The 72,089-nt window shown below is 37.0% G+C and overlaps 3 protein-coding genes and 2 pseudogenes across 5 annotated transcripts; 4 read left to right on the top strand and 1 right to left on the bottom strand.

Annotated features, from left to right (window-relative positions):
- Window positions 1–15,716: 15,716 nt before the first annotated feature.
- On the top strand, window positions 15,717–19,233 carry LOC143531208 (protein FRIGIDA-like). The gene is made up of 3 exons (XM_077026554.1): window positions 15,717–16,038; window positions 16,650–16,807; window positions 18,518–19,233. Exons 1-3 carry the CDS (start codon window positions 15,729–15,731, stop codon window positions 19,148–19,150), a joined length of 1,101 nt encoding a protein of 366 aa, XP_076882669.1. The 5' UTR covers window positions 15,717–15,728; the 3' UTR covers window positions 19,151–19,233.
- A 1,907-nt stretch (window positions 19,234–21,140) lies between these two features.
- LOC143531215 (uncharacterized) lies at window positions 21,141–29,021 on the top strand (the record flags this gene model as incomplete). Its single annotated transcript, XM_077026561.1, has 5 exons — window positions 21,141–23,136; window positions 23,401–23,558; window positions 26,354–27,113; window positions 27,519–27,676; window positions 28,731–29,021. Coding segments are annotated over exons 1-5 (3,363 nt in total), but the record flags the coding sequence as incomplete, so codon positions are not given.
- Window positions 29,022–30,547: 1,526 nt separating this feature from the next.
- LOC143531197 (U2 small nuclear ribonucleoprotein A'-like) lies at window positions 30,548–33,276 on the top strand. The gene is made up of 8 exons (XM_077026543.1): window positions 30,548–30,638; window positions 30,730–30,770; window positions 31,781–31,910; window positions 31,990–32,195; window positions 32,296–32,463; window positions 32,539–32,589; window positions 32,721–32,828; window positions 33,200–33,276. Exons 1-8 carry the CDS (start codon window positions 30,557–30,559, stop codon window positions 33,203–33,205), a joined length of 792 nt encoding a protein of 263 aa, XP_076882658.1. The 5' UTR covers window positions 30,548–30,556; the 3' UTR covers window positions 33,206–33,276.
- A 975-nt stretch (window positions 33,277–34,251) lies between these two features.
- On the bottom strand, window positions 34,252–38,308 carry LOC143531173 (uncharacterized; annotated as a pseudogene). Its single transcript, XR_013134982.1, has 12 exons — window positions 37,386–38,308; window positions 37,130–37,264; window positions 36,893–37,037; window positions 36,520–36,807; window positions 36,119–36,366; window positions 35,813–35,952; window positions 35,578–35,688; window positions 35,441–35,492; window positions 35,241–35,347; window positions 35,044–35,172; window positions 34,873–34,962; window positions 34,252–34,834 (listed from the first exon to the last, which is right to left on the bottom strand). The product of XR_013134982.1 is annotated as an uncharacterized LOC143531173 (transcript).
- Window positions 38,309–54,253: 15,945 nt separating this feature from the next.
- On the top strand, window positions 54,254–61,400 carry LOC143531196 (respiratory burst oxidase homolog protein C-like; annotated as a pseudogene). Its single transcript, XR_013134985.1, has 12 exons — window positions 54,254–54,839; window positions 54,948–55,110; window positions 55,227–55,275; window positions 55,524–55,637; window positions 55,740–56,162; window positions 58,565–58,948; window positions 59,033–59,128; window positions 59,228–59,343; window positions 59,422–59,524; window positions 59,863–59,930; window positions 60,017–60,557; window positions 61,227–61,400. The product of XR_013134985.1 is annotated as a respiratory burst oxidase homolog protein C-like (transcript).
- The last annotated feature ends 10,689 nt before the right edge of the window (window positions 61,401–72,089 follow it).

The raw sequence follows: 72,089 nt of genomic DNA, 5'->3' as shown, positions 1-72,089 counted from the left end.
GATTGTAGAGTAACCTAAGTGTTAGTTTTTTTTTTCACATCAAGCATTTCATATAGAAACACTGGAACCAATTATAAACCTAAAGAAGAAAGTTGGTGTGATGGAAAGTTTGTTAGCCTGTAACCTGAGGGATGTGGGTTCGACCCTTGCGGGTGCTGCTTTGAGGTTTAATTTAGAAAAAAAATAGAAACACCTGAACTTTAATTTGCATTGTTTCCTTGACTTTATTTTTTTTATTATTATTATTTTTGAACGGTTAACGATTCCCCCAAATGGGGCTACTGGCTAAATTTGGTGGTGGAGTGGTAAGGAAGAGACTTCTTGTTCACTTGTTCCATGTGACCTAGGTTCGATTCTTGCCCTCATCATTTAGTTTCGGCGGCACCAGGTGATGATGGGAGACTAGGCGAGTGGGTGGCATTCACTAGTTGGATCCTTGAACTGAACGAGTTTGATCTCACCGCACTGTTGTGCCTTTGGGCGAGTGTTCAAGGGCGTTGGCCTTAGGTTAGGGTTTTCCTCGGATCGAACGATGAGTGTATTCGATGTGGTGAATTTAGCTGGTAGCACATTTGGAGGATTTGTTGGCGTTCAAAAAAAATAAAGTCCAGGGCAACGATGTAAATTAAAGTTCAAGTGTTTCTATTTTTTTTGTGCATTAAACCTCAAATCGGCACCCCCAAGGGTCGAACCAGCATCCCTCGGGTTACAGGCTAACAAACTTTCCACCACGCCAACTTCTTCTTTAGGTTTATAATTGGTTCCGTCCCTATATACATTAAATGCACGATGCGGAAAACCAACACTTAGTGTGGCATCCACCGGTTGGTTAACCTCCACCAATCACAACGAAGAATGTAGTGTTTCCTTCTTTTATTTACTTCTTTATTAAAAATAAATGGAACATTTCCTTTTCTAGTAACCTTTTAATAAATAAATCTCTTGCTCCTTTTTATCACTAGAAAGAAAACAAGAAGAGTCATATCTCCTTTCTGTTAAAGTTCTGTTTTTGGTGCGATTCAAAAGCCAACTTATTATTTTTTTCCAATACGGGCAAAGTGCATATATAAATTATAAAGGTGAGTTAGGCATAACATAGTTTGGTCATATTTCTTTCCACTTGAAGAAATAATGTACTTTTTTGCTTTTACTCCAAAAAAGGCATCAAATTTTCAAAAATTTTACCATGCCGACTTTTTTTTTCCTAACGTGATGCTGACATGGCGTTGATGTTGGATAGGAAGACCTGTTAATTTGACCCGTTTGACTTTTTTTTAATTAGTTTTACCTGTTTGATTTGGGTCAACTAGTTTAATATATTCTGTCACTATTAAAGGGTAATCAAGTCAAAACATATCATACAAAATATGCGAATGGCCAAATATTCAAGGCTACTAATTTTGGTGTTTGTGATTGTAATTTTCAGTTGGAGGCAACGAAGCAGCACATATTTGATCTAACATTGGTTAAACAATGTTTGGAATCTCACAACGTTGACCCTTCAACTCTTCTTCCCGACTTCAAAATCAATGAAAGAATACAAAATCTAGAGAAAGAAGTAAACGATTGGAAATTAATCCAGAAAAGAAAGTCTCAAGAAAGCCCGATTCATCAAGAAGCAAAGCGTGCTTGTTATGTTCATGAAAACACACCACATCATCATAAACCCGTTGATCACTTTGGCATGGACCGGTTTAACAGGTCAACACAACCAAGCACTAGCTACATTACTAAACACCCTGCTTCACCTGTATATAATGCATATGCAAGGCCTGAAAACAGAAACGGTTCGGTGCCAAATGGTCCGGCGGGTGGTTTTCGTGGTTCTTATGACCAAACGGTGCACACGGCTAATAATCAACCTCATGGCTGGCATGCACCATATGGCCAACATTATCCAAGACATGGTCAAACATATGATTCACAACCTGATCATAGATTATGGGACCAAGGACAGCTAGAATCGTTTCCCGGGTTTTTGGGAAGTCGACCACCACCCTCGGATCTATATGGTTTTGCTAAATTAGTTGAAAAAGGATGGCGTGGTTCTCGTGCGTGATGTTGTAGTTCTGCAATATGTTTTAAGTGTTACTCGTACCTGTATTTGGGTTTGGGTTAACTTAATGTTTGTAGCTTTTTGTTCTTTGGTACATAACTACATATATCTTCTGTTCATGAGAATGATATAATATTATTCCTTTGTTTGTTGACCTTTTAATGTTCTTCTGAAGTTTATAAACCTTTGGCCAAATTTATAATCATTAACTATAAAAAAAATTGGGGTATTGTAAGTATTTACATTGTGCGTCAAAAGTGATGTTACGTCACTGCCACGTAAAAAGTGGAGGTATTAACTAACTCATCAAACATATGTAATGGTTTAATTACAACACCAGTATTACTTAATGTCTTTTCAAATAGAAAAAAAAGATTGGTGAACGTGTTTGATTGCACTAGCGCCCATAGGGGCTGATGAGCCTTTAGCGTCCTTTCTCCAAGAGGTGTAGTGGTGTGGCTATGGAAATGGAGATGATGTGTAAGGGATTAGCGCACCCACATCACGACAACACTTCATATAGAATAATAAGAAAGTTGTCGGTTCCATTTGCTTGTATCTAACAAAGGTGAATAGTTGGATGGATTTTGAGCTTTGGTTTTAAACATTTCAATATAATACTAGGTTACACCCCGTGTTTCACACGGGTGGAAATTATAATAAAAATAAAAATTATTATATGTAATACGCAAATTAAGTTATTTCATATAATAATTTTTATTTATAACTTTTATTTTATATTCATTTAAATCAAATTATAACTTAAAGTATTAAAATTGAATTACATGTATATAAAAAAATAAAAAAATTGTCCTGATTTTCATTATTTAATAATTTTTCAAGATTTTAGCCATTGTATTGATTTATATAGTCAAACTTTTGTTATTGATTTAAATGAATATAAAATAAAATTAATGAAGAATTTTATATTGAATTGTAAAAGGTTAAATATTAGTTTTTATAAATTTATATGAATAGCTTAATATAATTTTACAATGGTAATTAAATGAAAAATAATGAATAGAGGATTTTATGCATTTAATGAATTGTTATACATTTTAATGAACGTTAATTAAATGTTAATTGGGTGGAAAATGTATTTAAGGGAATTGCTTTGTGGAATCCAATGTGGACACTCTAAAAATGGTGCCATGTGAAACAATTATCTTGCTTTAATAGTTTAGTTAGATTTTTTTAACACTTGTTGTACGAGACCATAAACAAGACAATTGTATAAACAAATTATTCAAAAATTTATTTATTATATACCAAAAATGTTGCATATGCTCTTAATGTGTTTAATATGGAATAAATTCTTAATATAGAATCACAATAACCGTGTAACTCAATACATGTTAACACATCGTACCGTTACAAGAAATGACTCGACAAGATGACATGGTATGTAAGAACCATAACGAACTTAGATTTATATTTATCTAAGTCTATTGGTCTATCCGCATTCCGTTACAAATACTAACCTTCACTATTTTTGAAGCATAATTATTATGATAACATACTCTAGAATACTCTTTTACGAGAACAATAATATTTCCTTTCCGGTGAGGTCGATTTGAGATGAAAAATCTACTAATAAACTCGTACGATGAGCTATGTTTCAAGAACAAAACGAAAAAGAGAAATCAACGTTAGAACAATATAAGTAGAAAACTTAAACAATATAAAAACTCAATAAGAGAACAACAACGGAGACCCAAGTTCGGTCATCACCTGTGTCACTTTGGGTCGATACCGACAATGAGAGATTTGAGTCAGGTTTTGCGAGGTTGTCATTTCGACTCCTAACCCCATTCAGGTTATAGTCCCACCGTGTGTTGCGCTAGAGAGTTCCGCTCTTGTGACCGCACAACGACTGTCAAGTGGCAGCCGACAGTCATTGGCCATAGTTGGTCAACGAATAACACAAATAATATTCTATATTTCCTCCGGTTGTTACAACCGATGCCTCCGTCAAACCTCACCGGAGCTCCGCCGTCGATGGACCACATCTCCGCCCTCATTAACTTACAAACCCTAACAAACATCACCGGCGATACACAGATTAACGAGCTCCGTAGCTTCTCCACCGCCTTATCGGAATTCATCAGCCGCTACGACGAGTTGAATAATCACATAAGTTTTATTAATTCATCGATTGACTCCAAATTACCGCCACATCACCTTGTTGAAGGTATTATTAACCCTAATTATTTAGGTTTGCTGGAAACTAGTTGTGATACAACGGTTACACAAGGCATTGTGTCGGTGCAAAACCCTAGCTCAAGTGAAAACACTAAATTTTCAAGCAATTCTGAAGAAATTGATGTATCGAATAATCCTTTAGAAATTGATGCCTTGGAGAAGCCTGAAGCTGCTGCTGATTTATCGAATAACCGGTTAGAAATTGATGTTTTGAAGGAGCCTAAAGGTGCTGATGTATTTGAGGTTCCTATAGAAATTAATACTTTGAAGTCTCCTGAAGTTGCTGATGTATCGAATAATTCTGAAGAGATTGAGGTATGCGAGAATAATGTAGATATTGATAGTTTGGAGAAGCTTGAGGTTGCTGATATACCTGTAGAAATTGATACTCGTGGTCGAGATATTGATGTGTTTAAGAATCGTGTAGAAATTGATAGTTTGAACAGCGTTTTTTTGCACGATTATGATGAATTGGATGTTTTGAAGAAGCTTGAAGTTGCTGGTGTATCAAAGGATCATGAAGAAATTGATGAATTTGATAATCGTGTAGAAATGGGTAGTTTGAAGAAGCCTGAAGATGTTGATGTATGGATGAATCCTGAAGAAATTGAGGTGTGTGAGGATCCTGTAGAAATCGATATTCCGAAGGAGCCTAAAGTTGTTAATGATTCTCTTGAAATTGCTACTCGTGAAGAAATCGATGTGGCTAAGAATTTTGAAGTTGATGTATGTGAGAATCATGTAGAAATTGATAGTTTGAACATGCAGGAAGAGACTGTTCCAGAAAGTTCTTGTGATGAAACAATGGCCGATGCTCCTGGAGCCGTTGTTTCAGAACAGAACCTTAACATAATGGCTGCTAATGGCAAACAGAGTAATGAGAATGTGAGGAGACCTGAATGTGTTGTAGAAATTGATGTGTTAGTACATAAGAAGCATGAACAAGCTGATGTCTTGAAGAAGCCTGAACATATTGATATCTGTAAGAACCCCAATGAATTTGATACTTTGATGATTCCAGAAGAAATTGTTGTATCGAAGAAGCTTGAAGAAACTATTCCAGAAACTTGTTGTGATCGAACCATAGCCATTGTTTCGGAACAAAACCCTAACGAACTGGATTTGGGGAAACCTGAAAGTCTTAAAGAAGTTAGAAAGATGAGGAAGCGGTATAGGAAGAGAAGAAGGGAGTTTATTCTTTTTTCTAAGAACCCTGTGATTTTTAAATTACAATCCAAGTGCCGGAACATGAGTACTAAGCAACTAAAGAGGCATGTAGCAACACATTATTCTGAAATGATCAATCTCCGCGAGGAAATTGCAAACGCATTGAAGCTGGCTGAAGATCCTGCAAAACTAGTTCTACGCAGCATTGGCAGTTTTTTTGTAACAAGCAGTGAAAGAATCCGCATGCATGCGGGGGGTTCACATCCCCTAACTGTAGAAAGGATGGCTTTGGTTTTGATTTTGGAGTGTTTTGTGATGATAAGTAGTGATGGCATTGACATTGCAAAACAGGACCGGGAATATGCGGCAGAAACTGCCGTTGGTTGGAAAAAACGGATGATCAATGAAGGTGGACTGGGACACACGGATGAGGTTGATGCTCGGGGTTTGCTTTTGCTCATCAGTGGATTTGGGATTCAAGATGATGTTTTCACTGTTCAGGATATTCTGGATTTGATTAGGGTTAGTAATGTGAAGGAAATTTCCGCTGCACTTTGTCGTTCGGTTTTTCTTATCCCAAAGATTCCAGGTTTGTTGCTTTTTATGGTAATTTGAAACATGGGGAAGTAGTGTAATTACGTAATTACATCGTAGTGTAATTGCAGTATGCTGTAATTACACTACACTACAATTACGCTATGTTGTATATATAATTACACTACTTGATTCCCGTAGTGTAATTAAACATTAATATATTCTTTTTATAGTTTAGTTTAGATTTCAAACAATCACATATTCCTTTTTTTTCTTTCCATGAGCTAAAGTATTTTCTGGTAAATTATACTTGTTTCAGAGGTAATTTATTTGATGGTGAAGAATAATCTGGAAATTGAAGCTGTTGATATTGCCAATACTTTTGGGTTGGAGAATGTGTGTCACCCTCGGAACATATTGACGACTGATTTGCACAATAAAATTAAAGATATTCAAAACGCTTTGCCTCTTCAAATGGTAATCAACACCTCTCTCTCTCTCTCTCTCTCTATATATATATATGTTATGTTGTGGTCTCCGATCCATCATGGGTCGGGTCCGGTTTAGACGAATAGACAGAATTAGGAGATTAAGCTGTTTAAGTTTTGGCCAAGCCCAAAAGCTCTAATCAGGCCCAGTTTAGTTAAAGGGTTAAACCCTAATTGTCTAGTCTATATATTCTCTCCTGTACTTGTAAGTTGGTATCACTCAATAATAAGAAAACCCTAGTTATCGACAGTGGACGTAGGTCATACACCGTGACCGAACCACTTAAATCCTTGTGTCTCTTTCGTTTATTCTTTCGGTTTTACTATTGTATTCGTGTTTGTGTGTGACTCCGAACCTAACAATTGGCATCAGAGCCTGGTTCTCGATTATACACACAGTTCCGCCGCCGCTGCTCCGCTGCTACAGTTCCACCGCCGCTGCTACAGTACCGCTGCCGCTGCTACAGTACGCCGCCGCCGCTATAGTACCGCGCCGCCGCGCTACAGTACCGCCGTCGCTGCTACAGTCCGCCGCCGCTGATTAGGGTTCCGCAGCTGCTGGTTCGTTTTTTCTGATCAGTTTCCAGTCCTTTTATTCCTTGGGTAGTTTGGTTGTTTGCTGTAATCAAAACTCAGTTTGGATAATGGCTGAGGACGGAAAGATCAAGATTGAGAAGTTTGATGGTCAGGATTTTGGATGGTGGAAAATGCAAATTGAGGATTTGCTATGTCAGAAAGATTTAATGGAAGCACTAGAAGAGAGGAAACCGGAAAGTATGAAAGATGATGAGTGGAAGGTACTTGACAGAAAAGCCATAGCTGTTATTAGACTCTCACTAGTTAAGAATGTGGCATTCAATATTGTAAATGAAACTACCACGTATGGTCTTATGAAAGCCTTGTCAAATATGTATGAAAAGCCTTCTGCATCAAACAAGGTATTTCTGATTAGACAGCTAGTTAACACCAGAATGAAGGAAGGGGCATCTGTTACCTCTCATGTTAATGACTTCAACACTATTATTTCTCGTTTGTCTTCTGTTGATATCAAGTTTGATGATGAAGTTCAAGCGTTACTCTTGTTATCCTCGTTACCCGAAAGTTGGTCAGGGACTGTTACTGCAGTTAGTAGTTCTTCTGGGAATACTAAGCTTACTTTTGAAGGAGTCCGGGATTTGATTTTAGGGGAGGACATAAGAAGAAGGAATTCTGGTGAGACATCTAGTTCTATATTGAGCACCGAAGGGAGAGGTAGGAGAAGAGAGAAAGGTAATGGCAGGGGTAGGTCAAAGTCTAGAAGAAGAAGTCAGTCAAAGCCCAGAAAAGACATTGAGTGTTGGAATTGCAAAGAAATGGGGCATTTCAGAAACCAATGCCCTAACCCCTCAATTTCAAAAGAAAAGAAAGAATCTAAGAAGGAAGTTAATCTGGCCACCGGTTCAGATGATTCAGAAGGTTCAGAAGAGACACTTATCTGCTGTGTTGAAGAATCAACAGATTCATGGATTATGGATTCTGGTGCATCTTTTCATGCCACTTATAGCACGAAGAAGATGAAGAATCTCCGAACAGGTAATTTTGGTAAAGTTCGTTTGGCTAATAATCATGCTGTTGATATCACGGGGATGGGGGATATTGAACTAAAAACTTCATTGGGCACCTCATGGACTCTAAAGGATGTTCGGGTCGTTCCTAGCCTTAGAAGAAAGCTAATTTCTGTTGGGCAGTTAGATGACCAAGGATATGATGTTATGTTTGGTGGGGGTCAATGGAAAGTTGTGAAAGGGAATCTTGTGATCGCCAGAGGTAAAAAGAAGGGCACTTTATACATGGTTGAAATTCCAGCTGATGGGGTAAATGCAGTGACCAGTGGACCGAGTCAGTCTAGTTTGTGGCACCAACGACTCGGCCACATGAGTGAAAAAGGGATGAAAATGCTCGTTGCTAGAGGAAAAATTCCAGAACTGAAGAAGGTTGAATCTGAATTTTGTGAACCATGTGTTTTCGGTAAAAAGAAGAAAGTATCTTTTGTGAAGACCGGAAAACAACCGAAAGCTCAGAAATTGGAGCTTATTCACTCTGATGTCTATGGACCAACTTCAGTCTCTTCTTTGGGAGGATCGCACTATTATGTCACCTTCATTGATGATTCGACACGCAAGGTATGGGTTTACTTTCTTAAAAATAAATCTGATGTTTTTGATACTTTTAAGAAATGGAAAACTGCTGTTGAATTGGAAACTGATTTGAAGGTGAAATGCTTGAAGTCGGATAACGGTGGTGAATACGTTAGCAAAGAATTCCGTGATTATTGTGAAGAGTACGGTATTCGGATGATCTTTACAGTCCCTGGCACTCCTCAACAAAATGGAGTGGCAGAACGAATGAACAGGACGTTAAATGAAAGGGCAAGAAGTATGAGACTTAATGCCGGGCTTCCAAAGACGTTCTGGGCAGATGCAGTTAACACTGCAGCTTATTTAATTAACCGGGGATTGTCAGTACCGTTGGGTTTCAAGACACCAGAAGAAGAGTGGAAAGGTAAAGCTGCAGATTATAAGCATTTGAAAGTCTTTGGGTGTAGCGCTTATGATCTAGTGAAAAATGACAAGCTTGATGCTAAAGCTAAAAAATATGTTTTCATTGGATATGGGTCAAACGAAATGGGCTACAGGCTTTGTTAGGATTAAACGCACACACGAAACTGAACACACACACGAAAGCAGTAAACGAACACGAGGATTTAACGTGGTTCGGTCTAAACTGACCTACGTCCACGGGTGGCAACTAGGTATATCTTTATTGAGTGACCAAAAGATTACAAGTACATAATGTTGTTTATATAGAGACTGAACTAGGGTTAGTAAATTATTATGCAAGAAATCTAAACCGGGCCGGGCTTGGGCCTGACCGCCCACACCCGTCTCCTCTTTTGACTTCATATAATAAACCGGGCCAACAAGGCCTACGAACCCAACAATCTCCCACTCGGAGGCCTTGAGTACTCTCGTCTGCACTCCTGATTGTACTTCTGTAATCTGAACATTAAACTTCTTCTAGTTGCCACCGCCTTCTCATCAATTAACCAGAAGGCCCGTTGAAGCTCCCCGGAGCTCCAACACGTCAGTCACGGCTGAAACTGCCCCTGACCCATTCTCTGTCCCTACCGGCTCCCACTGTAACGAACTACCGGATCCTGAGATAACCTGAGAACAAACACTCTCCATATTCAGCAAGTAATTCATTGGAGAGACTTTTACAGCTGGAATACTGGTTTTCTTAATCCACTGTCGACCTGGAACTGTAACTGAAACACGACCTGTGCTCCCACTGTCACGATGTCCCCCAACTGATTTAACCTTCCTAGCTTGTTCATCCTGAATCTTCACTTTGGCTCTGGGTTTGTTACTTGCAAAACGAACCTTCTTCTGCCCACGAGATTCTGTGAACCGGACTTTGTCTTTCACCAAAACTGGATCCACTCCTTTCGGTGACATATCGACCATATACAACGAACCCATTTTCTTGCCACGAGCAACCACGAGATTCCCTTTGACTACTTTCCACTGCCCATTCCCGAACTTAACATCGTGCCCTTGGTCATCCAACTGCCCAACTGAAATCAAACGTTTCTTCAAACTTGGAATAACCCTCACGTCTTTCAAAGTCCAAGAAGTACCGGCTGAAGTTATCAAATCAACGTCTCCCATACCCATAACCTCTAAAATATCATCATTCGCTAGTCGAACCTTTCCAAAATCCCCAAATTTAAGATTCTTCATCGTTTCACTACAGTGAGTGGCATGAAACGATGCACCAGAATCCATCACCCAAGCATCAACGCTACTCTCAACACTACAAACCAAAGCCTCATCACTACTGACCCCGTCATCTGTGTCGTCTTCTGTAACGTTCACCTCTTTCTTACCATTCGGACACTGATTCCTGAAGTGTCCTTTCTTTTTACAACCCCAACATTCAATATCCTTACGAGTCTTAGACTGACTCCTCTTCCTGCTCCCACTGCCTCGCTGTTTTCCCCTACCTCTACCTTCTGTGACTAGCATATTGCCTGATGATTCACCTGAACTTCTGCGTCTTGAATCTTCTCCCAGAATCAGATCTCGAATCCCATCGAAAGTAATATTTGTAGACGAACTACAAACTGCAGTCACTGTTTGCGACCAACTGTCGGGCAAAGAGGATAATAACAAGAGGCCTTGAACTTCATCATCAAACTTAATGTCAACTGACACTAAGCGGAACAAGATCGAATTACGATTATTGATATGAGTTGTAACTGACCCACCCTCTTTCATTCGAGTTGTCACTAGCTCTCTGATAAGATAGACCTTATTCGCTGCCGAAGGCTTCTCATACATGTTGGATAGTGCGTCCATCATACCACGGGCTGTGGTTTCTTTCATGACGTTAAACGCCACATCTTCCGACAACGACAATGTAATACAAGCCCTAGCTTTCTTGTCTAACTTCTTCCAATCTGCTTCTGACAACTTTTCTGGTTTTTCATCCTCAAGCACTACATCCAAGTCTTTCTGACAAAGTAGTGCCTCAATCTGCATCTTCCACCAACCGAACTTCTGTCCGTCAAACTTCTGTATCGAAACCTTTCCGTCTTCTGCCATAACAATGACTAAAACGAAAAACTGGATAAAAACAACAGAGACAGACACAGCAACACGAGCCTGAACTTAACGATTGTTCTACTGAACTCTGTTAAAAAATCAACCTATTTTAAACGTGCAGCGGAATAACGAACTGTAAATCAGAAACCGAAACTTTAAACTGAAACGATAAACCTGACAAACGCGGTTGGCACTGGTTCTAAGTTTCTTTAAATTTCTTCTGACTTGAAACTGTTCTTCAACGAAAATAGGATCTTGATTCGTTGTTATTGACTCGTACTTTGCAAAGTAGGATCTCGACTCGCAAAACTTCTGCCTTCTTTTCAACCTTCCGGTCGATCGCTGGATACGTCGGCTAGCTGCCAACACCGAAAACCTAGATCGACAACCTGAATCTGACCTGTGGCAACTGGTGGCAGCGAAACCCTAGCAGCAGTTAGCGGTAACGCGGCGGAACCCTAGCCCCGATCACCGGTGCGGCGGCGACACGCGGAACTGGTTCACCGTGTTCTTCGTGTGATCCGAACCTAAGCTCTAGATACCACTTGTTAGGATTAAACGCACACACGAAACTGAACACGACACGAAAGCAATAAACGAACACGAGGATTTAACGTGGTTCGGTCTAAACTGACCTACGTCCACGGGTGGCAACTAGGTATTTCTTTATTGAGTGACCAAATATTACAAGTACATAATGTTGTTTATATAGAGACTGAACTAGGGTTAGTAAATTATTATGCAAGAAATCTAAACCGGGCCGGGCTTGGGCCTGACCGCCCACACCCGTCTCCTCTTTTGACTTCATATAATAAACCGGGCCAACAAGGCCTACGAACCCAACAGGCTTTGGGATTTAGAAAGCAGAAAAGTAGTCAGAAGCAAGCATGCAACTTTTAATGAGGCTGAGTTATACAAAGATAGAAACACTTCAAAATCAAGGGTTCAGAAAGAGCAGGTTGAATATGAAATTGATGCTCAGAAAAAGACAGTTGAGTCAGCTACCGAACCCGAGACAGAAACTGAAGAAACCACAGTTCCTGAATTTGAAGATGATGATATTGGTGGAACTGAAGAGTCAGAGGGAGTCTCTGACAGTGGGAGTTCAGAGTCTGAGGATGAACAGTCTCCACAAGAACTTGACCCGCCTCAGCACTGGGTTAGGAGGTCCACCAGAGTTTCTAAACAGCCGGTACGTTACAAACCTTCAGTTAATTATCTCCTTTTAACTGAAAATGGTGAGCCAGAGAGTTATTATGAAGCACTTAAGTTGAAAGATTCGCTCCAGTGGGAGCATGCTATGAAGGAGGAGATGAACTCTTTGAGTAAAAACCAGACATGGGTTTTAACCAAGTTTCCACCAGATAAAAGAGTTCTACAGAATAAATGGGTCTATAGAGTCAAGGAAGAACATGATGGGTCTAAACGATACAAAGCTCGTTTAGTGGTCAAGGGTTTCCAGCAAAAGAAGGGAATTGATTATAATGAAATATTCTCTCCAGTTGTGAAGATGACCGCCATCAGATTGATCTTAAGTATTGTTGCTGCAGAAAATTTATATCTAGAGCAATTAGATGTTAAGACAGCATTTTTACATGGTGATCTTGACGAGGAGATCTATATGGCACAACCTGAGGGATTTCAGGTTGCCGGGAAAGAAAAATGGGTCTGCAAATTGAAGAAAAGCTTGTATGGTCTGAAGCAGGCACCTAGGCAATGGTACCTAAAGTTTTATGATTTTATGGTGAGAACTGGGTACAAGAAATGCGAGGCCGACCATTGCTGCTACTTAAAGAAGTTTAAAGGCTCATATATCATTCTACTTCTTTATGTAGATGATATGTTAATTGCAGGATCTGATATGAAGGAGATTCGCAAGTTGAAGAAACAGTTGTCTGATGAATTTGAGATGAAAGATCTTGGTCCAGCCAAACAGATTTTGGGGATGAGTATATCCAGAAAGAAAGATGGCTCCATAACACTATCCCAAGAGAAATACATAGGGAAAGTGTTAGAAAGATTCAGGATGAATGATGAGAAGACTAAACCGAGAAACACACCTCTGGGAAGTCATTTCAAACTTACCAAAGACCAGTCTCCCAGAACAGAGGAAGAAAGAACAGAGATGGCTAAAGTTCCGTATGCATCTGCTGTTGGCAGTCTCATGTACGCCATGGTTTGTACACGGCCAGACATTGCTCATGCTGTCGGGGTAGTTAGTCGTTTTATGTTGGATCCGGGAAAGGAACATTGGGAAGCGGTGAAATGGTTACTCAGATACTTAAAGGGTACTTCCAGTTTGGGGTTATGTTTTAAGGGGAATGATACAATTCTCAGGGGTTATTCAGATGCTGATCTGGGTGGATGTAAGAAGACGTTTAAAAGCACTACTGGTTATGTTTTCACAGTTGGGGGAACAGCAGTATGTTGGATGTCCAGACTTCAGAAAAGTGTTGCTTTATCAACCACTGAGGCAGAATATATGGCAGCAGCCGAAGCAAGTAAAGAATTAGTATGGTTGAGAACTTTTCTTGAAGAGTTGGGAAAGAAACATGCAGAGTTCTTCTTATATTGTGACAATGAGAGTGCAGTGAAACTTGCCAAGAATCCAGTCTATCATTCGAAGACTAAGCACATCGGGAGGAGATATCACTTTGTCAGAGATTTGATCAGTGATGGTGTTTTCAGTTTGAAAAATATCTCAGGTGCTAAGAATCCAGCAGATATGTTCACCAAGCCGGTGATGCTGGATAAGCTGAAGCTGTGCAGAGCTTCAGCAGGCCTTCAGGAATAATGTTGAGAAGGCGAAGGGTAACTAGGAGGTGCAAAACCAGATGGGTTTTATTTTACATGTACAAGGCAATGCAGGTGAAGACATTTTACGTCTCCAAATAGGAGCAGGTTGAAATGTTTGACGCATCCAAGTGGTGGTTTAGAGAAGATGTCTCGAAGCCCAAGTGGGAGATTGTTATGTTGTGGTCTCCGATCCATCATGGGTCGGGTCCGGTTTAGACGAATAGACAGAATTAGGAGATTAAGCTGTTTGAGTTTTGGTCAAGCCCAAAAGCTCTAATCAGGCCCAGTTTAGTTAAAGGGTTAAACCCTAATTGTCTAGTCTATATATTCTCTCCTGTACTTGTAAGTTGGTATCACTCAATAATAAGAAAACCCTAGTTATCGACAGTGGACGTAGGTCATACACCGTGACCGAACCACTTAAATCCTTGTGTCTCTTTCGTTTATTCTTTCGGTTTTACTATTGTATTCGTGTTTGTGTGTGACTCCGAACCTAACAATATATATATATAGATAAAAGATAGAATATAATAATTGCTTAACGTACATTAGGTACAAAAATACCTATATTCATGAAACTGATCCAAGAAATCATGTCACAAGATCTCGTTTGATACTTTGAACATGCAGAAAGAGACTGTTCCAGAAAGTTCTTGTGATGAAACAATGGCCGATGCTCCTGGAGCCGTTGTTTCAGAACAGAACCCTAACAGAATGGCTGCTAATGGCAAACAGAGTAATGAGAATGTGAGGACACCTGAATGTGTTGAAGAAGTATCAGTACATAAGCAGCATGAACAAACTGATGTCTTGAAGAAGCCTGAACAGATTGATATCTGTAAGAATCTAGAAGAAACTGTTGCATCAGTATGTAAGAAGCCTGAACAAACTGTTGTTTCAAAGAAGCCGGAACAAACTGATATCTTGAGCAAGCTTGAAGAAACTGGAACCTGTAAGAAGTCTAAGGAAACCAAAGCTAATGCTAAAACTGCGGTTCCAGAAGCCATTGTTTCAGAACAAAATCGTAACAGAATGGCTGCTGATGGCAAACCGAGCCTTGAAACTGTGATGGCACCTGAATGTCAAGAAACTGAGGTATCAGTAGCTAAGAAGCCTGAAAAAACTGCTGCATTAAAGAAGCCTCAACAAACTGTTGCATCACAAAAACCTGAAGAAACTGAGGTATCAGTACCTAAGAAGCCTGAACAAACTGTTGCATTAAAGAAGCCTCAACAAACTGTTGCATCAAAAAAACCTGAAGAAACTGGGGTATCAGTACCTAAGAAGCCTGAACAAACTGTTGCATTAAAGAAGCCTCAACAAACTGTTGCATCCAAAAAACCTGAACAAACTGGTGCATCAAAAAAGCCTGAACAAACTGTTGCGTCAAAAAAGCCTGAACAAACTGTTGCATCAAAAAAGCCTCAACAAACTGTTGCATCAAAGAAGCCTGAACAAACTGTTGTATCAAAGAAGCCTGAACAAACTGGTATCTTGAACAAGCCTGAACAGACCGTTGTATCAAAGCAGCTTAAAAAAATCACTACTTTGAAGAAGCATGAAGAAAATGGAACCTGTAAGAAGGCTAAGGAAACCGAAGCTCCTAAGAAGTTTGTGATTTGTATGTTAGAATCCTTGTGTCGAGGCATGTGTTCTAAGGACATGAAGTGGCATGTAGCATCGCATTATTCTGAAATGATTAATCATCGTGAGGAAATTGCAAAGTCCTTGAAGCTTGCTAAAGATCCTGCAAAGCTAGTTTTATACAGCATTGGCAGGTTTTTTATACAGGGCAGTAAAACATTCTACAATCCACATCAGAAGGAAAGTCTAGGAAGGATGGCCTCAGTTTTAATTTTGGAGTGCTTTGTGATGATCAGCCCTGATGATGGCATTGAGATTGCAAAAAGAGAGCAGCAATATGCAGCAGAAGCTGCTGTTGATTGGAAAAAGCGGATGATCAGAGAAGGTGGATTGAGACATGCGGATGAGGTTGATGCCAGGGGTTTGCTTCTGCTCATCAGTGGATTTGGGATTGAAGATCATGTTTTCACGATTCAGGATATTTTACATTTGATCAGGGCTAGTAATGTGAAGGGGATTGCCACTGCACTTCGTCGCTCAGCTTTTCTTATCCCAAAAGTTACAGGTTTGTTGCTTTATTATGTTAATTTGTTATACCTTGAAACCTCGTGAAACGAATACCCTCATAACCTAAAGAACTATTCATTATTTATTTACTTACTGATATTGATAACAACTTACTGATAATGACAACAATAGTAATAAACTAATAACAATTATGGATTGAAGAAAATTATTCATTTATCGATGTTATACCGTATGTTGTTTTTGATGTGCGTGATTACCAGAAAAAAATCAAATAAAATGATACATGTGATATTTGAAGTGTTAAATGTATAATGTAGGAAAAATATGCTAAACTATTTACTTTAAATGAAAAACATTATACACACTTGTACAGTGGTTGCATCATGCATCATGCATCATGCAAACTTCTTGTTATTTCTTTTTTATCTTTTGGATATGCTGCAAACTTGATCAGTTTTATGATTTTAGATAATTCTGATGGTTAGAAGTTTTAGGAGGGAATAATCGTATCTGAGGTTGCTGCAGCAAAACCGTCTTTTAAGGGTGGATAAGTATATGATGGTTTAAAGTTGAAACGTTCACATAATCCACTCTTGTGGTGTTGAATTCATGAGCTAAACTATTTTCTGGTAATTGTACTTTTTTCAGAGGTAATTTATTCGTTGGTGAATACTAATCTGGAAATTGAAGCTGTTGATATTGCGTATACTTTCGGGTTGGAGCATACGTGCCATCCTGGGAAGATATTGACGGCATATTTGCAAAATAAAATTAAAGATTTTCAGAATGCTTCGCCTCTTCAAATGGTAAGTAATACCCTCTCTCTCTCTCTCTCTCCCTCTTATAGTGTAATCTTTAATGGTGCTGTGTTATATTATATTGTCAACTAGGAGATGCCCCGGTGCGTTGCACCTTAGGTTTCTAGTGTGTGCATTTTTTTTTCTTTTTTTACCACGGGTTCCAAACGTTGATAAAAATAAGCAAACCACAATGGCACTTTCTTCAAAGGCAACAAAGCAAGAGAGAAAAAGAAAATCCGGAAGGAACTTAAAAGAATTAAGGAAGAAACAAATAAAGTAATTTTATTAATGTTTATAGATTGTAGAGTAACCTAAGTGTTAGTTTTTTTTTTCACATCATGCATTTCATATAGAAACACTGGAACCAATTATAAACCTAAAGAAGAAAGTTGGTGTGATGGAAAGTTTGTTAGCCTGTAACCTGAGGGATGTGGGTTCGACCCTTGCGGGTGCTGCTTTGAGGTTTAATTTAGAAAAAAAATAGAAACACTTGAACTTTAATTTGCATTGTTTCCTTGACTTTATTTTTTTTATTATTATTATTTTTGAACGGTTAACGATTCCCCCAAATGGGGCTACTGGCTAAATTTGGTGGTGGAGTGGTAAGGAAGAGACTTCTTGTTCACTTGTTCCATGTGACCTAGGTTCGATTCTTGCCCTCATCATTTAGTTTCGGCGGCACCAGGTGATGATGGGAGACTAGGCGAGTGGGTGGCATTCACTAGTTGGATCCTTGAACTGAACGAGTTTGATCTCACCGCACTGTTGTGCCTTTGGGCGAGTGTTCAAGGGCGTTGGACTTAGGTTAGGGTTTTCCTCGGATCGAACGATGAGTGTATTCGATGTGGTGAATTTAGCTGGTAGCACATTTGGAGGATTTGTTGGCGTTCAAAAAAAATAAAGTCCAGGGTAACGATGTAAATTAAAGTTCAAGTGTTTCTATTTTTTTTGTGCATTAAACCTCAAATCGGCACCCGTCGAACCAGCGTCCCTCGGGTTACAGGCTAACAAACTTTCCACCACGCCAACTTCTTCTTTAGGTTTATAATTGGTTCCGTCCCTATATACATTAAATGCACGATGCGGAAAACCAACACTTAGTGTGGCATCCACCGGTTGGTTAACCTTCACCATCACAACGAAGAATGTAGTGTTTCCTTCTTTTATTTACTTCTTTATTAAAAATAAATGGAACATTTCCTTTTCTAGTAACCTTTTAATAAATAAATCTCTTGCTCCTTTTTATCACTAGAAAGAAAACAAGAAGAGTCATGTCTCCTTTCTGTTAAAGTTCTGTTTTTGGTGCGATTCAAAAGCCAACTTATTATTTTTTTCCAATACGGGCAAAGTGCATATATAAATTATAAAGGTAAGTTAGGCATAACATAGTTTGGTCATATTTCTTTCCACTTGAAGAAATAATGTACTTTTTTGCTTTTACTCCAAAAAAGGCATCAAATTTTCAAAAATTTTACCATGCCGACTTTTTTTTTCCTAACGTGATGCTGACATGGCGTTGATGTTGGATAGGAAGACCTGTTAATTTGACCCGTTTGACTTTTTTTTAATTAGTTTTACCTGTTTGATTTGGGTCAACTAGTTTAATATATTCTGTCACTATTAAAGGGTAATCAAGTCAAAACATATCATACAAAATATGCGAATGGCCAAATATTCAAGGCTACTAATTTTGGTGTTTGTGATTGTAATTTTCAGTTGGAGGCAACGAAGCAGCACATATTTGATCTAACATTGGTTAAACAATGTTTGGAATCTCACAACGTTGACCCTTCAACTCTTCTTCCCGACTTCAAAATCAATGAAAGAATACAAAATCTAGAGAAAGAAGTAAACGATTGGAAATTAATCCAGAAAAGAAAGTCTCAAGAAAGCCCGATTCATCAAGAAGCAAAGCGTGCTTGTTATGTTCATGAAAACACACCACATCATCATAAACCCGTTGATCACTTTGGCATGGACCGGTTTAACAGGTCAACACAACCAAGCACTAGCTACATTACTAAACACCCTGCTTCACCTGTATATAATGCATATGCAAGGCCTGAAAACAGAAACGGTTCGGTGCCAAATGGTCCGGCGGGTGGTTTTCGTGGTTCTTATGACCAAACGGTGCACACGGCTAATAATCAACCTCATGGCTGGCATGCACCATATGGCCAACATTATCCAAGACATGGTCAAACATATGATTCACAACCTGATCATAGATTATGGGACCAAGGACAGCTAGAATCGTTTCCCGGGTTTTTGGGAAGTCGACCACCACCCTCGGATCTATATGGTTTTGCTAAATTAGTTGAAAAAGGATGGCGTGGTTCTCGTGCGTGATGTTGTAGTTCTGCAATATGTTTTAAGTGTTACTCGTACCTGTATTTGGGTTTGGGTTAACTTAATGTTTGTAGCTTTTTGTTCTTTGGTACATAACTACATATATCTTCTGTTCATGAGAATGATATAATATTATTCCTTTGTTTGTTGACCTTTTAATGTTCTTCTGAAGTTTATAAACCTTTGGCCAAATTTATAATCATTAACTATAAAAAAAATTGGGGTATTGTAAGTATTTACATTGTGCGTCAAAAGTGATGTTACGTCACTGCCACGTAAAAAGTGGAGGTATTAACTAACTCATCAAACATATGTAATGGTTTAATTACAACACCAGTATTACTTAATGTCTTTTCAAATAGAAAAAAAAGATTGGTGAACGTGTTTGATTGCACTAGCGCCCATAGGGGCTGATGAGCCTTTAGCGTCCTCTCTCCAAGAGGTGTAGCGGCGTGGCTATGGAAATGGAGATGATGTGTAAGGGATTAGCGCACCCACATCACGACAACACTTCATATAGAATAATAAGAAAGTTGTCGGTTCCATTTGCTTGTATCTATCAAAGGTGAATAGTTGGATGGATTTTGAGCTTTGGTTTTAAACATTTCAGTATAATACTAGGTTTGACCCCGTGTTTCACACGGGTGGAAATTATAATAAAAATAAAAATTATTATATGTAATACGCAAATTAAGTTATTTCATATAATAATTTTTATTTATAACTTTTATTTTATATTCATTTAAATCAAATTATAACTTAAAGTATTAAAATTGAATTACATGTATATAAAAAAATAAAAAAATTAAAAAATTGTCCTGATTTTCATCATTTAATAATTTTTCAAGATTTTAGCCATTGTATTGATTTATATAGTCAAACTTTTGTTATTGATTTAAATGAATATAAAATAAAATTAATGAAGAATTTTATATTGAATTGTAAAAGGTTAAATATTAGTTTTTATAAATTTATATGAATAGCTTAATATAATTTTACAATGGTAATTAAATGAAAAATAATGAATAGAGGATTTTATGCATTTAATGAATTGTTATACATTTTAATGAACGTTAATTAAATGTTAATTGGGTGGAAAATGTATTTAAGGGAATTGCTTTGTGGAATCCAATGTGGACACTCTAAAAATGGTGCCATGTGAAACAATTATCTTGCTTTAATAGTGTAGTTAGATTTTTTTAACACTTGTTGTACGAGACCATAAACAAGACAATTGTATAAACAAATTATTCAAAAATTTATTTATTATATACCAAAAATGTTGCATATGCTCTTAATGTGTTTAACATGGAATAAATTCTTAATATAGAATCACAATAACCGTGTAACTCAATACATATTAACACATCGTACCGTTACAAGAAATGACTCGACAAGATGACATGGTATGTAAGAACCATAACGAACTTAGATTTATATTTATCTAAGTCTATTGGTCTATCCGCATTCCGTTACAAATACTAACCTTCACTATTTTTGAAGCATAATTATTATGATAACATACTCTAGAATACTCTTTTACGAGAACAATAATATTTCCTTTCCGGTGAGGTCGATTTGAGATGAAAAATCTACTAATAAACTCGTACGATGAGCTATGTTTCAAGAACAAAACGAAAAAGAGAAACCAACGTTAGAACAATATAAGTAGAAAACTTAAACAATATAAAAACTCAATAAGAGAACAACAACGGAGACCCAAGTTCGGTTATCACCTGTGTCACTTTGGGTCGATACCGACAATGAGAGATTTGAGTCAGGTTTTGCGAGGTTGTCATTTCGACTCCTAAGCCCATTCAGGTTATAGTCCCACCGTGTGTTGCGCTAGAGAGTTCCGCTCTTGTGACCGCACAACGACTGTCAAGTGGCAGCCGACGGTACAGCTGTGTGGCAGCCGACAGTCATTGGCCATAGTTGGTCAAGGAATAACACAAATAATATTCTATATTTCCTCCGGTTGTTACAACCGATGCCTCCGTCAAACCTCACCGGAGCTCCGCCGTCGATGGACCACATCTCCGCCCTCATTAACTTACAAACCCTAACAAACATCACCGGCGATACACAGATTAACGAGCTCCGTAGCTTCTCCACCGCCTTATCGGAATTCATCAGCCGCTACGACGAGTTGAATAATCACATAAGTTTTATTAATTCATCGATTGACTCCAAATTACCGCCACATCACCTTGTTGAAGGTATTATTAACCCTAATTATTTAGGTTTGCTGGAAACTAGTTGTGATACAACGGTTACACAAGGCATTGTGTCGGTGCAAAACCCTAGCTCAAGTGAAAACACTAAATTTTCAAGCAATTCTGAAGAAATTGATGTATCGAATAATCCTTTAGAAATTGATGCCTTGGAGAAGCCTGAAGCTGCTGCTGATTTATCGAATAACCGGTTAGAAATTGATGTTTTGAAGGAGCCTAAAGGTGCTGATGTATTTGAGGTTCCTATAGAAATTAATACTTTGAAGTCTCCTGAAGTTGCTGATGTATCGAATAATTCTGAAGAGATTGAGGTATGCGAGAATAATGTAGATATTGATAGTTTGGAGAAGCTTGAGGTTGCTGATATACCTGTAGAAATTGATACTCGTGGTCGAGATATTGATGTGTTTAAGAATCGTGTAGAAATTGATAGTTTGAACAGCGTTTTTTTGCACGATTATGATGAATTGGATGTTTTGAAGAAGCTTGAAGTTGCTGGTGTATCAAAGGATCATGTAGAAATTGATGAATTTGATAATCGTGTAGAAATGGGTAGTTTGAAGAAGCCTGAAGATGTTGATGTATGGATGAATCCTGAAGAAATTGAGGTGTGTGAGGATCCTGTAGAAATCGATATTCCGAAGGAGCCTAAAGTTGTTAATGATTCTCTTGAAATTGATACTCGTGAAGAAATCGATGTGGCTAAGAATTTTGAAGTTGATGTATGTGAGAATCATGTAGAAATTGATAGTTTGAACATGCAGGAAGAGACTGTTCCAGAAAGTTCTTGTGATGAAACAATGGCCGATGCTCCTGGAGCCGTTGTTTCAGAACAGAACCTTAACATAATGGCTGCTAATGGCAAACAGAGTAATGAGAATGTGAGGAGACCTGAATGTGTTGTAGAAATTGATGTGTTAGTACATAAGAAGCATGAACAAGCTGATGTCTTGAAGAAGCCTGAACATATTGATATCTGTAAGAACCCCAATGAATTTGATACTTTGATGATTCCAGAAGAAATTGTTGTATCGAAGAAGCTTGAAGAAACTATTCCAGAAACTTGTTGTGATCGAACCATAGCCATTGTTTCGGAACAAAACCCTAACGAACTGGATTTGGGGAAACCTGAAAGTCTTAAAGAAGTTAGAAAGATGAGGAAGCGGTATAGGAAGAGAAGAAGGGAGTTTATTCTTTTTTCTAAGAACCCTGTGATTTTTAAATTACAATCCAAGTGCCGGAACATGAGTACTAAGCAACTAAAGAGGCATGTAGCAACACATTATTCTGAAATGATCAATCTCCGCGAGGAAATTGCAAACGCATTGAAGCTGGCTGAAGATCCTGCAAAACTAGTTCTACGCAGCATTGGCAGTTTTTTTGTAACAAGCAGTGAAAGAATCCGCATGCATGCGGGGGGTTCACATCCCCTAACTGTAGAAAGGATGGCTTTGGTTTTGATTTTGGAGTGTTTTGTGATGATAAGTAGTGATGGCATTGACATTGCAAAACAGGACCGGGAATATGCGGCAGAAACTGCCGTTGGTTGGAAAAAACGGATGATCAATGAAGGTGGACTGGGACACACGGATGAGGTTGATGCTCGGGGTTTGCTTTTGCTCATCAGTGGATTTGGGATTCAAGATGATGTTTTCACTGTTCAGGATATTCTGGATTTGATTAGGGTTAGTAATGTGAAGGAAATTTCCGCTGCACTTTGTCGTTCGGTTTTTCTTATCCCAAAGATTCCAGGTTTGTTGCTTTTTATGGTAATTTGAAACATGGGGAAGTAGTGTAATTACGTAATTACATCGTAGTGTAATTGCAGTATGCTGTAATTACACTACACTACAATTACACTATGTTGTATATATAATTACACTACTTGATTCCCGTAGTGTAATTAAACATTAATATATTCTTTTTATAGTTTAGTTTAGATTTCAAACAATCACATATTCCTTTTTTTTCTTTCCATGAGCTAAAGTATTTTCTGGTAAATTATACTTGTTTCAGAGGTAATTTATTTGATGGTGAAGAATAATCTGGAAATTGAAGCTGTTGATATTGCCAATACTTTTGGGTTGGAGAATGTGTGTCACCCTCGGAACATATTGACGACTGATTTGCACAATAAAATTAAAGATATTCAAAACGCTTTGCCTCTTCAAATGGTAATCAACACCTCTCTCTCTCTCTCTATATGTATATATATATATATATAGATAAAAGATAGAATATAATAATTGCTTAACGTACATTAGGTACAAAAATACCTATATTCATGAAACTGATCCATGAAATCATGTCACAAGATCTCGTTTGATACTTTGAACATGCAGAAAGAGACTGTTCCAGAAAGTTCTTGTGATGAAACAATGGCCGATGCTCCTGGAGCCGTTGTTTCAGAACAGAACCCTAACAGAATGGCTGCTAATGGCAAACAGAGTAATGAGAATGTGAGGACACCTGAATGTGTTGAAGAAGTATCAGTACATAAGCAGCATGGACAAACTGATGTCTTGAAGAAGCCTGAACAGATTGATATCTGTAAGAATCTAGAAGAAACTGTTGTATTAAAGAAGCATGAAGAATTTGATACTTTGATGATTCAAGAAGAAATTGTTGTATCGAAGAAGCTTGAAGAAACTGTTCCAGAAACTTCTTGTGGTCGAACCATAGCCATTGTTTTGGAACAAAACCCTAACGGACCGGCTTTGAGGGCACCTGAAAGTCTTGAGGAAGTTAGAAAGATGAAGAGAAAGGAACCGAAAGACGAGTTATATATGGCTAAGAAGAGAAAAAGGCGGTTGGAGAAAGCTCTTGCCAGAGCAGCAGCCATAATTTCAGAGCTTGAGAAGAAGAAGAAAGACTCCTGTGGGTACTTTGATACTTTGATGATTCAAGAAGAAAGTGTTGTATCAAAGAAGCTTGAAGAAACTGTTCCTGAAACTTCTTGTGATCGAACCATAGCCATTGTTTCGGGAAAAACCCGTAAAGGACTGGCTTTCAGGAAACCTGAAAGCCTTGAAGAAGTTAGAAATATGAAGAAAAACCAGGTGAAAGATGAGTTGCATAAGATGAAATGGGCTCTGATGAAAAAAAGTCGGTTGGAGAAAGCTCTTGCCACGTCAGCAGCCATAATTTCAGAGCTTGAGAAGAAAGAATCCTGTGTGTACTTTGATAATATGATGACTCCAGAAGAAATTGGTACGTGTAAGAAGCATAAAGAAGTTGATATCTCGATGATTCCAGAAGAAACTGATACTTCAAAGAAGCCCGAAGAAAGTCTTCCTGAAACTTCTTGTGATCAAACCATAACCACGGTTCCAAAAGCCATTGTTTCAGAACAAAACCCTAATAGAATGGCTGCTAATGTGAGGATACCTGAATGTGTTGAAGAAACTGATGTATCAGTATCAAATAAGCCTGAACAAACCGATATCTGTAAGAATCCAGAAGAAACTGTTGTATCAAAGAAGCCTGAACAAAATCAAAATGGTACCTTGAAGAAGGCTAAGGAAACCGAATATTTAATTTCTGTATTACAATCCAAGTGTCAGAACATGAATCATAAGAAACTAAGGAGGCACGTAGCAACGCATTATTCTGAAATGATTGATCTTCGCGAGGAAATTGCAAACGCATTGAAGCTGGCTAAAGAACCTGCAAAACTAGTTCTAAACAGCGTTGGCAGGTTTTTTGTATCGAGCAGTATGGCATTCCGCCCTTGTGTGAGTTCATATAAAAAAAACGATGTAGCAAGGATGGCTGCGGTTTTGATTTTGGAGTGTTTTGTGATGATAAGTAGTGATGGCATTGAAATTGCCAAACAGGACCGGGAATATGTAGCAGAAGCTTCTGTTGTTTGGAAAAAACGGATGATCAAAGAAGGTGGACTGGGACACACGGATGAGGTTGATGCTCGGGGCTTGCTTTTGCTCATCAGTGGATTCGGGATTCAAGATGATGTTTTCACTGTTCAGGATATTATGGATTTGATCAGGGCTAGTAATGTGAACAGGATTTCAACTGCACTTCGTCGTTCGATTTTTCTTATCCCAAAAATTCCAGGTTTGTTGCTTTTTTATGTTAATTTGAAACATTAGTATATTCTTTTTGTAGTTTAGTTTAGATTTGAAACATTCGCATATTCCTTTTTTCCTTTCCATGAGCTAAAGTATTCTGGTAAATTATACTTGTTTCAGAGGTAATTTATTTGATGGTGAAGAATAATCTGGAAACTGAAGCTGTTGATATTGCCAATACTTTTGGGTTGGAGGATGTGTGTAACCTTCGGAACGTATTGACGACAAATTTGCACAATAAAATTAAAGATATTCAAAACGCTCCGCCTCTTCAAATGGTAACCAATACCTCTGTAAAATTTCTATTTTTGGTTTCACCCAAAACACTTTTTATCCAGTTATTTAACTTTCTTATCGTCAATTCATGCATCAAATGTTGTTACAAAAAAGTTATATTCTATATTTTTATTCCAATATGGGCACAGTGCATTTAAAGGTAAGTTAAGTAACATGGTTTGGCCATATATCTTTCTACTTGGAGGAATACAGTACTTTTCTGTTTAACTCCAAAAAAGGACTTGATTTTTAGGTATTTTTATAGGAATAAAAAAAGGATTGAACTTTCAAAAATTTCATGTGGGTAAATCTGACTAAGATAGTTGGTCAAAATGATGGCATATCCAACTGACAGACACACCGTTAACTTTGACCATGTTGACTTCTTTTTAACATGGTGCTGACATGGGGTTGATGTGAGATATAAAGACCTGTTAGATAGAAATATGAGTGAAACATGTTACCTTCCTATGCAATTTGGCTGTTCAATAATAACATAATTTTTTGAGTGAAATGATTTAAGGATGTTTAATCTATTAAAAATCACCCCTAGGCAACTTGTTTCAAAACAAAACCCTAACCAAATGGCTGCTAATTGCCAACAGAACAATGAAAATGTCATCACACCTGAAAGCCTTGAAGAAGTTGATATCTTGAAGAAGCCTGAAGAAACTGCTGCATTAAAGAAACCTGAAGAAATTGATACCTTGAAGAAGATTGAAAGCCTTGAAGATGTTGATATCTTGAAGAAGCCTGAAGAAATTGATATGCTGATGATTCCAGTAGAAAATGATACCTGGAAGAAGACTAAGGAAATGGGAGTGGTTTCCGGGTTACAGTTCTTGTGTCAAAGAATGGATACTAAAAGATTGAAGTGGCATATAAAAGATCATATATCTGAAATGAATAATCTGCGTGTGGATATTGCAAATGCATTGAAGCTGGCTGAAGATCCCGCAAAACTTGCTATATACAGCATTGGTAGGTTTTTTGAACGGAGCTGTAAATCATTCCAACCGCATGCGGGTTCACGTCTGAACAAGGAAAATGTAGGAAGGCTGGCTGCGGTTTTGATTTTGGAGTGTTTTCTGATGATAAGTGATGCTGGCATTGAGATCACTAAAAAAGTTCGGAAATATGCTGTAGAGGCTGCTACTGTTTGGAGAAAACGGATCATCAAAGAAGGCGGATTGAGACACACAGATGATGTTGATGCCAGGGGGTTGCTTCTGCTCATCAGTGGATTTCGGATTCAAGATCATGTTTTCTCTATTCAGGATTTTATTGACTTGATTAGGGCTAGTAATGTCAAGGGGATTACCAGCGCACTTCGTCGGTCGGTTTTTCTTATGCCCAAAATTCGAGGTTTGTTGCCCTTTTCTGTTTAGTTTATTATTATACCTTAAAACGAAGTAAAAAAATATAGCAATATGCACACTCTTGAAGTATGAGATGTATAATGTAGTAGAATTATGCTAAATTGTTGAATTTGGATTAGAAATAATGTTGTACAATGGTTGCTTGATGCAAAATTTTTGTTATTTCATTTTTATAGTTTGGATATGCTGCAAACTTGATCAGTTTTATGATGTTAGGCAATTCTGATTTATTAAAAGTTGATATTTTAGAAGGAAATAATCATATTTGAGGTTGCTGCAAGAAAAGTGATAATAAGTATAGTTTAAATTTGAAGTATTTACAATTTACTTATTTTTTTTTTGGTTTAATTTATGAGCTAAACTATATTCTGGTACATTATACTTATTTCAGAGATAATTTGTACAATGGTGCATAATAATCTGGAAATTGAAGCTGTTGATATTGCCTATACATTCGGGTTGGAGGATACGTATCACCCTGGGAAGATATTGATGGCATATTTGGACAATAAAATTAAAGATATTCAAAATGCTTCGCCTGATCATATGGTAAAAAATACTCTCTCTCTCTCTCTCTCTTAGTATAATCTTTAATGGTGCTGTGCTATATTCTTAATTGGAACATTTCCTATTCTAGTAACCTTTTAATTTATAAATCAGTTGCTCCTTTTTATCACCGGAACGAAATCAAGAAGAGTTCTATCTTCTTTCTCTTAAATTTCTACTTCTGGTGTGGGTCAAAAGCCAACTTATATTGGGGTAATCCCCAAATGTCCATTTTGATCACTTGAGTTCCAATGATATCCATAGAAAGCAAAATTATCAACCCGACCGTATTGTTATGTCAGCTGATGGTTTTTGTCGGCCTGTAAAATCACGCCACGTGTAACCAGCCTAAAAAAATCCGCAACCGTTTTTAAGTAAAATCCAGCGGTCCAATCAATAAGGATACAATACAACTGACCATTTTTAAATAAAATCCGGCAATCACATCGTTAAAGATATAAATCCAACCATTTTTAAATAAATCTGGCGATCCGACGAAGGTTTTGGTGAGGGTCGGCCGTCTTTTTGGTGTTGGTGTGAGGGCTGACGAAGGTCTGACGGTTTTATGTTGGTCCCAAATTTCGTCAAGTTTTTTAAAAACGGTCAGAATTTAAAAAAAAAAGGTCAGATTGACCGATCTAGTTACAAATGACGTGATTTTATAGGCCGACAAAAACCGTCAGGCTGACATAACAATCCGGTCAGGTCTGACCAGTTTGGACACGAAGAAAACCTGTTAACTTGCAAGGTTTTGAAAGTCGAATTGTTTTTTTGGAGAACTATGTTAACTTTCTATGCAATTTAGTCGTTCATTAATTTATATTTCGAGTAAAAAAAAATATGTGCTGACTAGTTAGATGATTGAAAAGTTAAATATAATACAAATCAACATAATCATAAGTGAGTGGGTCGAAATTGCGATCTCTAAATCGAGTAATTGATTTGGGTCAATTAGTTTTACCTATTTGGGTCAACCAAGTCAAACACTTCATATGATTTAATAAGTCGAAAGCACGTTGGACTAAGTTGATGTTTGTGATTTTTTTTAAAATTTCAGTTGGATGCAGTGAAGCAGCATTTGTTTGATCTGAAATCGGTAAAACAGTGTTTGGAATCACACAACGTTGACCCCTCAACGCTTCTTCCCGACTTCAAAATCAATGAAAGAATACAAAATCTCGAGAAAGAAGTAAACGAGTGGAAATTAATCCACAAAAGGAGGTCTAAAGAAAACCCGATTCATCAGGAAGCAAAGCGTGCTTGTGTTAGTCACCAAAACATGCCACATCAGCCTAGACCCGTTGGTCACTACCGGTCACCACAACCGATCACAAGCTACATTACTGCCCATTCCGCTTCACCTGGAAACACACTCGGTTACCATGTTCAAGCGGTGCACGTGGCTAATGGTCAACCTTATGGTTGGCGTGGACCCTATGGTCAACATTATCCAGGACATGGTCAAACATATGGTTCGCAACCTTATCATAGACAATGGAACAGGGGCAGCTAGTATTGTTTCCCGGGATTCTAGGAAGCCGGCCACCATCCTTGGATCTGTACAGATTTGCTGAACTTGTCGAAAAAGGATCACGCGGTTCTCGTTCATGATATAGCAGTGCTGAATAATGTTGAGCTTTACTTATACCTGAATTATTTTCTTCTTTGATAAAGTTGTTTTGTAACTCTCGTCTCTTTGGTACGTAAATCTTCTATTTCATTAGAATAATTTAATATTCTTCCTTTATTTAACCTTTTCTAATGTTCTTACTAAGTTTATAAACCTTTGGCCAAATTTATAATTATTAACTATCAAAAACTTTTTTGTTTAATATTGATTTATATATCTTAATTGAATTGTATGCCATCTCTTTCTCCATTTTTTTTTAATTTGAAGAAATAGGACCCGACTCCATGGGTAAACTCGAATTACAAGAACCGACCTCACCTCACAATATGACATGGCACGTGAGGACCACAAGGAACAAAAGAAACGTTCTCCCTCAGTAGAAAGGGAGATGTCTCTATTGCATTCTTTTAGGTTGTACACCCGCAAAACCACTGGCGTTAATACGATGGTCACAAAAAGAACACCCCCCCCCCCCGACGAGGCTAACCGTGTTGGTTTTATATATAGTAGCGAGAAGACACATTGTAGAGATCTCATAGTCAAAGAGCTCAAATATACATCCAAGTGATCTGAGATTTCCCTCAATCCATTACAGATAAAAGAAACAAGAAATTCTTTTCGACCAATTATAAATAATTTATCGCTAGAACGTCCGGTCAAACTAGTCACAAGGCTAGTCCGGTGCCAATGAACCATTTCCTTTACTACATACATCATAATATTTTACTTCAAGTGTTTGTATTTTATTGAAATTTTACAAATCTTGATCCAAACATAAATAAAATTATAATATTTGTATAAAAATTATCTGATCGGCTCATTAAAAAGCTCGCGAGTAGCAAACAAGCCGAGCTGTTCACGAGCTACTCAAGACCGGCTTGTTAATAAGCTCAATCAAGCCAAGCTTAATCGAGCCCGAGCCCGAGCAAGTAAGCTTGTTTAATAAACAAATCCAAGCCCAAGCTTCAGTTATCAAGCTTGAGCCGTCTCGTGAGCCTGTCATTTATATATATTTTTTAAAATATATATTTAATAAATAGTAATCGAGCCGAGCTCGAATTTGAAAATCTACTCACGAGCTGAACTCAAACTTTATGTAAGTTAAACGAGCCGAGCCCAAACCTAGTCGAGCTCAGACCCGGCTCGACTCGCTTGCACCCCTACGATAACAGTAGTGACTAGTAAACCGATATAAAGAAAAATGTTAGCCACCACCGCCTACAGTTTCTGTATCTTTCAGAGAAGAAGAAGAAATGGTTCGATTAACGGCGGATTTGATATGGAAGAGCCCTCACTTCTTCAATGCTCTTCGCGAACGTGAATTGGATTTCAGAGGTTACTTTTTTATTTATAACCTCCCTCTCATTATTATTATTATTATTATTAAAATTATTATTATTAGTTAAACCTAATTTATAATTTGCAGGTAATAAGATCCCGCTGATAGAGAATTTGGGCGCTACTGAGGTTAGCGTTCTTCGTTATCGTATTTCTAGGTTTTTAACTGTTAATTAGCTTTTGTTATTGTGTTTCTAGAGTTATGAGGTGTTAGTTAGCTTGTGTTATTGTGTTTTTAGGGTTATGAGGTGTTAGTTGGCTTTTGTTATTGTGTTGTTAGGGTTTTGATGTGTTAATTTGCTTTCATTGTCGTGTTTCTAGGGTTTTTAAGTGTTATATGGCCTTTGTTATCGTCTTTCTAGGGTTTTGAAGTGTTAATTGGAATTTGTTTCTGTGTTTTTAGGGATTTGAAGTGTTAATTAGCTTTTGTTGTTGTGTTTTTAGGCTTTTGAGGTGTTTGTTAGCTTTTGCTATCGTATTTCTAGGGTTTTGAAGCGTTAATAGGCTGGGAAATGCTGGTTTATGGTTAACTAGGTTGTAAACGAACCGAATGTAACAGTTTGGATGTAAATTAGTTTAACTAAATGAACGAACATGAACAAGGAATATTGTTCGATTAACTAGGGCTGGAAGTTTGTTTAATGTGTGAACGAACGTAACAAGGAGTATTGTTCGATTAACTAAATGAAGTAACACGAACAGAGGCCATGTCTCGATAATGTGTTCGTTAATGTTTGTTTATTAAAGGTTTTTAACATTTGTAGTGACTTTTCTAGTTTTATCTTACAGATTTAAGCAAAGTTAATTAGTTATATATGAGTATTATGTGATCAATTTATATGTAAAATTGAAATATGAATATGAATGTTGAAAAGAACATGCCAACACAAACTTGGTAGCTTGTCCAAATCTTAGCCACTGACAATTGTTCGTAACAAGTTTATTTTCATAATGAACAAACACAAACACAAACAAGAAATTTGTTTGGTTAGGTGTTTGTGAACCGGTGTTTGTTCGCTAAAAGCTTAATGAAAGAACTTGATCAATGCATTGTTTGGTTCAGTACAGCCCTAGGGTTGGTTAACCTATTGTACTTTTTGTTATTTGCTAATGTAATTGCTGATTTCTCTTATAAACAGGATCAATTTGACACTATTGATCTGTCTGATAATGAGATCGTGAAACTCGAAAACTTCCCTAACCTCAATCGACTTGGAACATTGCTGCTTAATAACAACAGGATTACTCGTATTAACCCTAACATTGGAGGTATTGTAATGCTATTAGGAAGCTTGTTTGTTTTGTGTCTTGTGATTTTTCTATAACAAATTATGTTTTGAGTTTACAGAGGTCTTGCCGAAACTGCACTCTTTGGTTCTGACTAACAATCGACTTGTTAATTTGGTTGAGATTGATCCACTCGCATCACTCCCGAAGCTACAGTATCTGAGCTTGCTGGACAATAACATTACAAAGAAACCTAATTATCGATTGTATGTCATTCACAAATTGAAACCCCTGCGTTTGCTTGATTTCAAGAAAGTGAAACAAAAGGTTAGTTATTTGTTCTTTATATGCTCTTCTTTGTGTGATTTTTTGGATTACTGGGAATTTATCATGTATTTTCTTTGTAATATTGTGTTTTTGTTGATAGGAGCGAATTGAAGCAGCCAAGTTATTTGTATCAAAGGAGGCTGAAGAAGAGGCTAAAAAGGAATCTGTGAAGACGTTTGTACCTGGTGAGGTTGCAACCGATGAGCCTAAGGAAGAAGAGCCGGCTAAACAAGTGGGCCCTACACCAGAGCAAATCATAGCTATAAAGGTATTATTATATGCATGCATGTACTTTTTCTCTGCTTCAGTTGTACATATCATTAACATTACATATTATGTGCAGGCTGCCATTGTCAACTCTCAAACTCTTGAAGACGTAGCAAGACTTGAAAAGGTGATATTTTCTTCTGATTTTACATATCTATGTTATTATTTTTTATTTTTCTTGAGTCGATAACATAATCAAACATTGTGATAGTTTTTACTCCTGGTTGTTTAATATACTACCATTGATGGTTGAATCAGGCTTTGAAAACTGGTCAAGTTCCAGCAGATCTTTTAGTTGGAAATACCAAAGCAACAAACAATCAAAATGCTACACAGGAAAATGACGGTCCTGCGGACATGGAGCAGGTGATAGTCGTTTTAATGAGACATGTTTAATTTTGATTATGTTTGCAGACTGATGTCCCATTTGTTACAAGTCAATGTGGGCCATGCTCTATTAATAGCGGGATAAAGGATAAACTTGTAGTTTTTATACTTAAAAGGAAACGGGTTAAACAGTTTTCAAGTCACTCAAAAGTACACTCAAGTTTTTGGGGTTTCCAAGTCACCTAAAGTAAGTTTTTGTAATCGACTAATTCATATTATATATCTGTTAAATTTAAAACATATGAACGAAAAAAGTGTTGAGAGCATTACCTCGTTAACCGACCCGTATGACTTGTCCATATTGCCACCCATATGTCTTTACTATAACTCTTGTCTATGAAATGCTGCAGGAATGAGCGGATGCTGAGGTGGACGAGGTTGTATATGGCACAGTAGCTAGAACTTGGAAAGCAAATCGAGATTGTTTTACCAGTTAAATGAAGTGAATTGGTGTTGTAGAATTAGTGACTGGAAGAGATTGGTTGTCGCCTTATGACACCTTTTATTATGTGCTTATTAGTTGAAAACTTGAAACCAGTATCTGAGTTGTTATTTTGTAAACCAAGATGGAGAACAAAGTATTTTTGAGGAAAAAGAAGGATCTTGTGTCTTGCTTTCGAATTTGATTTTAAAACTTGTTTTATTTTCGAAGCACAAACCTAGTTTTGGTTGTGTATGAAAGTTATTCGGTTGTGCAATAGAGCAATGTGGTGTATGTGAAGCTCTAGTCGCACGCCTTTGTTTTCGGGACCTAAATGCCTCTAAGCGCCTCATGCTATAATAAACCTAGACATAGCATAGTTTGATTCGAAAGCTCGCCTAGTCGCCTTTGCTAAAGGTATCAAAATGTTTGATTTGAATTTTGTTCATGATTGCTTACACCTAAGGGCTTGTAGTCTAGTCGTACCTATGCGTGTTCAGTAGCGTCTCTTCCCTTAAGATTGACAGCCTGAGTAATGGTAATATTTTTTAATATGAAATACATTGTTCAAAATACAAAATATGATTATACTCTCTTGCTCATACATAAGTCAAATTTAAAAAAATAAAACAAATCTTATTAAATACAATTTATTAGCAAGTAGCTTCTCCTTGCAGAAACTCTCATGACCAGAATCTTAAATCATTACATTGGCACTCATGTAAAAAAAATATACAAATACTTGAAAGTTAATTGTAATGAAGAATGAATCCGTAAACAAACGAGTTCGCTATATGTCTCTGTATCGTCATATAAACGATCCATTTATGGACCCTTAATTTTGTCATGGCCGGAACCAAAGCTTGGGCGTCTCAACCAGTTTACTGGACTATAATCTGCACAGAAAACAGGTTCCTCGAATCATACCCGAATAGTAAACGGGTCACTCGACTCGTAGCACAAATGGCATAAGTTGAACACCCCAAATCATCTGTTAAATTCAATATCAACTTAAACCCCAAAGCTTTTCAGCATAAACTTTATCATCTTCCTTCTCCACAATTACAAAATTTGCGACTTCCAATACTTCTTCCTCTTCGTCGGGTATTTCTTCTTCAACGTCTGTCGGTTCTACATTCCTCTCTCTTTCTTGCGCAGCAAGTTTGCTCATTGCAAACTTTGTTGCAGGCGTATCCATGGGTCGGTATCTAGGAGCAGGTGTCACAAATGGTAAAGTAATGTCATCCAAATTCGAACTTTTGTCTGAGTAATGTTTATTTTCCGATGGTGGTACGATGAAAACAATGCCGAATTCATAGTTACATATGTGAAGTCGTGAGCCTAATACCGATTTGGTTCTAGACTCTTCGGTTGGTTTCATGCCAGATGGACTGTGAATTGGACGGCCCCACGCTGCTGCGCTGAAATTATGTGAGCCACAATAAACCCATCCGAACGATGGCGTGTCAGTTCTTGATTGGAACCGTCTTCTCGCTACCTGGTTACCGAATTTTAAGTTTAAAAAAAATTAATTTTATGTTTAAATAATAACCGGAGGGAAATGCTTGAAAGTTGAAATTGATAATTAATAAATTAAATTACCTTAACATGCATAGGATAACCGACTCGATCAGCAGGATGAGGTATCGCATCATGAAGTATCCTCAAATGTTTTAATCTTAGACAGGTTTTCTGTTGATCAAGAATAAATATAATTTTTACTAGTCAAAATAAGGTGTTCTTAATTTCATGTAATTTATTTTCACAAAAAACCTGTGAAAAACATAAGATGTATTTTGAAGCCCAGATTCCACAACTTCCGGTTTTTACTCGCTCGATAGTGGGAAAAATGATTCTTATAGATGGATTTCTCAACTCTTGACTCGCACTCCAGCAGCCCCACTGAAACACCAAATAATGAATAATCAAGTCACTATTTAAAAAATAATAAAAAGGTAATTAATGCTTGCATCTGGATCAGACTCTTCTGATTCAGAGAACTGCAAAGACCGCTTTCCGGTTGCAGCTGAAAATGCAGCTAAAAATGGCGCATTCACAGCCCCTATGGATGAAGAGCCTTTAATGGAGAATACAGCTAAACATAAGTCCACAAGAAGAAAAAAAAAATAAATTATAAATTATAAATTAAATTCAGAATTAGTATACTCACTAAACGTAAAGTCGGTTTCCCAATGCTCAGGCCATTTGTAGTGACCCAAAATCTAAAACACAACAAAAATGAATTAAGGGTAAAATGGGAAATAAGTAAATTATAACCATCAAACTTTTGAAATTAACGGCTATTACCTCGTGAAGCCGCCACAAGCCGGAACACCTCTGAGTTGAAGCAACAAGAGAGCACATTGCAGAAGCAAGATCTGGTGAAACTAGCTTTGATATGTTTACAAAATTAGGGCCCTGCAAAAGTTAAGGCCGAAATTAAAATGCATGAATTTATATATATATATAAATGAATGTATATATGCTGATTGGTAAGCTTGGGAAACACACATGCCTGATATACATATAGAATGAGGTGTGCTTTGTTATTGCTTCCTTCTAAAGCACACGCGAGCACTTCTTTTGGATAAATATATGCAGAAAAGGCAAACAAACCCGAATCTGATAATGGGGCGATCCATTTTGCAACGTCTCTAGGTAGAAATCCAACTTGAATGCAACCTAAAGTTTGGACATGAAGTTTGTAAGCTCAACCCATCCGACCCAAATCCAACACATACAAAAACTACCCTTCTGACATGTTGACTGGCCCGCCCATTTTGCCACATATACATTATACAGTTACAATTATCAGACTAAAACAAGTATAAATGGGAATACCAAACACTACCTCCATCAGAGTCAGCTATAGAAACACTTATCGCATTTGCATCGGCTGCTATACTCAAATTTCTTCTTAAAACGACCTCCACCATATGCGCTGACGTGGCACTTTCCAATAGCATGGGCCAACCTTTTCAACAATGCTCCGTTTGAATCAGCTGAAGTTCGAAAAAGATGGCTAATACCAACAACAGAAGCTTCGACAGAGCCAAGCAACATGCGTTTCAGAGGCCGTGATGTACAACTATGACCCTGCAATAAATAAATAAATAAAAGAAAAAAACTTTAATTTTATTTAAAGGATAAATTTGTTATCATATATAAATATAGATGTCAAGTTAGCCACTGATATACAGATGAACATGTAGAAACACAAAAACAGGTACTTACAGTTAAATAATAAACGGATTCCGATATATACGGATGTTTGGGAGAATAAATCCCAGATACAGAAGCAACCAAATGTCCAGAAGCATTGCTAAAGTCAAACTTGGTCAACTCCAGTATCCAATGAGCCTGATCAGGCACACCAACTAACAAAGCCGCCATAAAACCAGCAAGTTGTGCAGCAAAATCTGATTTCGAATCAAGATTCACTTCTTCGGTAGATGATTTAGCAAAAAGAGACACGTAATCAGGCACATTCGCACGAGGAAAATCTTGCCACCAAACAGTATTCGTCACTCGTAGCCACTGGAATATTAGAAACACTGATGTCATTAAAAAAATTAATTTTTTTTGTTAACTATAATCATGTGATTAGTTTTAAAAAAGTCACCTGTTTGGCAACAAGATTAGCAGAAGTGATGATTACACGAATACTATCGTCTCTTTGCAGAACAAACAGTTTCGGATGATGACACGCAATCCCAAATTTCTTTTTCTCTTTACCAAAAGATATAACTTCAGGAAATTGAGGGTATCTAACATCACAGTAAAACTATGTTACAAAACAGTTAGCATTTAGCAAACATAGTCAACAAGTCAACGCTATCAACTTCTTCATTCAACTTACATAACAACTAAGTTTGGAAAATCCGAGTAAGGTCTCGAGGTTCTTTTATCAGGACTCGAACTCCAACACCGTTCAGCGTTATGACAAGCAACGGATATCGGTAACTCATTAGGAATCTCACAGTAAGATAAAAACCTAACAAAATAAATTAATAAACCCGTAACACATCTATCCTATATAATAAAGGAATCCATTTTTTGCCATGTGTCAATCTAATATTTATCCTATAAGAATCTCAAAAACTTGCAGGACTTACCATGATAAATCACTTGTAAACGTCGCAATAAAAACCTGTTTTAGAGTCTCGACCGGATACAGCAGCTCGGGTAATGTAACACTAACTTCACCCGACTCACCATCGCCCATAAAACAAAGCCGGTTTAAATAAAACTTATTCCCCGGCGAAGGAACACAAACACCCTTGTTCTTAATATTCAAACCCTCATCCAATTCATCAAACTTCTCTTCACATATATACATATCATCACGTATACCATTATGCTCATCATTACATATATCATTAGCATTCGACTCCAAATCTACACAAGACACACACAAACTCTTCGGTCCCACATTTAACAAACAAGAATTATGTTTTAATCTATTTCTACTAGCAAACTTAGCCCTAAACTCGCACCCACTCGTAACACATTCTCGGATACACAAAACCGGATCATCGCTAAATAATATCTTTCTACACTTATTTAACAACAAACCCGCCTTAACAACTTTCCAACTATCAAACCCACCATCAAAAACAATATTTTCGACAACAAAACCGACCCGACTGCACACGCCTCCATTCCCGCACACAACCGACACCTCACACCCAACACTGAGCTCCCTAGCCTCACCGTCCGGGACCTGAACACCATCAACAAACAGTCCATTCAGTGAAACCCTATCAGTGATGTATATTTTATTGTTGGTATGATCAAGGTGAAGGTGGCAGTGTTGTTTACTGACTTGCGGGTGGGCGAAGACCGAATCGCAGCGGCGGGGGTTCCGGCCGATGGTGTGGGGTGTGTTGGGGTGGAGGGTGATTGAATTGAGGGGTGAATTGGTGGTGGGTGAGGTTAAGGGTGTGGTGAAGGTGGTTATGTGGATGGTTGAATTAGGGTTTTGAGTTGGGTTGAATGTGTATTGGTCTGATCGTTGTCTTTTGGTATTATTGATCATCTTATTATTATTATTGTTGTTGTTATTGCAGAGTGAATCAAAACCCTAAAACTTTATAAAATGGAAAGATTATAAGATGAACAATAACCGCCAATTTTCAACTATTGGAATGATATTGGGATTTCCCTCCAGTTTTATCAAGACAAAATAATAATAATAATCATCATCATCATCATCATCATCATCATCATCATCAATGAGCGGGCAGTAGAGTGGGAAGCGGAAGGGTTGGTGTTTCATGTGACTCAGGTTTGATTAATGTCACCGGCGTTTAGTTTTAGATGCACCAGGATTAGGGATGAGATTGTCCGTCCCAAAAATCATAAATTTTTGGTACTGTTACCGAAATATTCAGTTAGGTACCAGTATTTAAGGTAAAAATTCGGGAAATACCGGTACCGTACCGGCCCCGAAACTCAAAGCTTCGGTACTGATATTTGCTCATCCCTAACTGATAATGGGAGACTAGGCAAGTATGTGGTTTTCTTTAGACGCACCAGGATGATAATGGGAGATTATGCGAGTATGTGGTTTTCACTAATTGGATTATTAAACTGAACGGGTTTTACTTCACCTCATTGTTGTGCCTTCGGGCTAGTTTTCCCCGGATCAAAAAATGAGTGTGTCCCGATGTGGTGACTTTAGCCAGTAACTTATTTGAAGGATTCGTTGGTCGTTCAATAATAATAATAATAATAATAATAGTAATGAAAACTCATGGGGTTTTGTCATTACTGTATTAACCAATAAGATTAGATAAGTTATAGCTTGTATTGAATAATAATAATAGTAATGAAAACTCATGGGGTTTTGTCATTACTGTATTAACCAATGAGATTAGATAAATTGTAGCTTGTGTTAAATAGTGGTCTTCACCTTTTAAGAAGTTATGATAGAAAACTAGTGAGAAGAATATATGAATATGAAACTCGTACTAAAGGGGAATCGTGAACTAAGTTAAGTTCAATCCTCAAGCTTTGAGATAGAGCTAAGGAGTTAACTCGAGCTGGGCTTGAACTCATTTAAAATAAATAAGTCGATTTTGTATAGGACTTGTTTAGTGTTTAGACCTGGATCTATTTTGGTTTAATTAAGCTTGCAAACTTTTGTTTATCAACGAGCTAGTAAATAAAAAAAAGTAAGCTAATTCAAGCTTGTTTAAAAGTTTAGGAAATTTAAGTTAATTGTCAGACAATTAGACAAAGAAAAGTTTAAGGTTAGTTACATGAACAGTACAACTATACAAGTATCATGTTCAAGTTACTAAATTGGCCCTGTCGTATTAAAACTTATGGATTTTGTTACAACAAATTGTCATAGTAAAACTGGGTTTGGACTTATGGGTGCAAGCGAGCCAAGCTGCTCACGAGCTACCGGAAAAGCTCGATCGAGCCGAGTTTAATTGAGCCCAAGCCCGAGCTCTAGCCTAAAAGTAATTTCGTTTAATAAACGAGCCCGAGCCCGAGCTTCGTTTATCGAGCTCGAGCCGGCTCGCATGCCTAAATGAGCCTGTCGTTTATATAATTTTTTTAAATATAAATTTAATAATTACTAATTAGTATATATAATATTAAGAAAACAAATAAAAATAACTAAATAATATATATTATTTTATACATAAAATTATAATTAAAAATATATATGCAAAAATAATTAAAAATATATAAAAAATAATAATTAATAAATGGTAAACGAGCCGAGCCAGCTCGAGCTTGAAAATCTACTCACAAGCCGAGCTCGAGCTCCGTGTGAGTTAAACGAACCGAGCTTGATCCTAGTCGAGCTCAGACTCGGTTCGGCTCATTTGCACCCTAGCGTTTTGTCCCTCTTGTTTTTATACGCATATGAGATATAGTTTCATTCATCGAGTTTTTTGTATTTTAAAATCTTAATTAGTTAGGGAGTAAAGTTACCCATATCAGGTACCTCAAATTCTACTAATATTGCAGTGTCATGTCATTTACACTCTTGACTACCCTAAACAACCTTAATCACAAACAACACTCCTTTTAGATACCTTAAAAGTTTTTTTTTTTCAAATAATAATTACAAAGATGATGAATGCTTGGGTGAGAATCCACTTGCAAAGTCACACATACACTACTACAATCGCCACCGCAACATAATAAAATATGTGGGGGTACTCCTCTCATTAACTAACAATACCCGAATGGCATCTCTTACCCCTTATAGCTTCATCCCCTTTTTCTAAATTTGGTTAGCCGATTCGTCCAACAAACCAGTAAAGCAACTTGTTCGATGGCGATCCAATTTTCAAAACATTTGGTTCAAGAGGGAAAAGATGTTGATGCTACTTTTGTAATATATGCTAGTAAACATTCATGTATGAAAGTGGTGATTAATGCCAAAGTTAGTGTGATGCTTAATACGTTATTACAATCTAGAATAGTGTTTTCAAAAGGGGTTTAGCATCAAGATTAGTGTGATATCCAAGAGCGGGAAGGTGATCACTGTCTTGACTAGTGAGTTGAATATTGGTAATCTTTTACAGGTTGAACGTAAAAGATAGTGCGAAATGACGTAAAGGAAAGTAGCTACCCAACTTAGTAAAATGTTGTAACGACGATCCCCACTTGTTTAAATAGAAAATTAGTGAAGAACAACTCTTTGTGGGATTCTAAATAGTGAATGTTATGTGAGTTTGTGTAACAGCCCAGCTACCATCGCACTATAATATTGTCCGCTTTGGCTGGGACGTACCACAATCGCCTCACGGATTCTAAATAGTGAAGACTTCCCAGGAGGTTACCCATCCTGTTACTACTTCCACCAGGACACGCTTAACTGTGGATATCCTCATCCACTATCATTAAACGCCCAAAACGCGTTATAATGGGGAATGTATCCACCTTCTTATAAACAAAGCTTAGTTCTCCTCCCCAACCGATGTAGGATGTCACGGTTTGTTAACACTCACACATACCACTTTAAATATGCATGTTTACTTGATATTTTTCTAACCCTAAACTTTTTACATATTGTTGTGTAATCTTTAACTTATCGTAAAAACGATAGTGGTGTTGGCATCATAAAATTTCAAATTATCCTGGCTTAAAAAAATACGAAGAAAATTATTCTTCATCTTAGTTTCATTTCAAATTTTATTCTAAGTTAAGTCACTCGTATTATTTGTTGATTTTCCTATGTACATTTTCAATGGATTTCAATAAATTTTAATGACTACTTAAGCCTTAAGGGTTAAAAGTTAAAAAAAATGACACATCAAAGTATCGTTTATACTATATTAGCCAACTAAAAACACATCACGCCAAATTTACAGAGCTGGAAACACCAAGACACATTAAAAGTCTTCACTTTTGATATTAAAATAATCTTTAATTAGATGATAAACATAATTAAAAACATCACTAAATGTTTCAATATGCCCACTATAGTTTTCCCAATCTCTTTTTGGCCAATCATATATAGTTTTGGTCATTTATGATACCATGTGCGTGTTATCTTTTTCACCAATATATCACTGGAAATGTCAAATACAATATTTCAAATGGATAACAAATCTTATTATTGTAATTCAATCATGTGTAGTGATGGAAAGAGAAAGAGACATACTTAAATATTACTATAGTCTTACCATAATATAAATTCATATTTCATTTTTCTTATTATTCCTATCGTTTAGATGGAAAGAGAAAGAGACATAAATATTAGTAGAAATGTAAAAAAACCGGTTCGGGACCGGTGTTAGGTAAACCGAACCGCTTTGGGTTTAAAACCGGTTTCACCCAAACCTTCCAAACCGATCCAAACCGTCGGTTTCTCTTAAGATCTACCCAGCCGGTTTGAGGAAAACCGGTTTATAAACTGAACTGAACCGACGTGATTAGGCCTCCCTATCTTGCTTATAAACCGGTTTGAGTCAAACCGGTTTTGACGAGCCGTTGACCAAACTGGTTCAGTTTATAAACCGATTCATGTAAATTTATATTTCATTTTCTTATTATTCCTATGTTTTAGAACTTTATTCTTTTACTAGTATGTTTTCATGTATTGTAAAAGCGGTGTCATATGCACGTATATGCTAGCTATCTAACACAAATAAAATATGGTATCTTATATTCTAGATTATATATTTATGCTTTTCTAATTATAATTTACACACTTCTCTATTTTTAATATTTTTTTCACGTTTTATTACTTTCATCCCGTCACCGTTTATTTGTATTGCAGGATTATGTTGTATAAAAAGATAAGGCAAATTGGATTTTAATAATCTCAGTTTTTGCAGTTGACTGAAAATATCTCGCATCAGAAAATAGCTGTTATTGGTCTCAACTTTCACACTAATTGTTTTCTTTGAACTTTCGTTAAGAAAAACTTAACGTCATTAAGTTTTTTCCAAATTGCAAACTGATGTTTTAGGAGTCTTGATTGAAATGAGGATACGAGTTGATTGATGTAAAACTTACCTTGAAACGGTGCTTCAAACGATTTGATTTTTGTTAATTGGAAGTTTAAACACCCAAATTGAAGCACCGTTTCGTCCCTTTGACCACCATTTCGAGGTAAGTTTTAAATGAATCGAATCGTATCATTATTCCGATCAAAAGCCCTAAAACATTAATTTGAAATTTGAAAAAAAAACTTAACGGGGTTACTTCTTTTAAAACAGAGGTCCAATGAAAAAATTAGTGTGAAAGTTGGGACGGTGACAACTATTTTATAAGACGAGATTATTGTCAGCCAAATGCAGAAATGCGAGATTATTAAGATCTAATTTACCAACTAATAATAATAGCAATAATATTTCTTGAAAATAACGTTATGATATAAATATAAAACATGTGAAAAATAGAAGAATGCGACTGGAATTCGTTTACACACGATCACCTAATTAAATCTTTTTGTGGCTGCCGTTTTTTTATTTTGTAATTACTACACAACTTCTCATTAGCAATATTTGTAGATAGTGGATCGGTCAAAATGAAAATTGAAGTAGTTTAAACTTTCAACATTAAAATGTCAACTGTTCGAATTAAAAAGCAAAAGACCACTAGCTTATTCAAAAACAAAGAAACCTTTAGGCCGACTTTTCTCTTTGACATACCAATTTTTGTGTTTTTTAAACAACAAATTACATTATTATTAGTATTATTATTATTATATAATACAATTAACAAGTTTGGTGCCGCAAAGTCCAGATTGGACAACTTTGCGGCACCTTATTGATCCCTTTTGGTTTATTTAATTTCAGTCCGAAACAAACGTAACGAAAACCAACTGAATGTCAATTTTGTTTTTTCTTTTTTGTTTAGTTCCGGTAACGTAACGAATATGACCGAAACACACTGGTCCGTTTTGGTTTGTTTTAGTTTCGGTCCGTAACAAACGTAACGAAAACTGACCGAATGTAAATTTTGTTTTGTTTAGTTTAGTTCGGTACCATAACGAACATGACAGAAGCCGATAGAATTCAAGTAGAATCAACGCGTTTTGTTTTAGTTCCGATAGCTAACAAACGTAACGAAAATAGACCAAATGCCGATTTTTTTTTGTTTGTTTTAGTTCCGGTACCATAACAAATGTGATAGAAATCAACCGAATTTGTGTAGACTCGTTGCCTCAACACTCGTGATCAACAATGGCCGGGTTTTACCAACGCCCAAATTTTACCGGTTGGTGCCACCCTATTGGCCCACTCAAATTTTATTATTTTTTGTTTTTATTTTAGGTTCAGTTTCTGTACAATAACACACATAACCGGAACCAACCAAATTTGAGTTGACTTACGACCTCAATACTTGCGACCGACAATGCTTGTGTTTTACTATTGTATGTATAGGTAAACATCTATAAGTTAAAAAAATGAACAAGTTTGGTTAAAGTTTTTTATTTTCAATCGTTAACAATATCAAATTCACATACAATACGATTACGAAGTACAAATATATTCTTGTTCTTAAATATTCCTGTTAACAAATTATAACTTAGACTGAATTTTAAGTACATATAGAATACTACTGAATTTATACCTAGTTTAATGAAAAATAAATTCTCACTTGTGATGATTTCAAAATAATAATTATACACAGTTAAGAGTTCAAAAATTCATTCTAATTCACAGATAATACATATATGCGATTACCTATTAAAACTGGAAACAAACAACCAAAGTGGAGTAAACGATGTTAACGAACAATGGGTTGATCGAAAAAGCAGAGAGTGAACGATCGAAGATTATGAAACCTAGCAACACCTAAGACACGTGGCAAAACACGTGTAAGGAAGAGATGATAGATGAAAACTAAAAACAAGCATTACAAACATTAAAGCCAATGGCACAAACAAAATAGCATTAAATGCGGCTTAAAACTTTTAAAAAATGATAAATTGTAAATAAATAATCTTAACTTTTGTATATTGCCTGATAATAATCTTATCTTTAAAAATCACTAACGGTCCAACCTTTTAACTATTTTTGTAACAATGAACCTTTGTTAAAAAACACTCGACATCGTTAATTCTTTTTCCGAGTTTCAAACCGATGCTTTAGGGCGTTTGATGGGAAGAAAGATACGGGTTGACTGTTGTAAAATTTATCTCGAAACGATGATTCAAAGCTGATTCACAAAAGATTTTTAAAGATGAAATTATTATCGGCCAATACAGAAACGATAAGATTATTTATTTCTAATAGGATTATTTTTAATAAAATCCGTGGTTTAAAATTTTTATAAAACGTGAATAAAAAAACTAAAGTCAATACCATTACTACATAAAACGCGTGACGTGATCTACGTTATATATTTACGAAAACTGTAGCGTTTCAACGACGTCTAAGAATCCAAAACAATGTTGCCCCACGTTGAAAAAACTGACTATTTTAACTATGTTTCCAGGAAATTTAGACAAAATCCAAAACATTGAATTGACTCCAGATGGTTGTACGATAAGCTTGGCGGCTTGTACGTTCAGAATCATGTAGGTGAAGTACATGGATTTGGCAAAGTAGACGACTACATAGTCCGCAAATTGAAATAGATTTGTTGAAAATAATGGTAAAGAATAAAGATGATTTGCAAAAGTTTATATATTTTTTTAATTTCAAGTTTAATATTGATTTATTTTTATTTATTTATATCCGGTTAAGACAATATAGTATGGCAAAAATGGAGCATCAGGGCTCTACAAATTTGAAGAGTACGGTAATTTAAATACAAGAAAGTCGTCATTCTCATATTGATTTATTTTACCTGATTTTAAAAATAAAACCCAATAAATGTTTTAAGTGAAATTAAACGTAGAGTCGTAGAGAGAATAAATCTTCATATATCAATGTAGGGATAGGATCGGCACCACTGTACGAAACAGTACCGATCCTAAATTTCTCGATTTTGAATTTCCCTAAAATATCGTACTTGTACCGAAAATGTCTGTACGTTACCGATTTTGTACCGTTATAGTAGGAAAAAATTCGATAAATACTGATACTGGTAACGAACAATACCGATCGAAAATTTTCTGATCTCGATTTTCTTAAAAACTTGGTACTGGTATCGAAATATTTGTTTCGGTGCGGGTACGTTATACCATTTACTCATCTCTATATCACTACAAACGGTTACTGCTGTTTGCGATGCAATATTTCGTCAAATTACACATGCGACAACTAAAAAAAGACCTTAAAATGACTGGTCGAAAATCATTCACTACGCATTTCCAATATATAGTCCTCAAATAGGCGAATAAATTTTATATCTATTTGATAATTTGCACGTAACATAACAAATGTTTTGATATATAAAATACGTGTAAAAGGCTGATAAGGTAAATTTGTAAAACAAAAAAAACAGGCAAGAGCAAAAATGAAATTTTTATGATATAGTTTTTAATAAAATTTTTGTGATATAGTTTTCAGTTTTTTACTCAACAATTTTTTTTAGGCATGTAAACGAATCAAGCGAACACGACTAAGGTCATGTTTATGTTCGTTTATTTAACTTTAAATGAACACGAACAAGAACGCTTAATCGGACACGTAGTTTGTGTTCGCGTTCGTTTATTTAAAATATAAGCGAACAGTACACGAATATAACGAATATAAATGAACATATTTGAACAAATATAAACAAACATAAATAAGCATATATGAACAAATGTAAATGAACACAAACAAGATAAGCGGACATAAATGAACACGCTTAAATGAACATGAATAAATATAAAGCCATTAAGTAGATGGGTCGCTTAGATAATATTTAATTATTTTCTGTTAATATGTAAACGAACATAAATAAATGGACTTAAACATGAATATGCCTGAACATAAAAGAACGTTCACGAACATAAATGAACGAACGAAACATTTAGTGTTGTTTGGTGGAAAATTCGTTTATGTTCATTTATTTAATACACAAATGAACATAAACAAAAAAGTTTGTATTCGTTTAATTAAATGAACGAACGAAACATGTGTTTCGTTCGTTCATTTAATTAAACGAATACAAACTTTTTTGTTTATGTTCATTTGTGTATTAAATAAATGAACATAAACGAATTTTCCACCAAACAACACTAAATGTTCGATACGTTAACAAGCTTAATGTTTTTGACGAAGGACATAGAATAAGCTTTGATATATATAATGATAACATCATAAAAAACCACTACCGGATTTACAACAATTATTAAATAATAATAATAATAAATATAACAAAGACTTTTAACTCATGATTTCCTATTTTAATAAACTATGTGTACGGTATTTATTTGATAAGAATGATTAGGTACATAATTTTTACATTATTAGGTCGGCTTCATTTCTATCACGAGAAGTTGATCTAGTGGTGGATGTCCTTCCGTACATGGAGACGTAGGTTTGATTCTTATTTGGGTCAGTTTGACAGACATTGTGTGAAGGGACGAATCAGGATTTTAATCCCAGGTTTGAATCCAACAGAGGGTGAGGCTTTACGAACTTCATCCGGTTCCCGCGTATCAGGGGTACGGTCTCACGGCCGTCGACAAGTCGATCTTGGACATAGCCCCGAAAGGATAGGTTTACACGTAAAATTTTCTACAATTCAAAAAAACAGTCAACTTCATTTCTAAACGCGCCCCAATCAAATAGGATAAGGATAGGGTGTAACAACCCGAATGTGATTTAAAAGATGACTAATTGTGTGTGTATTTATGGAATACCATGTGATTGGTTGGAACATATTCGGATAGCTAGTTTGAATATAGATGGAACACCATCTGTATCGGCTTGAGTTTATATAGATTGTTTGGTCACTTGGTGATTCATGTGATTGGTTGTAAGATTTAGATAATTTCGGTTTCTTTAGGTTATTGTATGATTGTGTCCCTAGTACCCTTAGAAAAAGTATGGCTAGCTGTTTGTGTTGTAACATGTTTAATAGGTTAGAAACGACGCGTTTAACACAAGTATCTAACATGAATATGACTCATTTACTGCTTTATATGTCATGACTATTATACGGTTTTAAGTTTCATGTACCAATAAGAAAAAATAATGGAATTTAGCCTATGAATTTCAATTATTTAAGAAAATAAAAAAAATACATACTACACTTCTTTTTTATTAACATATCTTATCATGTTTTAAACAAGTATCCAACCAACACCTTACGAAAAGTGGTCGACCAGTACTTGAGAGTGATAGGTTGGACGTAGGCAATTAGGCACATTTTTAATAATTAAAATACTATAGTAACGAAAATTATGATAATGATCTAATAATAATGGAGACAGATGCTTAGATTCTTGTAATAAATAAATACTGGTAAACAAATTTAATAGGCTAAAATTAAAATAATGAATAAATTTGCATATCATTCTTTTACGTATCAAAGTCTCCAAAAATAAGAAAAAATTACTTTAAATTTGTTAACAAACTTAGCATGCAATTTAATACGATATCGACAACCCACCCTCCTTTCAAATGAGTTTCGGATACGAATATTTATTGTAGTAACATTAAGACAACGACAACTCGTTATAAAGACTTGTGATTAATATAAACCGAAACAACAAAAGACGTATTTTGCATTAATTAATGGTGACAACGCGGTTTTGAAACTCCCTTTTGCCTTGGGTCATGTGACTTTGCAACGTGAGTTTCTGTCATGTAACTGTACGTTACACGCACTTTCTTAATATTTGGCCTATACATCGATGAACTTGATAATAAGCCTAGAGAGTCTGTTTTAGTGTAAGTGTAACAATTGATCAAATGAATATTTATTTCCCAAGTTTTTGCCTTGAGGGTTTTTGTTTTCTTAAACTATAAATTTTTACAACCCATTATTTACTAGATAATTTCACGTATAACATGTCCAACAAATTAACCTAAAAATATAACGTCATATATACTCATTTTCAAATTCACGTCGTTTAAACTTACATTATGATACCAGAGTTTAAAGTGTCTAGAGAAAAATAAAAATACAATAGTTAATTATATTATATTCTTTACTTACAAAAATTTACAAATGTGAAATTTTAAGTATCTTTATATGGTATGATCAAGGGTGAAGCTTGCTTGGTGCCTGGGTCCCGTCACCCCCGTTTTTCGTTTAGTAGTATAAATTTTCACGATTTAGTTCGAAAATTATTATAGGTATTGAAACAGGTCACCCCTTAATACTTTTGTCATCTCAATGATTTAGCCCATGCTTCGTCACAAGATATGATTAATATTGTTTAATACTATTCACTACAAAAAAAATGCCATGTAGTGACATACAGAAAGTGTCACCGAAAAACAAAAAAGTGCCACTAAAGACCCTGAAAAGAATGTGCAGCATACAAAAAAAGTGTCACTAGAAGTGGTGACGCTAAAGCCTTTTAGTGACACTTTTTTTATATGCCGCACAAAGGTTATGAACTTTAGTGTCACTTTTTTTGTGCCGCAATATAAAAAACAACTTTGTGGCACAATTTTTGTGCCTTTAAAAAGTAATATGAATTATATATCTGTACTAGTTTTGGTGACACGATTTTTATGCCACAATCTAAAAAAGACTTTTGTGACACAAGCTTTTTGTTAGTAAAAATTGTTTATATTTAAATACATGTACTATTTTTATTGGCACATAATTTTGCCACATCAATCACAAGATTTATAATATAAAATAAAAGTGCGACAAAATTGTAAATGTAGAAATCATAATATTATAACTTCAATGATAAATTCAATCCAAAACATTCCAAATGCTAGAAAAAAACAGAGTAATAAATAACACATTCCATATTCTAAAGGTTTACACAACGTGTCTAAACATTCTTTTGGGGTGAGAATTACACTTTTATAAAACTTAGCTCCAAATAGCTCTAAAGCTTCTTATTATATCTACCCTGTCATCACCAACCAAATAAACAAGCGTTAGTATTGATTAAAAAAATCTGTAAGTTCATTTTTTTGTTACAAGTCTAAAATGTAGAATCGGGTTAACCTGAATCAAGAGGAGAAAGTACAATTCTATCATATATGACACTTGGACAAACCTAGCATCAATGTCAAAGTCAAGTTCCTCTAAGGCTGTCAAAAATATATATATATTTTTTATGATATTTAGAAAAGAAAAAACCACTTTTTTTTACACGTCACGAACTGAAGATGCCAGATTTGGTCTTATGATTCAGCAGCCTTTTGATGTTCTCCAAGTTCAAGAAAAAGTGAGACCTGGAGATATCTCAGTCTCATATCTTCAGGGCTGCTTTTATTGCTTGATCAACAAAATAACAGGCTTGACCATGGTTCCCTTGTTCCCTGCATCAGTCAGATTCAAATGATGACAGATATTCATCAAACTAACTTACTATTATATGTATATGGTTAAAAAATTATAGACCATCTAACAAGAAGCTTCCAAAGAGATGCATCCTTAAAAGTCAAATGTACATGAAGCATATAAAACTCTAAAGCTCTCTTTCTATCTCCCATAGAGTTGTATATAAGACCGAGTGTATGGTAAGGCTCAGCCAGATTTAATGAAATCAGAACGTTTTCCTTCATTAAAGGTACTGCCCAAAGTTATGAAAAAAAAAACATTAACACTTGAATAAAAGAAATGCCATGCATCTGATAGTAGTTGTTACCTCTTCATATCAGCTACATGCATAGTATAGTGCAGCATCACCTAATTTTACAAAATGAGAAAAAATAAATTCATCGATAAAGACTCGTATTCTAACATGTCTCTAAGAACATGCATTACCTAAAACACATTTTAATCATGTATTCACTTAAAGAAATGCAAAAAAGTGAAAAGTATTAAGTGATAATATATCCGGGTTTCAAACTTTAAAATGCTTGACTAATTTACATTTCACCATATTCTGCAATATTTCAATCGGTTTACATGAAATTCTGTGTCCACGAAAACTTTGTATCATATGGTGCCTATAGGTATTATATACTTGCTTGTTAGCATCGTAAATTAACCTTTTAATAAGCATGTAATGTCATATACAATTTTAAAGGTTGTTGTACCTATTTTCACAAACAACAAAATATTGAGCAAATATATTAAGATTTAAGTGTAATAAGCGCGATAAGCACATAACCACATCACACAACTCACCGTTAGTTTAAGCATTTCATCACAATCTCGCCCTCCTCTTGAGTCCTCCATGGATAGAAATTGCAAAACCAAGGCTGCGAATGGAAATTCTAAGACCTCTTCAAGAAACCTACAAATGGCAATGGACTGATTAAGGGTTTATATTACAGACATAAAAGCATATGTTTTTTACATTTCGCTAATAAAAAGGAGAATTTATTCAATCTGTTTTGATCCTTAATACTGAAAGAGAACTAGAAGGGGAAGTAGAAGGACGCCCCCTTCTTTAGCGTTGCATCTGCGGAGATACACATGAAAGAACAAAACAAATGACTTGAAATTTGCAGCGGGAAGTATATAGAATCAGGGAAAATGTTAAGGGCAGGGGCGGACCCACATATATGAGATTGGGGTCCCGAGACACCAATGTTTTTTAAAAATTCTTTAGAGACGGTATATTAAATTTGTGAATGACCCCATATAAATTAGTAGTAGGACCCCATACTACAAACTTCTATGTGGTGGAGTGGTAACTTTCTTGTTTTCCAAGTGAAAGGTCATGTGTTCAAGTCTTGTGAACCTTGTTTTTTTTCTTTTTAAATTCCTATATTTATATGAAGTAGCATTGGGAACAACCGTGTGTGTATTATTTGACAAATTCGTACTAGATATAAGTTTATTAGGGCTTTAAACTTGCAGCAATGAAACAACAAAAAATTTACGGCTCACCTTCCTCCTCTACGTCACCGGACTATGCCATCTCCAGCCTCCGCCCCTCTTAACCTAGTCTCCGACTTTGTCTCATACAAGCCACAAAAGGTAATTTTATGAGTAATTGATTGATTTTGTAATGGTAATTTATGTTGTATTATCAAACTATGACTTAGTTTTGTTAAAAACTTGAATTTTAGAGCTAATTGATTGATTTTGTAACGGTAATGATCAAATTTCTGTTTATTACGATATTGTTTTTTTTTTTAATTATATTCCTTGTCTCGACTCGACCCGAAAAATCCGAACCACCCAAATTTGGGACCCCGTTGGATAAAATTTCTGAGTCCGCCACTGGTTAAGGGGGAAGTTATTTTTCAACTTTTAAGATAAACTAATTTACATTTAGATATATATATATATATATATAGTTATAAAAATGTTAATACAAACAAATATATGTAAATAAAGTGCACGGTTTGAATAGAATTTAAATAGTTATAAATATATTATAACTAGTGTTTTACCCAGCGCGTTGCGTCGATGTAGATCGGTAAAAACTGGGTGGTTGTATAACCCAAGCGTTGAGGCAGTAAGTTGGCGTGAATTGGTCGATTTCGATTACACGTGTTATTGTACCGAAATTAAAACAAAAAACATATAAAAATTGAGATGTGCCAATGGGGTGGCGTTGGTGGGCCCAACTGTTGTCGATCTCGGGCATTGAGCGGGTGAGTCTACTAAAATTCGGTCGGTTTCCATCACATTCATTACAGTATTGAAACAATAACAAAAGAAAATTGGTATTCGGTCGTTTTCCGTCAGGTCTACACAAACAAAACAAAACAAAATTGGCAGGTTTGTTGTCGTGGCGTTTGTCACAGACCGAAAATGAAACAAAAAAAATGCCTTATGCTAATAAATAAGAGTCCGAAACGTGTCACGCGTTGATTAGGAGTCCGAAACAATTTAAAAATCGGTTAATGCGTTCGATGCCGGAAACGCATCCGATGTTGGTTAAACACGCTCGGAGGTGGGGATTTCTTTATAAAAAATAAGAATAAAATAGTTATTAAATAAGTTGATTTTAATGAAATGATTAATATGTATCATATATGTTTTAGAAAAAGTAAAAATGTAACATTATTGCTGGAGATCTGAAATTCTCGCGGGTTACAAATTTGAAAGTAAGGTGTTAAAACAACCAAGGCACAACCATATTCGATAGTTTCTTTTGCTTATCATCCATTTTAATATAGAACCCCAAAAGCATATATATGTTACGGTGTCGATGGATAATTTCAATTGATTATTAGTTACTCTAGTATATTAGTATTATATGGGGTTCTTAAAAAGAAATATCCATAACGATATTTTAAAAATAAAACATATTAGCCTTAGAATTAAGATTTTTTAAAATGTGTGAGTGTTCAATGGGAATATAAAACTCGGTAGATTTATGATTAAAAGAAATTGAAGATCATAAATATGACATTATTTTTGTGTCACTATAAATGTTGCAAAAATGATTAAAAGGAATTGAAGATCATAAAGGTGTCTCAGACAAATATGACATTCAGGTGACAAAATTTTTGTGTCACTATAAATGTTGCAAAAAAGATATTACATACGCAAAGTGTTATTAAATAACTAAATTTTATTGACACAAATACAAAGTGCTTATAAAAGTGTGTGTCAAGCAAACATAGCATACACAAAGTGCCATTAAAACCTAAATTTAATGGCAAAAATGTTTAATGTTATTAAAAGCGTGTGTCAAGCAAATGTGACATACACAAAGTGCCATTAAAACCTAAAATAGCGGCACTAAAGTTATATGTCATCAAAAATGTATGTCACTAAATGACATTTTTTATAGTGATTTTTTAATTAATAAATGTTATAATATACAATTCTTCTATGTATAATAAATAATTTTGTTAAAATATAGTGCCAAATGAAAGTATGAGGAAGGTTCATGTACAAAATGATCTTAAGATGAGAACGTAGGAAACATATCAATCTACTAAAAATGAGAACGCAGAAAATAATACCAACTACAATACCAATCTATATAAGCAATGCTTTATAATAACAAAAAAAAAACCTTAATAATAACAACAAAAGAATAATAACATGAAGTACTTATAACAACATAATAAATAAAACCTAATAATAACAACAAAATATAAATCAACAAATACTTAAAACGTCTCATAATCGAAAATCAGCATATACGAATAAAAAATAACAACAAACACTTATAAAAAACAGTTCTAATAATAAATAACACATTGGTTATCACTGTTTTTATGTTAAGAATAATTTATATTTGATCCTGAAACGTTAAAGCATTACTTTGATTCTACAAAAATACAAATTATAACTAACATTTTGAATAACCGTTATGCATGATCAATAAATACATATTTTGACATAATCAAAACCACAGCTGACTCGGTCTCTTTCTCACTTATTCTTACCAACTCTTTAACCCACTAACCTTCAATAATCATTTATACTTATTCATACTTCAAACCCCAAATTTAATTCACACATACCTTGTTCATATATAAATCTTAAGCATATTATTAGTTCTTCAAAATCTCTTTGTTTATTAAATTTGTCACAATAAAAAAACGTTACACCTTTGGATTTTAATCAAATGCAAAAAATGGGTAACATTGATGACGTCTTACCGGAGAGCACGAGTCGTCGCTCTGATTCGGAGGTGTACAGCGGGCCGTTGAATAAACGAGGTACTCGTAAAAGCGCTCGGTTTAATATCCCGGACGATGGTAGTGGTAGTAGTAGTAGTGTTGGTGGGAGTGTGAGGTCGAAAAATAACGAGGATGAGTATGTGGAGATCACGTTAGATGTTGGTGGCGATTCGGTGGCGGTTCATAGCGTGAAGACAGCTGGCGGTGCTGACGTGGAGGACCCGGAGCTGACTTTATTGGCTAAAGGGTTGGAAAAGAGGACGTCTATTGGGGCGGCCGTCGTGAGACATGCGTCATCCAGGATCCGACAGGTGTCGGAGGAGTTGAAAAAGCTGACGTCATTCTCACGACGGCCCCCACCCGGTCGTTATGACCTGAGTAAGTCCGCGGCAACTCATGCTCTTATTGGGCTCAAGTTTATTAGTAAAGCTGATGGAGGAGTTGCATGGGCCGCCTTAGAGAAGCGGTTTGATGATATCACCGCCGGCACCACCGGGTTGCTTCCCCGGGCTCTTTTCGGAGAATGCATAGGTAAATCCATAATTCAAATTTTTTTGTTTTATTTTTATTATTATTATTTTTAAAATTTTTTGAATGTAATTTTTCTTATTTTTTTGTTATTTTTTAAAATTCTGGTAGGGATGAACAAGGATTCGAAAGAATTCGCCGTGGAACTCTTCGATGCGCTTAGCCGGAGACGAAATATCTCCGGCGGTGCGATTAACAAAGCTCAGTTGAAGGAGTTTTGGGACCAAATTGCTGATCAAAGTTTTGATTCAAGGCTTCAAACTTTCTTTGACATGTAATAATTTAATTATAAATTTATAATATTTATTCATAAGTTAAAAGTTAAGTAAAATTAATTTTTTTAATTCTTGATATGATAACGCTTACACTAATTCAATAACATAAATTTAGGGTTGATAAAGATGCCGATGGCCGTATCAGCGAAGAAGAAGTTCGAGAGGTATGATATTATTTAACAAGGTTTGGATGGTGTCGGGTTGACAGGTTGATCAATCAACTCAACCCCATGTATTTATTCATGTTAAAGATATGAATCTTAAACCGAAATACTTTATAAGTTATAACCAATTTATCTAAACGAGTCAAAGAGGTTAAATAATAGTGTTTTTTTTTTCACCACCTCAATTATGATAATGGGATTTTTGTTAGTATTTATTTTATTCTTTAATAATTATTTATATAATACAGATTATAAGCTTGAGTGCTTCAGCAAACAAGTTATCAAACATACAAAAACAAGCAGATGAGTATGCAGCATTGATTATGGAAGAATTAGATCCGGACAACCTAGGTTACATCATGGTACACATTCTTAAATATTTTAGTTTAACAACATTTGATACAATATATTAAACAACCTTAAAAAAATCGATTAACGTGACATATTTGCGTTCGAAAAACCAGATCGAGAGCTTGGAGACCCTTTTACTACAAGCCCCGACACAAACAGTGCGAGGCGAAAGCAAAAATTTAAGCGTGATGTTGAGTCAAAAGCTTAGAAACGCAAACGATAGGAACATAATACAACGAGGGTACGATGGATTTAAGTACTTTTTACAAGATAACTGGCAGAGAGTTTGGGTGATCGCGCTATGGATTGGGGTGATGGCGGGTTTGTTTACTTGGAAATATATTCAGTACAAGCATCGCGCTGCGTTTGATGTGATGGGACATTGTGTTTGTGTTGCTAAAGGCGCGGCTTAGACGCTTAAGTTAAACATGGCTCTTATTTTGCTACCCGTGTGTCGGAACACCATCACGTGGCTTAGAAACAAGACTAAACTCGGTGTTGTGGTTCCGTTTGATGATAATCTCAACTTTCACAAGGTGGGTTTATAGTGAATGTTTTTTCATATCACTACAAGGGTTTTCAGCGACGACCCCGATAAAGGGTGAAGTTTGTTAAAAAATAAAAAAATACAAATTTACTGCGAGAACAAAAATAACAAACCTTAAATGTTTAAATTTTACCATTCGTATTTTTCAAACTTTTTAATTTTAAATACAAATATACATGTAATGTACATAAAAAGCATTAAATGAATTCGCCCATAAAAGCTTTAATGATTTCCTACACATGTGTAGGCAGATCATAGATAATATACATTACACATGACTTACGCATGACTTACACATGTGCCGTTTTTATATATAAACGGAATTTTTAATATCATTTTCTAGAATCTCTAAAAGAAGAATCAATCAATCATCATGCCCAGTAAAATCCCACCGACAGCAAAGCTATAAGTAGGGTCTGTGGAGGGTGGGATGTAGGCACACCGTACCTCTATCCAAAGGAATAAAGAGGTGGCTTTCAGAGAGACCCTCGGCTCTAAGTACATGTGTATGAAGCAAAATAAAGGAAATCAAAGTTTAACAGTTATATAAAAACTACTACTAATTATAATAATATTAATAATAAGATCACAGTTTAACAGCTATATAAAAGCTAATAATAATTATAATAATAATAATATATGTAAGGGAAATACCATTATGGTATGTGACCAAAATAAGTTAAGTCTAAGCCCTAAGGTATTCAAATCTCTCTAAAAATCCTTAACTTTAATTCTACTTCTCCACGAATTCCTATCCTCAACCATGTCCTCGGAGAGGTTTAGGTCTATCAAATCATGCCTAATCCTCTCATCCCAAGTCAATTTCGGTCGTCCTCTACCCCTCCTCCCCTCTATAGTAATGTTTTCTACGGATCTAACAGGATTCGTCGTCTGTCTTCTCTTTACATGTCCAAACCATCTCAATCTCCACTCTCTTATCTTGTCTGCTATGTTCGCCACCCCTAATCTCTCGCGAAACACAACGTTTCTTATTCGGTCTAGTCTTGTGTGCCCACACATCCAACGTAGCATTCTCATTTCTGCTACCTCCATCTTCCGCACTTGTGCCTTCTTGATGGCCCAACAATCTGTTCCATATAGCATTGCAGGTCTAACTGCCACCCTATAGAATTTTCCCTTTAGTTTAGTCGGGAAACTCTTGTCGCACAATACACCTGTGGCTGCTTTCCATCTACACCATCCTACCTGAACTCGGTGGGTCACATCTCTGTCTAATTCCCCATCGCTCTGTACAAATGATCCTAAATACTTGAATTTCGTTACCTGCGGGACCACCTGCCCTTCAATTGTGATCTGTGCGTCTTCATTGTCGTTTATCCCACCAAAATCACAGTGGAGGTACTCCGTCTTAGATCGGCTAATCTTTAAACCTTTTGTCTCTAAGGTTGTTCGCCACTCCTCAAGCCTCATGTTTAGATCTTGTTTTTTCTCAGCAAGTAACACAATATCGTCTGCGAACATCATGTACCACGGGAGAGTCCCCTGAATCGACTTTGACAACTCATCCAAGACTACTGCAAAAAGAAACGGGCTCAACGCTGACCCCTGGTGAAGACCTACCTCTACAGGAAAGAAATCAGTATCCCCCACTGGCGCACGGACACTTGTTTCACTCCTGGTATACATATCCATAATAATCTCTATGTATTTCCTGGGCACTCTTTTACCCTCCAAGCACTCCCAGAGCACCTGTCGTGGCACACTGTCGTAGGCCTTTTCTAGGTCAATAAACACCATATGTAGATCACGCTTCTTCTCCCTATACTTTTCCATTAATCTTCTTATAAGGTGCATTGCCTCTGTGGTGGAACGCCCCGACATGAAGCCAAATTGGTTGACCGTAACCTGAGTTTCTCGTCTAAGTCTAACCTCAATCACTCTTTCCCATAGCTTCATAGTATGACTTAGTAGTTTGATTCCTCGGTAGTTACCACAACATTGGGCGTCTCCTTTGTTCTTATAGAAAGGAACTACAACGCTGCTCCTCCACTAGTCTGGCATCTTACCTGATTTGAGAATACTATTGAACAGAGAAGTTAACCACATGACTCCTTCCTCCCCCAGACACTTCCACACCTCGATGGGTATGTTGTCTGGGCCAACCGCCTTAGACCATCTTTTAATATTATAAAACTTTTGTTACATTTCAACCATCTCTAAAAGAAGAATAAACATTTCATTTCAACCATCTTTTAATATTATAAAACTTTTTTAAGATGGGAAAAAATAAATATTTTATTTTGTTACATGTATTCTTGTTATCGTTGAAAGTCAGTTTTCTAGCAGTGTATTAGATATATTAGATTTAATGTTCTTTGTAACTCATAGACACTCGGGCATCTCACGCGTAACTTTTACCTTGTATACTAGGTGATTGCGGTCGGGATCACTATTGGAGTCGGGCTCCATGCGATTTCACATTTGACATGTGATTTCCCTCGACTTCTTGCTGCAACCAAAGAAGAGTACGAACCGATGGTTCAATATTTTGGCGAACAACCCGATAGCTATTGGCATTTTGTGAAAGAAGCCGAAGGGTACACCGGGATCATAATGGTGGTTCTAATGGCCATAGCCTTTACTTTAGCCACCCCGTGGCTAAGGCGTGGTAGACTCAACCTACCGAAGCCTCTAAAAAAACTAACGGGGTTTAATGCCTTTTGGTACTCACATCACTTATTCATTATCGTTTATACTCTTCTCATAGTTCACGGTATCAAACTTTACCTCACGAAAGAATGGAACAAGAAGACGGTGAGTGCAAACGTTATAAGATCGGTCGTATGAACATTTTTCGTGACCGCTAATTTTATTTTTTTATTATTTTTTTAACGATAGACTTGGATGTACTTGGCGGTTCCAATATTGCTTTACGCGGGTGAGAGATTGACCCGGGCCTTAAGGTCTAGTGTCAAGCCTGTCAAGATATTAAAGGTAATGTTAACAAAAATACAAAATGGTCATGTCACACTGTCACAGGGTCAGGTTGAGTTAACCCAAAACACTTTATTGACATAATTTTGTGTTTTCTAGGTGGCGGTTTACCCTGGGAACGTGTTGGCACTCCAAATGTCGAAGCCTCACGGTTTTAAATACAAAAGCGGGCAGTACATGTTCGTTAACTGCAAGGCGGTTTCTCCATTCGAATGGTGAGTCGCCTAAAGGGATAAAAATGCTCATTTTGCAAATAAATATTTTATGTAAACTAACTTATAACCGTTGTTCAGGCACCCGTTTTCGATAACTTCTGCACCCGGAGATGACTACTTAAGTGTGCATATTCGAACCCTCGGAGACTGGACCCGACAACTTAAAACCGTCTTCTCTCGGGTATGTTTTCGAGCCAAAACTAGCATAAGTCCTGGCCCATAATGGATCAACATGGATCCACTTAGTAATGGAACCGGCCCGGTTGGCCCAAAACTGTTTTTCTTTTAAAAAATTAACCTGTAGTGAATAATTTGCTTGCAAAAACTTATTATTAATATTTATAATTTCAATAATAGTTTAATGTTATGACTGAAGTTATTTAAGAAGTTTTATGCATTAAACATATCTTGACTGGCCCATTTAACACTAGAAACGGGGCCCGAAAACGGTCCGTTTGTTATAAAACCACAACCCGTTTCACCCGTTTATTTTATGACTATTTTTTTTGTTATGTGTAGGTATGCCAACCACCGGCTAATGGCAAAAGCGGACTCCTAAGAGCGGATTACCAAGGCAACAACCCGAAGTAAGTGTCACCGTTACAAACACAACTTCTCGTTTCATTTATAAAAAAACCTGACCTGATTGCTAACTCTTTTAATCAAACAACAGTTTCCCAAAAGTTCTAATAGACGGGCCGTATGGTGCACCCGCCCAAGACTACAAGAAATACGATGTAGTGTTGCTAGTTGGGTTAGGCATCGGTGCAACCCCGATGATCAGCATCGTTAAAGACATCGTAAACAATATGAAAGCGAAACAAGACGAAGACGAGGCTTTGGAGAGCGGTAACCAACCCGCATTGCCACAAGCATCACTGCAAGGTAAAAAGAACGCGACGGGCAACTTTAAGACGACTCGGGCTTTTTTTTATTGGGTCACGCGAGAACAAGGCTCGTTCGATTGGTTTAAAGGGGTGATGAATGAGGTGGCGGAAACGGACCAAGATGGTGTGATCGAGATGCATAATTATTGTATGAGTGTTTACGAAGAAGGGGACGCTAGATCGGCTTTGATCACGATGCTTCAGTCGCTAAATCATGCCAAAAACGGCGTTGATGTGGTTTCGGGTACTCGGGTCAAGTCTCACTTTGCGAAACCTAATTGGAGAAGTGTTTATAAGTTGCTCTTACTCATAGTGGTCAAAGCATAGGTGAGTTTTCTTAATATTATTCTTGCTTTTTGAAAATCGAACCGATATAACTAAATCATATCAGAAACTGGTGGGTAGGTTTAATGATTTTTTTGAAAACCAACAATAGTGGGTCGGTTATGATCAAACAAGGTTTCTAACACCACCCCCCCTTCTCCCCACCAAAAAAAACCCGATATATTTATTTATTTAATATTATAGATTATATGTACTTTTTAATGCTATGTAATATACTAATACATATACAAATGTGTTGCTGTTACCAATTTATTCCATTTTCAAAATAGTTAAAGCCCAAACTTTTGGGCTCAAATAATGCATATTTATATTGTTTTGAGCTATTTTTAGCTATGTTTATGTTCACGGTTGAATAACCCATAACCGACCTGTTATAACCTTTAAAACCGATTAATCTAAAACCGTCATAACTGAATGATATGGTTGTGGTTATCTATTAACCGCCATGATATATCTTTGTTATGATTTTGAGTCAAATAACTAAAATAATGATTTTGAGCTAATAAAAGAAACTAGATTATTATTATTATTATTATTATTATTATTATTATTATAAATTTAAAAAGGTTGGATTTAGACACCAAGTAATAAACATATCTTTTGATTTACATTGTTATTTTTTTTGTATCATTGAAGTTTTATAAATTACAGGAGTATTTTATTGTGGAGCACCAGCACCAGTCAAAGAGTTGAAACAACTGGCTTCAGACTTTTCACACAAGACTAGCACTAAATTTGACTTTCACAAGGAAAATTTCTAACTTTAAAAGAAAAAATAATAATAAAATTATTTTAATTGTTGAAAATTGTATGTATGAATTATGATCCAGCTAGACCCAGTATCTCGTGACCATTATGGGTATATATTGACCAATAAGTGTTACGTTGATAATTAGGTGTATTCAAATTATTTCATTTTGTTAATGATAGTTTTTGTAATGAAACTTGCCAGTAGTTAAGGAAGTGACAAATGTTCATAAAGGTGTAAAATGTGTTGATGGGTGTGTGTATATATTATAAAGTACATATTTTGATAATGTTAAAAAAACTAAACATATAGGTTAAATGCTAATCTTAAGAAATTTATAAGATTATAAAATAAGCCTAAAATTTGCTTAGATCAAGCCATAAAGACATCAACAGCCTTATGATGGTGCATGGGTGGACCGTGGACCGATCGTCAAGCTCCTAGTCAGAATAAATAAGATTCATCATCGTCCACCAATGTTTTGTCCAAAATTGATCAAATGTTGATCGAGTCAAGAGCCCTCGGTTGATGGCACGATCAGACAATGGATCCACCATACCCATTCTGGATGATTGCACATTCAATTCTAATTAAGGGTGTGTTTGGATGAGCCTTTAAAAATTGTGTATTTTGTTTTAGAAAGCAAAAGCTGTTTGGTAAGCTTTACTTTAACGCTTCAAAAGCTTCAAACTAGAGCTTTTCAAAATTATTTTTATTTTTCAAAAATCAAATAAGCAATTTTTAGAAACTCAGGCAAACACCCCCTAACACAAGTAATCTGCAACTTCAATATCCTTTTAAGTAACAAAAATTGGTTGAAATATATATAATCACTTAAAGATATGTAGTGTTTAGATTGAAACAAAATTTTAATGGTTAAAAAAGTCTAAGCTTCTATTACAGAGTTTTTATAAAACTCCTTGGGTCAAAAAGTAATATATGAGATATTTTTCAAATTGGAAACTAAGTCAAAGGGGTTGGTGTACACAAAGGTGACATTAGGGAACTAAAGACAACACAATTTGGTGGTGAAAGGTACTTAACACTTTAATTATTTATCCCTTTTCACTCTTACTAAAAAAACCCAAATTAATGTCTCTGAGACAATTAAAGTCTTAAAAACAGAGAATATAACTTTGTCTCACGGTTCGAACTTGTTTTATACGATCGGTTTTCTACAAGAACCGAAATCCAAACTGTTTACTATGGATATAATTTTTTAAAACCAGCCGACCGAAGGTGTGGGAAGAAAACCGACAATGAAACAAGCTGATGAACGGTTTGGACCGTTCACGGATTTAAAGCAAACCGTGAACTATCCTAACTGGCTAACTGGTATACCACTATGTGGTATGTAGAATCATGACCGGTAAAATTGGTAGGTGACACTTGACACACTTTATTTTTAGGTAAATCTCTTGTGCTTATCAATGGTGGTCTAATTTGTTTTTTAGAACGAAAATTTTCTTGTGTGTAAGGCTACCACACTCTTCAATTTGGAGAGCCATGTTATCCCACACTGGTCAGACTATGTTGTTTTAACAGGACCCAAGTTGATTTTAAAGTTTAGCTTGGGTGTTCTCCCGGGAAATCACACGTCGGCATTTGAAGGATTAGCTTCAAATGTGATCATATGGTTATTTGTTTTGATACTACTGCTAAATATTACTTTGGTAATTTGACATTTTAATCTTTTATTAATTAATTAATTTTATAGACTTGATTTTTCTGATGCTATAAAAATTGAAGTTTGCAGTAATTTTAAAAACAGAATTAAATTTTTATTTTATTAATTTTTTTTTGCTGAATTCAAAGTGAAGCAAATCAACTCAAATTTTGTAACTAATGGGTGTGAAGTGTGATGGTCCATTGGTAAAGCCTTTAAACACCTTGTGTCCTAAGGGTTTTGCAAGTCTTGAGTTCAAGTTCCGTAAACGACAAAAGTTAAAAGAAATTTGGACCCCAAATTATGGGTCCAGTTTTTGCTTTTAAATTAGTTATATTCTAACCCGAAATGTGACATATCAAACCCAAAGCCACATGCTATGTGGGCTTAATCCACAGACCAAAATCAAAATAGCTTAGAGCATTCTCATCCAGTTCTTTATTTCTATATCCATATATATCATATAATTACCCTATAAAACACTACATTTCTCTCTCCTGTTCAATTAAATAACATTTTTTTATACATTTTTCATTACAGTTTTCTCTCTCCACCCTATAATTTACAAAAAAATCACTACATTTTCTCTAAATTTACAAAAAATCACTACCTTTTTTCTCTCCACCTTATAATTTACACTCACAACCACTCACAATCCCATCCTATAATTTACAAAACCTTCTCACATAATTTTAGAGGATGGGTTGGGAATGCTCTGAGATCCGGCCCACATTTAGTTAATTTAGTGAGGCCCAAATTCAGTTAATAAATTATTCTTATTCATTCTTAATTAGTTAAACTTAAGACCCAACTAGATTATGCTTTCAGGCCCATTTCAAGGTTAACCAATTTTAAGCTCATGCATATCAAGAAATAGAGTTAGTAATTACACCACTTTAGGCCCATTTACCCTTTGTATTAAGTATTAACCGGCCTAATCGCGTTACCTTTTAACTAACCGGCCCAAACCCCATGGATTAAGAGATCATTTTAACCAAATACCATATTAGATACCTTAACTTAAATTAAGTAATGGATTAGTTTTTATAAATATAAATACTAACCCCTTTATTTATAAAAACCAGTTACATATATAAATCTCTAGTTCACCAACTTCTCTTAGAACCCAACACTTGTCTTATAGTAGCTTGTATTGTACCCACACATATTCATACCGTATGCAATACGCGTATACACCGCCCACAACCCACCAACTGGTGGAGACCTTGGTCTAACCCAAACCCACACTCGAGACCTTTTAGCTGATCAATGAATGATATCGTGTGACGCCTAAGATTTCATGCACTATACAACATGGGATGAGCAGATTTAGTACAGGTAGTTTTGAGTTTTTGATACCGATATTTCCCGAATTTTGCATTCAATACCGGTACTGATCTCATCATTATTAGCCAATTGTTGATCGCACAAAGCACCGTTATTTCTTCTCCCTTCCTATAACGTGTCTATAACACCAACACTTAGCATATTTCCAACTCTCAGATTCATTAACCATTCTCCCCCCCCCCCCCTCACCCCAACCCCCAAAAAATATCTCTCTCTCTCTCTCCCAAACTAAAAACCCACTATTTTGGGGTCACTAATCGTCCGTTCCAAACAATAGGCCAAGATTCAAGAGGTGATCTAGCAACCCAACCCGATTACCAAACCATCTCAAGGAGTATTAGAAATGGTAAGTTATTCTATTGCCATTTCATAGTTTTTTATCGACCTATATTGATGGCAAAAGTCGATCACACTTATGTGCTGTTTGTTTTTAAGAATATAATACTATTTGTTTTATAAACTGGATATCGTCTGCATAAGCTGGAAATTAGTTGCATATCATACATATCACAGCACATAGAATTTATTCAACGTCTGTAGACTGCTAAAATAATCGGTGGTGGTGTACGAACTGTAGAAGTGGGTGGTGGCGGAAGATTGGTGGCAGACGATTATGATAGGCGGTAAACGGTGGTGGTGGATGGTGGGCGGTGGTGATGGACAGTTGTGGTGGATGGTGGACGGTGGTGGTAGTGGACGGTGATGGTTGGGTCCAAACTATATGTAATATGTCATGGTCTTGGTCAAAAGTGCAGTACAAGGTTGCACTGATCACAATTTGGCACCTAGTCAATGTGTTATCACGTGACCAGTGACCTGTTAGGAGTTGTCACATGATGTGTGGAAGAGAAAGGTAGAGAGGGATTGTGAAAGAATGCTCTAGGAATCATTTTGTGAGGGAAGAGGAAGGAAAGAGGAGAGAGATGTGAAGAAAGGGAGTGTATTTTTTTGAGGTCTAATTAGAGGTGTATAAATCGGGTTTTTTAAATATCTGGGTTTTGGTATAGAATCGGATTCGGGTATGATCGGGTATTGGTAATACCCGGGTTGAGTTCGGGTCTAGGTATTGTCTCTAAAAAAACCATACCCTATGCATCGGGTTCGGGTCATGTATAGAACCGGGTATTTGAATACCATATATCCGGGTATTGAAAAACCCTATTTTTGGGTTTTTTCTGGGTTTTTTTAGGGTATATATTGGATTTTTTTTAAGGGGTTACATATTTTTAGAGGTATTTTTCAGGCATTTTTCGGGTAATTTCGGGTATAGATCGGGTATTTGAAAAAACCGGTTCCGGTTTTCGGGTATTACAAGGTATAAATCGGGCTCGGTTCTGGGTATGGATTTTGGTACTGAAATGCATACCTTATCCGTACCCTACGGGTAGAGTCGGGTACGGGTATTAAAAACCCCGGATATAACAAAAACCGGTTCCGAGTTTATGTTTTTTGTGCACCTCTAGGTCCAGTGTCAACACAAAAACACCCACAAGACACACCCTATATTGATGATGGTCTTAAAGCATTGTATTTGAATCTTGAAAATCTAAGTAATCATCAATTAAAATGACAATTAAACAAGTCACATGAACATCATACTTAACCTATTAAGGCTATGAGCCTATGACACACCTAGTTTAGAGTTTAGACTCGACTGGATGCAAATATATCATAATATGTGATTTAATCTTGAGCGGCTTTTATAAAATTTTGATATCTCACACACACACACACACATATATATATAACCATATATGGATTAGTATCATTTGAGAACTCTTAAATTATTTAAGAACTTAAAGGAACTCTTAATAACTAACGTTTTTTATAAAAAATTTTGTATGTTGATGTTATTTAAGTGTAGTTTTATCAGTTTTGACATCTATATTTACGATTACAATTATGAAAATTAGTTTTTTTACGCATATCTATGTTTTTTACACATATGTAAATTTTTACCACATAAATTTTACACATGTGTAACTTGTGATTTATATATGTAATCAAATTTTTTTTATAAATATGATAAAACAAGTCTCAAATAATGTTAATATATAAAAAAAGTTAAAAAAATATTTGGTTTTAAGAGTTCCTAAAAGTTCTTAACTTTTTTTGAGTTCTCAAATAAAACTAACCATATATATATATATATATATATATATATATAGTAAGGTTAAAATGAAAACCCATTTGAGTTGTGAAAACCCGTGAAAACCCTATGTAATATCGTTTTTTTTGTTACATGTAATATACGTTGTAACATTTAATACAAAACATCGAAACATCAGAAAAAAAATGTTTTGCTATTTTTTAACATTTTTTTACTAATTTTTATATATGTTTTCAGGAGAGAGAAAATATTATATTTATATTTACATTTTTTATTCACTTTAATTGTGAACCACAAGATTTAAACATTAATTAAAAACATGTGATTGATAATGGGTTTCCAGAGTTTTCACAACTTAAGTTGGTTTTCATTTTATACTTAGCATATATATATATATATATATATATATATATAATTTAATCTTGAGTGTCTCATATTAAATTTTAACACCTACCGTAAAAATCTTGGCAACCCGTAGAAACCACGAAGACCTTGAACTTATAAAACAACTTTTTGGATTGCTGTAAATGGAAAGTTAAAGATTATCTTTATTCTATTAAGCACACATGTTTTGTCCGGAGACCTTGAACAGTAAAGCCCTGACACTTTGTTGTCCTTTTCACGTGAACTTGACTCATTCTTTAGATTTCCTGGTCTCCGTAAAAAAGCAGCCACAACAAAAAAAGAAGTTAAAGCATTACCACACATAAACCAATTCAAAGCTTTGTCTCGTCGCCACATCATACTCTAACAATTTATTTAAAAATCCTATTGAAGAAACGTGGATCTACTCGCTGGTAGCAGATCTACTTTCCTCGGGTGTGATTATACTATTTCACCGATGGTTCTTCTGGGTCTGTGTTCTTCCACCTACAAAATGAACAGCGCCGTTACTTACCCCTCAGAAAGGGACAGAGGGGTCCTCTTTGGGGTAACCCTCCTGCGTGAGAATCAGTATATTGTGGAGAAGATGATAATGAGTGTAAAAGAATCTCAAGAGTATTGCTGAATAGCTGAATATCCTCTGATTGTGAGACTGTCCGTTTTTGTATGTAACTGATTGTGAGTGAATGTAATTCAATATGATTGAATGTGATATCACTGCTTGTAACTGTCAATGATTGAGTATGAATGTGTCATCAAAGTGGAGTTGATGCTGTATTTATAGTGCTAGGGTTACCACCGGTTGGGCTCAACCTCGTTGGCTTCCTCCAATCGCACTGCGCCACATGTCCTCTGGGACACCTGGCGCTTTCTCGTTGGTTGTAATCACGTGGCAACACATGTGTCATGCTGAGTTGTCGACCTTTCATTTGGCAGCTGTCAACATCAGCATATTCTTACTCCTTAAAAAGATGCCTTCTGGAAGGTTGTCTGACGTGCACAATCAAGGTTGCCCTAATCCTGATTTGGATAAGGACGAGGTTGATTATGCGCACGTGTGATATGCGCCCATCCTGAGGATGCGCGAGGTCTTCTCTTTATTCTCACGCGCAGATATTTCATGCGCAGATGTGATATGCGCCGCGCGCTGATGCGCTGCGCGCATATGTGATGCGCGAGCATGTGTGTCTGGGCAGATGTGATATGCACGAGCATGTGATATGCGCCGCGCGCTGATGCGCCGCGCGCATATGTGATGCGCGAGCATATGTGTGCCTGGGCAGATGATGCCTGAGCATGTTTTGTATGCGCCATGCGCATAGGTTTTGGCTTTGTGCCTTCATAATGTCCTTATCTTGTGGGTTGACCCGCCTTGCTCGGTGTTGAGGCGGGTACATACCTCTTCAAGCCCCCCCAGTCTAATGTGTGTCTTATCTCGCGCGAGCGCGGTAAGATAGATATTAGACTTACTGATTTAGTCTTTTAAAAGGTGTTTTGTCGTTTTCTTTGTTGTTTCCATCGTTGCGCGAAGTTCTATCCATTTGGTTGAAAACGAAGGGTTGAAAACGAAGGGTCCAAACACGTGGTTAGTTGTTGGTGACGTGCGCCGTAAACATGTCAGACGTTTCGTGTGCTCGAGGTGCTACAGTTGCCTTTCACGTCCCCTCACACAGCTGTCTTGAACACGTGTCGCGCTCGCATTGGTTAGCACCTGCGAGTGGGGGCGCGTCTCTGCTCCGTGGCAGGTCCGTTACGTTTTTATGTCCCCTCAACAGTGTTTGGGACACGTGCCGCGCCCTCGTTGGCTTACACCTGCGAGTGGAGGCGCGTGAAATCCCATCAGTTACCATTTTTCTCTCTCCTGGGCCTATAAAAGCAGGCCCTTAGGAAATTTTTATCTTCATCTTCATTGTTGCAAATTTTCGATTTTCTGCCTTTCATATTCTGAATTGAGTGTATTCATCTTTTCGATTTTTCGATTATCTGCTGCTGCAGTTGTATGTCTGATAGTTCAGACTCGTCTAGCCCCTCAATCACCTCTGTTGCCTCTCGAAGACGCCGTGTGAAGTCTGTGGTGATGTTGACATTGAAGCAAAAGGGGAAAGGGAAGAGGGTTGTTGAGACCACATCGGAGGAAGTAGGGAGGACCAAGGCCACCAAAAGGTGGAATGAAATCCTCTGCAAATTGAAGCAGGCCGATCTCGACAACCTCATCGCCTCTCAGGGCTTTCCCACCCTGTTTGGCTGCATGTTGCCTAGGTCCGGGCAAACGGCGGCGGACCCGCCTGCCGGCTATATATCCCTATATAGCCACTTTTTCACCCACTGCAACCTTCGTCTCCCGATAACAAGGTTTGTGGGTGCACTGCTGAAGTTCTATGGGATTCATATATCCAAAGTCCATCCGTTTGGACTCGTGCGCGTGACTCACTTTGAGTTCATGTGCAAATCCCAGCGCGAGGAGCCGACTCCTCGGCGCTTTCAGTATTTTTACAAGCCCAAGATCCAAGACAATTGGATCTCTTTTATTCCTCGCAGTCAGAAGGTGAAGTGCTCCACTGTTTCATTCAAGAGCCTTCATGACTGGTCTGAGAGGTTCTTTTACATTAGGGCTGGTGTGATACCCATCCGTATGACCATGCGCTCTATCTCTTCTGCGCCTGCGGATGAGGGTGTCCTCAAGAACCCAACTGGCGCCTGGGTTAAGAAACTGACCGCCGAACCATCCCCCGCGAAGAAAATTTGCGAGGAGGCGCTGGTGGGGGTCGGCATGAGTAAGCTTTGGGCCGACAGCGCGCTTGAGCCCGTTATCCAAGTCGACGGGTTGTGTAAGTTTACTTCATTGCTTTATTTATTTTTTCTGCGCGAACATAATTCTTTTGCTGATATCACTTGACTTGTTTTTGCGCAGTCACCAAGGATTATGTCCTTGCCGCTTATAATGAACAAGTGGAGGGTGGCTCCGTCGCGCTTGGCGCTGGGGAAGTTGGTTTCCCAGATCGCTTCGATGACATGTTCATCCCAGTGGATTTGGAATTTGACTTTGACAGTGACGCGCCTGGTAAGCCTTCGCACGTATGCTCATTCCTTTAGAATACCCAAGTTTATTAACAGTTCTGTTGGTTGTTTTTGCAGATGCGCTTGAAAACTACGAGCTGGAGCTCGCGGAAGAGGAGGAGGAGGAAGAGGAGGCGCCCCTACTAAAGCGCAAAGCTAAGGGGAAATCTGGCGCAGGGGCCAGTAAGAAACAGAAGAAAAATGACACCCATGTTGCTCATCCCCATGCTCAAACGAAGGGACCTAAGGAAACCCAGGTGTTTACCACCAAGGTTTCTTTAGCTTCCCTGCCTGTGAGAGTGGGCAGACCTCCTGTCCACTTGAGGTATGGTGGCGTCACCTCCTCCGTTCGCGCGGCTGAAGAGAGAAGCAGTGCCGCGCCTGCAACAGGTATACTTTGTTTATCTTCATCTGGCTGAATTGTTATTAAACCTTTGCTCCTTTGAATGTTTGCAGAACCGGCGACGGTAGCAGATCAGCCACAGGCGCCACAAGGTGCTGAGGCTGCGCCGGGGGCTGCTTCGGAGTCCCCTGTTCTACCCTCTGAAAAGGGTAGAATGAACTTTATGGCGATGTTCGCCGCGCGAACAGAATTGCGCCAAGGTATGTTTTGCACACTTGTCTTCTTTATTTTTCTTTTGGATTCAGTCATAAACCATTTTTCCTTGTTGATTTGTTCATAGGAGTTGTAGCTGGCGTACAAGTTGCTGGCGACAGTCCTGGCGCCGTTGGCGTCGCCGCTGGTTCTGGTCCTGCTCCTGCTAGTGCTGATTCTCCCCTTATTGGGGTTACAAAGGAGCAGGAAGCCGTATTGCGCGCCGAACTGGCGGCGTCGAGACCTCCCTCGCCTCCTCCTACGCGCAGCCCTCTCCGCGATGCTGGTTTGGAGCCCCCCAGGTCGCAGGAGAAGAGGCCTATTCAAGAAGATGAGGAGGATGAGGGGGCTCAAGCTGAGGACTCCTTGGGAGACCGCGCCAGCCCTGCGATGCCACAAGTCTTCGCAGCGCATACTTCTGGTGGGGCTGGCGCTGACTTTTCTGCTTCATCCCCGCAGGTATGTTTTAATTTGTTGCTCCGCTGCGCGTACCTCCATATAAGTATGTTTATGACTTAGAACATTTCTTGTGTTTTGTAGGAAGGTGACCACGTTTATCGCCCGAGATGGAATATTAATGAAGACAGTTCCTTCCAATCCATGGGCGTATGTGAGGACTTCTGGGCTCATGCCGTGCCTCCTACTGAAAGGAGGTATCAGGAGGAGCGCACCCGCGCTGACTTGCTCAACGATCACATTTTCGCTGGGTCAGCTTTCTTTGCTGCCTCCCAAGAGCTTCATCGCGATTATATTAAAGTACGCGATGCTCTTGTGGCAGCCCAGCAAGAGGCTAAGGTGGCCGCCTGGAACCTTTCTGATGCTCGCGCACGAGCTGAGAAACTCCAGGCGGAGCTCAGCGAAAACCGAGCAAGTGCCAACACCGCCTATATTAAGCGCGGGCATGAGCTCCAAGCTGCGCGGGAGAAGCAGCAGTTGGCGGAGGCCGAAGTTGCCAAGTACGCGCGTAGAGTGCGTGTCTTGGAACAGCAGGCTGAGGCGCGTGACCAAGCTATCGTCCAGAGTATCACTGAAAAATCATCACTGGAGAGCGAGGTTGCGCGCCTGAAGAGGGAGTTGGCGGCCGCACAGGCCGATAGAGATGAGGCCTTGGCGACGGCGGCGTCCAGCCAGGAAGCACTTGGTGCTGCGCAGGCGGAGAAAGAAAAAATTTTGGCGGCAGCAGCGTCTGATCATGAGGAGCTAAAAAAGACTAAGGAAACTGTTGAGTTATTAAACTCCCAGGTTCCTGTCCTCGAGACGTCTGTTGCTGGCCTCGCGCAGGATCGCCAATGGCTGGTGTCACAGGGCATGACTCGCTGCGCTTTGGCGATGAAATATTCCGCCGAGTTTCAGGCCCTTGTGATGGACTGCAATGCCGCCGCGCGCTTGGTGGGCCGAGCTGAAGGGTTTACGGATGGGTATGAATATGGCATGCTGAAGAAGAACCCATCCGAGTACCCTTACAAGAGCGACGCGGCCTGCGCTGACATGGCCGCGGTGGGGGAAAAGTATATGAATACTCCCATCCCCATCCTTATGCAGGTACCTTGACCTTAATGAGTTTTACTTGATTAATTTTCCAAGTGTTTTGTACTCAATACTTTTCT

This window comes from Bidens hawaiensis, unplaced genomic scaffold, assembly GCF_021521415.1.
Source record: "Bidens hawaiensis isolate Kalapana, Puna unplaced genomic scaffold, B.hawaiensis_p1.1 tig00009086_1, whole genome shotgun sequence".
Lineage (NCBI taxonomy): Eukaryota > Viridiplantae > Streptophyta > Magnoliopsida > Asterales > Asteraceae > Bidens > Bidens hawaiensis.
Note: the sequence above shows the minus strand (reverse complement) of the source record. Positions and strands in the feature narration are given on the sequence as shown.

Excerpts from the sequence above, each read along its gene's own strand:
- LOC143531208 (XM_077026554.1), top strand. The coding sequence starts at position 15,729 with ATGGCCTCAGTTTTAATTTTGGAGTGCTTTGTGATGATCAGCCCTGAT. Across the intron at positions 16,039-16,649 it reads TCTTATCCCAAAAGTTACAG|AGGTAATTTATTCGTTGGTG; the intron begins GTTTGTTGCTTT and ends TACTTTTTTCAG. Across the intron at positions 16,808-18,517 it reads ATGCTTCGCCTCTTCAAATG|TTGGAGGCAACGAAGCAGCA; the intron begins GTAAGTAATACC and ends TGTAATTTTCAG.
- LOC143531197 (XM_077026543.1), top strand. The coding sequence starts at position 30,557 with ATGGTTCGATTAACGGCGGATTTGATATGGAAGAGCCCTCACTTCTTC. Across the intron at positions 30,771-31,780 it reads AGAATTTGGGCGCTACTGAG|GATCAATTTGACACTATTGA; the intron begins GTTAGCGTTCTT and ends TCTTATAAACAG. Across the intron at positions 32,464-32,538 it reads AGCAAATCATAGCTATAAAG|GCTGCCATTGTCAACTCTCA; the intron begins GTATTATTATAT and ends TATTATGTGCAG.